The sequence below is a fragment of the Camellia sinensis genome, chromosome 5, assembly GCF_055761805.1.
Source record: "Camellia sinensis isolate YWXY chromosome 5, ASM5576180v1, whole genome shotgun sequence".
NCBI lineage: Eukaryota > Viridiplantae > Streptophyta > Magnoliopsida > Ericales > Theaceae > Camellia > Camellia sinensis.
Window position 1 is genome coordinate 47,259,877 of NC_138965.1, and position 72,089 is coordinate 47,331,965.

A 72,089-nucleotide genomic window follows, 5' to 3' on the forward strand; every position below is an offset into this window, starting at 1 on the left:
CGATGAACACCTCGGCCTAGATAGTGACATCTCAGCCAACATGCCAAGTGATGGTGAAGGTCAACCAAAGAAATTTCCAAGATATAAGAGGTTCAAAGGTGACCTAGGCTCAGGATGACTTCGGCTAAATTCACACCAAGCAAGGTGCAAAGCATGCCGTAACACTTAAGCAAAACAATGACAAGATTTGAAATGCAAGTTTAACAAGACAGAATCATATGAATGCCTATGAGTATGGTTAGGACAGTGTGAGAGTTATTACATATTATTTGGGGTATCCATACAAATAAATAACATTTCAAATTTATTATCGGGGTGCTTAAAGTAACGGGGTGCCCAACCTACTTTTTGGGATGCAAACAGAAGTTCCCATTAGTAAATGCCCCAATTAAAAAGACACCCTTGAGGTTTGTTTCAAATACGGATCGACTCTTATAGTTTGAAAAATTACAAATACCCATTATTAGAATTTTTATTTAACAAAATTAATTAAAAAAAAAAAAATTTCTAACTGCTTTTCTATACAACAATAAAATTACCTTAATTATTAATTGAAATAACTTTTTGACAACATTAAAAGTTGCTAATTGACTTGATGATTTATTAACAAAATGGGTTATTTGTTATGAAATTACAAACTTCAAGTAGTAAGACATAATTTCCAAAATTACAAGGAGCAATTCATACTTTAGACAAACCTCAGGGGGTATATTTGTGATTTACTCTTATTTTTACTATCTTGTTAATAAGCAAACACAATTATTTCGTGGGTTATTTAGATGAAGACCCTCTAAACTATTGAGAAGTATCACTTTAACTCTATAAACTATAAAAGCATATAAAAGGATCTCTTAAACTATTGAGAAGTATCAGTTTGCCTCTATAAACTATAAAACCGTACAAAAGGACCCCCTAAACTATTGAGAAGTATCGCTTTACCCCTAAACAATGAAACATATAAATTAGACCGCTTAATGGAAAGGGTCAAAATAAAACAAGCCAATAGTTTAAGGGGTCAATTTGTACGTTTTTATAGCTTAGAGGGTAAAGCGATATTTTTCAATAGTTTAAAGGGTCTAATTGTACGTTTTTATAGTTCAAATGGTCAAAGTAATACTTTTCAATAGTTGAAGAGATCTCTATGTAAATAACCCTTATTACATTGGTTTTCTAACCTAAATGAACAGCCACAACCATTAAATTTATTTATTTATTTTCTTGCTTCATGATTCAAATAGGTGTATGTTTTGGTCATATTCATTTTTGTAATTGAATTAAGTGTTTAAAAAAAATTATATCTTAAAAAGAAAAAAAAAACAAAGAAGTACGTTTTTTGGGGGGTAAATTTCAAATACACCCCCATGAGGTTTATTTAAAATACAGATTGCTGTGGTTTGAAAAATTACAAATACCTCCTTATTAGAATTTTTTGTTTAACAGAATTAACTAAAAAAATAAAATTCATAATTACTTTCCTATACAATAATAAAATTACCTAATTTATTAATTGAAACATATTTTTAACATTATTAAAAAATATTAATTGACTTGATAATTTATTAATAAAAATGACGATTTGTTATGAAATTAAAAACTTTAGGGGTGGAATGTAATTTTTAAAACTACAGGGGTAATTTGTATTTCAATCAAACTTTAGGGGTGTATTTGTAATTTACCCTTTTTTGGGGGTGAATACAAAGAAATATGTTATTTCACATATTTGACATAAATAAATTAAAATTATAAAATCCTTAGGTTGCACACTTTGGCTGGCGCTTTCTTGTGCTGTTCAAAATTTTTCCGACATTTTTTAGTCTCTTAAAACGCCGTTAAAATACTTAGTACAAAAAATCCGCCGTTACAAAATTAACCCCCCGAAAAAACGCCGTTAACACTTAACTGGTGAAGCTAATTATTTTCTGTGAACTCTAGTTACCCTAAACCCAGCACTTTCAAAACTCTCTCTCTCTCTCTCTCTCTCTCTCTCTCTCTCTCTAAAATTGACATTCTCGCTCATTGGAGTCGCCTGTGAAAAGCACTGAGCAGAGGTATGTGGTTAATTTTGATGTTTTGGATCCAAATATTCATGCAGATTTTTTTTTTTTAACTTGCGAAACTTGAATTTGTTCTGTGATTTGTTTTGTTTTGGTTTGGTTTGGTTGCAATAGCTTTCAATCTAGGGTTCGTGCATGTGGCTGTGATCTAAGGTTGACGGGACCATAGATTTGTGTATCTGGGCAAACCTAGGAATGTGTTACCAGAAAAAGCTCAAGGCAGTGTTTGATTCTTGGATTTTGGGTAGTGATTTGGAAACAGAAAGGGAAAAAGTGTGAAATCTAGTTATATTTCACTTAACTTTTCCATTTCATTTCCAAATCTTTACCTAAATCTATAATCCAAACATAGCACAAGTGGCAAATGGTTTTGCTAGGAGTTCCCTTAAAAAAGTTCAAATTTCTTCAAATTTTTTTGGTTGTTTTCAGTTTAGCCTCAGTTTGGATGACCAGGATCTTGAGGGGAATGGGAATATGATTATGAGTCCAATGATTCCACAGCTTGGAATAAGAAAATAATTCTTGTTTATTTCTATCTACTCAATTTAGAATAACTTTTCCAAGCTAGGCAAGAATCTGATCTCCACACACCTAGGGAATCTCAAATTTCAGCTCAATCCAGAAACAAAGGAAGGGGTGGGTTTAATAAATTTCCTACTACATCTTACACTTTTGTTCTACACACACCACACAAGTCTCACATAGAGACATTTGGGGCTTTGGGTATCTGATTCCCCTGTTTTTGAAGTTCTTGTTTTTAGATTTGTTGAATCTAGTGCAAGTGTTAGGTTCTGTTTGGAGGTTGCGGTTCAGGGTGAGCATAAACCCATTTGTATGTGGAGAAGGTTTGGAGTTCCCTAGTGAAAACCCTTTAAAGAGTTACTGTAAAGGTTTTGGGCGTCCCTAGTGGAAACCCATTTGATTTGTCAAACTACTATAAATCCTTATGTTCATTCTCTTTACATTTCATGCACTTTATCCTTTCTATGCCTATGTCAAATGCGTATGTCAAGTATATGACATGAATGCTTGGATGATTGTTTTACGTTAGTCTTGAATAAGCATATTAGTTTAATCTAACTACTAGATATTAGTGTATGAATTGGTGGTAACTTGGTGAGGAAAAACTTAAAAGAAGATTTATTAATCTCACCTAAAATTTGAGAAATTGATTTAGATTGAATGAACCAATTGAAATGAAGGTTGTATTGATAAAAAGAAGAAGAAGAAGACTGTCAACCAAGTCAACCAGTTATTAAGTTGGTCAACAAGACCCTACTTTTAGTTGACTGTATAGAGATTGAAAGGACATAACCTTGAATAAGTTGACAAAATTGGCTATCTAACTACTAGATATTAGCTTATGAATTGGTAACTTGGTGTGGAAAAACTTAAAAGAAGATTTATTAATCTCACTCAAAATTTGAGAAATTGATTTAGATTGAATGAACCAAATTGAAATGAAGGTTGTATTGATTAAAAAAAAAAAAGGAGAAAAAATAAGAAGACTGTCAACCAAGTCAACCAGATATTAAGTTGGTCAACAAGACCCTACTTGTAGTTGACTTTAGAGATTGAAAGGACATAACCTTGAACAAGTTGACAAAATTGGCTTACTTGTATTGTCTCCTATATAGCACTCCTCTAGGACACTTTTAACCTCCGGGCTATGTTTTGATGGCCCAAATCTAGAGGGGAATGAGGATCTCATTACTCGGAATCCAATACCTAGTAATATAATTTATGAGGTAATCCATTCAAGTGTGTGGAATCTGGTTGAGTTTTCAGAATCTATTTTCTGAAAAAATTTCGAAAACTAGTTTGGTGAAAAACTAAAAAATGAAAAACACTAAAGGCCTATTTGGTAGCATTATTTTTATAGTTTTTTTGTTTGTTTATATTTACAAAAAATATTGAAATCTATAACCAAAAACTCGTATGATGTCTATTTTTATTTTAAAAAACTTGTAATCTATATACAAAATTTACTAAATTCTTGTAACCACAATATTTACTAAACATGTTCCTTTGTTTTAGTTTTTACCAAAAATAAATATAAACATGTTTATTGTTTCCTGTGAACACAAAACAGAAAACTGTATACATTATGAAACATCTCATTATTTTTATATGATTTTCTCTTTTTGGGGGCAGAAATAATTTTGAAAATTCAAAAATAACTTTTTTGTGTTTATTTTTGTCAAAGTAGTTTCTATGTACAAAAAAAAAGAGGAGTTTTCAAAACTCAACCAAAAAGAGCATGAATTCCTTCTTGATATTAGTTGAGAGTGTGAAATTCGATTTTTGCTTAGTTTGGGAAAGTTTGAGTAGGTAATTAAGGATCACTTTCCTATTTCAATTCCCTCACCAAAATTCTTTCCCTAAAGGCTGATTTATCAAGAATAAGCAAGAAAAGCATTTCAAAAGATTACGTGTTTTTTAGTATATGTAGCTATAGGGTTTGCTAAGCCATATACACTTGATAATATAGAAACCCTTACACTCTCTTTCTATATATTGCAATCTCTCTGTCTTTCTCTTTGTACCATGTGATGAGCAAAGAGTGTTTTGAACAATGAAAAGGTTAAACCAAACACTTGAATATATTTTATTTTATTTTTCACGGAAAAGATTTTGGAATTGTCCAACCCCAAGGAGCTGGCTAAGCAGTAAAGACTTGAGGATAAGATCTAAGGTCTCGAGTTCGAGTCACTCCAAGGGGTCACCTGGAAGTTTACTCAATTGTTCACTTCAGGGCCCTGGGATTAGTCGAGGTGCGCACAAGCTGGCCCGAACTCTCAATTATTAAAAAAAAAAAGATTTTGTTATTATCTAAACACTTGAATGAGATTGTTTCAGGCATTAGATTATTGGGTATTGGATTCCCAATAACAAGATTCCACTATCTTCCTTCTTAATTTAGGGCATCCAAACATAGTATGAAGTTAACTAAAGAAGCATAATGATTTTTTCATAAGATATTGTATGGTTGGCTTTTTGAGAATTACCTTCCTATATTTTTATGTTATGTCTGGATCTTGATTTTGTAGAGGGAAAAAGATAGGTAGCTACAGGGTTTGCTAAGCCATACACACTTGATAAATAGAAACCTTTACACTCTCTTTCTTTCTATTATAGTCTCTCCCTCTTTCTCTTTCTACCGTGTGATGAACAAAGAGTGTTTTGGACAATGAAAAGGTTAAACCAAACACTTGAATCTATTTTATTTTGTTTTTCACGGAAAAGATTTTTGAATTATCCAAACACTTGAATGAGATTATTTTAGGCATTAGATTATTTGGTATTGGATTCCCAATAATAAGATTTTTTTATTTTCCTTCTTCATTCAGGGCATCCAAACATAGTATGAAGTTAACTAAAGAAGCATAATGATTTTTTCATAAAATATTGTATTGTTGGCATTTTAGAATTACCTTTCTATTTTTTATGCTATGTTTGGATCCTGATTTTGAGATGGAAAGGAAAATAAAAGGGAAAAGATAGGAAAAGAAAATGAAATGAAAGAAGCTAAATTTATTTATATATTTTTGTTGGGCTAGCAAAATGAGAAGAAAATGAATAGGTATTTGTCTGGATAGGAGAAACTTGGGTTCTATGAGGTGCGATAGCGATCTGACATGAGAACTTGTGTTAACTTTTTACGTATTAGACTATATGATCATCATTCAAAATGGCATTTTCATTAATTTAAGTGTAAATATTTCATATTTATAAGATATGTTTAATATCTAAGTATGAAGATATATTTTCCTAAGTAATTTAGAAAAAGTGGCCGAATCTTTACGATTCATGATTTGATTCAATTCGATTCGGTACAAGGCCATTTCAATTCACAATTTGAATCTCGATTTGACAAATATTCGCGTTAAAAACGACCACCATGTTAAATGGTCATAAATGTGCATATTTTATTGGCAAGCTTTTTGGGAAAAATTAGACTCTCTCTTTTGAATAAATTTGGCACAATATTTATTTAGCATTTAGATTGACTTGCGGGAAATTGACTTAGTGGCATGAAGGTTTATATATATATATATACATAGACAACTTTAGTGGGATTTGGGTAATTCTTTTTTGTAGGATTTTGGGAAGCTTGGGCCATTTCTATAATTTTTAACAATCTTGTGATAAGTTGATAATTTTGCATAACCTAATTTGAGTATATATATACACATTATTTCTACAGTAGCTAGGGTTGCCTCCTTGTTTTCTTTCCTTCATTTGCAGCTGTTAGAAAGAGAGCCGAGAGAGTTTGAGAGGGTGAGAAATTGCATTGAACAGAGAGGTTCCGACTATGGCTTCTAGTAGCAAAAAGTAGTGACAACGGTGGTGAGAGGAACTTCCTAGTGATGGATTTTCAATTTCCTTTGTTTTCCCGGCAGTTTTGAGGTAGGATGAAGGGCAATTAACTCAAACTCTCTCATGGTTGTATATATATGTACGAATGTTTTTTACACAATGTATATTTATATGAATGCTCTATATTAAATTCTTTAGTCAAAGTTTTGCGTTTGGTGTGCCGAAGATTGTGTGGCCGTTGAATGGGTTGCATGCACTATTATCAGAATCTTACAATTTGCGAGTCAATTCGCAATTTATGCAAAAGTGATACAAATCTATAGGTAAATCTATTTTAGCAGTGAATCTATAGTGAATCATGTTTCGATTCGCAATTTAAGCAAAATTGATACAAATCTATGGGTAAATCTATGTTTTTTATTTTTATTGGCACTGGGGTGTCTAGATCAAAGCCCGACTAATCCCCAGGGGTGCACAGGCCTTTGACAAGGAGTTTCTCGCAAGTGTATCACGGTTAGTTCAAGGGTTTCCCCCCAGTCCGTTGGCCCCAGGAATTGTTAGCATCTAAGAGGTTTCGATTCTTGAATCTTGGAGGGAGCATACCCCCAAGACCCAAGGCCTTGTTACCAAGCCAACCCCTTTTGATTCAATTTTTTAAACTATCGTGTCTGACGTATTTCGATTTTTTTTTTCCTCCCTCTTTATAGTGAAAATGACATAATAGAACTTTAAATAATATTTAATAAGAAAATAACCAATATATATATACATGATTTGTTGTTATTTTGGTGATACATGAATTTTTAATACGATCCAATCAGATTTAGTCAGATCCAATATGTTTTGATATTTTCTTCTCATTTTTTTCTTAAAAAAAATAATCATTACATATATTTTTTAAAAGATGTTTAAAGTTAAAGTAACTTACACCATGAATTATCTATTAATATTTCATTGAAATAAATATAGTTTAATATTACATGGGTGATGTCAGTTAAACCTAATGGTTCCACAAATTCTTTTCTAAAATAATAATAAAAAATAATTTTTTGAATAAAGAATTCCAATTAAATCTTTCTTATTATTGGTTTATTGTTACTTGGAAATATATGTATGTTTATTGTCTAAATATTTCATATTTATAAGATATATATTTAGCATCTAAGTATGAATTTAGATATATTTTTCTAAGTGATTTAGAAAAAGTGATGAAATCCTTACAATTCACGATTCCAATCCTGATTTGACAATTATGGTTGCAGGCTATGGAAAACCATGGGAGTGTGAGAGGTAGGAGAGGTCAATGGTGGTTCCTTGACGGCTATGGGTGGCCGCTGTTTGGGCCTTTGGTTATGGTTTTTTGTACTCCCATTGTGACTGCCATGGTATTCCATGAAGGGGAGTTGTTTTGGAGAAAGAGAGAGTTATGGGTAGTGTGGATTTGAAGGAATTCTTGGTTGATTTGGGTATGAGAGATGATAGGGAATTGAAGTTTGCTTCTAGTGATTGGTGGTGGTGTATGTAGTCAGTGGTGTGAATGGTAGCTAAGTCGGTTGGTCACCTGTGAAAGAGTGCAAGTGGTGGATCTAATAGTTGTGGGAGTTCTCATTCAGGTTTTGGACAAATGTGTCATGTGAGAGTTTAATTGCAAGAAGGAGATAGATGGTGAGTGGGTGACCCATGTGGGTGTAGTGATAGCTCTAATGATCACTTAATCAAGTAAATCAGTGTCAAATGGAAGCAAACAAGATTGAAATCTGGAAGAGAGGCTGCTGCCAGCAGCATTTGCGAAGTGTAGTTGCTGCCTGTCTGGATCTAGTTTATTCAAGTGTACACTTCTATGGTACATCCCAGCAAGCTTTTGCCCAATCGGGTGGGTTTCTAACCTTGGAAACAACCCTTCTCTAGGTTTTTCCACTCGTAGAATTTGTTTTTGATATTACTTTGTACATATTTTGAGTTTAGAATTATGATCCAGATAGGGTGATGATAGGGAGTTAAGTGACCGTTTTCTTGTAAGATCAACGGTTAAACCTGATCTGATTATTGTGAAATTTTAGTATGTTGTCTATTGACTTAGACAGGTGATTTCCATGAGTAGAATGACTTGTGAAGTAAACATATACTTATTTGAGGGACTTATTATTCTTATTTAATAACAAATGAAATTAAGTTAATTATTGCTGTGGGATTACAGAATAATAAAAAATTATTGTATATACTTTAGCCTCTCAGTAATTCACAGTATTTGAGCATTCTTGATATATTTATCTTTGATTTGAGGCTGGAGATGTGATGGTTTATGATGGATTAATGAATTGCGAAGTGGGATGGATTCTAATGATGTAATCTCTCTAGATGTACTTCAAATTCTAATGATGTAATACTCTATACGAGTTTACCTCTATTGCAACACATTTTAGAGGATGTAGCATAGTACGTTCCCTTATCCATGTTCTAGGTAACATAAGATTGACTAAACTGGAGTGGTTTAAGTAACAATACGTCTGCTGATGCATGTGCTTTTTCTCTTTTCTTTTCCTGTAATACTAGTTTGTGACACATTTCAAAAGTGATCACTGCAAGACAGTTTTGCACTGTCAGTCATTTGGACTAATTATCAGCTTTATTTTGCTTTGCTACATCCTTGCATGCGTAAGTTGTCTTGCTTGTGAAGAGTGTATGCTGACTGTCACTTTGCACAGTTGATAGTTTGAAGAGGCCAAGGATCTGAACCAAGTTTTCTCTAACTCCTGTTTGGGAAGCTTCTGCAACAAAAGAAACTTCATTATCCAATCTTCTAAGTAGCAAGATAATGAAGCGCAAGCGTAGTGGTGGGAAACGCAAACCAAAAATGACCCCAATGGTGGGTGCAAAGGAGGGATTTCTAAATACAGTCACTCTAAATACTCAGGATGTCTCTTTTCTGGATGATTATGACAATGCTGAATTGTACTCAAGATTGGAGACTGAAGCACCACAGAATGGCAGCAATGAGAGCAGGCAGCACACAGGTTTACAAAATTAGTTGTAGTCGATGTGACAATGGTAGATAGTATGAACTCATTTCCTGAAAAGAATGTTGTTGTTTCAGCTGATCTGTCCAAGAATGCTCGGAGCAAAATGACTAAGCCGTCAAGGGGCCTTGCTGCTTCAAGTATAAAGCCAAGTAGTAATACAAGAATGGAGACTGAAGCATCACAGAACGGCAACAATGAGAGCAGACAGCACACAGGTTACAAAAATTAGTAGTTAATGTGACAATGGTAGATAGTAAGTATGAACTCATTTCCTGAAATGAATGTTGTTGTTTCAGCTAATCTGTTAAAGAATGCTAGGAGGAAAATGACTAAGTTGTCAGGGGGCCTTGCTGCTTCAAGTATAAAGCCAAGTAAAGATACAGAAGTGGTGCAGGGTGGGAGGACACACCAAAAGGATCCAAAATTACCCAAGTCGTCAAGGGGCTCTGCTTCTTCAAGTATAAAGGCAAATAGTAAAACAGAACTAGTGCAGGGTGGGAGGAGGACACATCAAAAGGATCCAAAATCAACTCTTCAAGATCCTCTATACAAAGAGCAAGAATTAAAAGCTGCACTTGCGGTATGTTGTTGTTGATATGCAACTAATGTCCATATATAGTGTAGATTTGACGACACTGGTCAAGTAAGCACAAGATTCAATTTCCCTTCATGAGATATATTTGAAGCATGCTTACTGCAGTTTTACTTAATTATTAATGAATGATTTGATCCCCTCATAGGTGATTAGGAAAGTTATGAAAATGGATGCTGCCCAGCCCTTCAATCTTCCAGTGGATCCTATCGCACTGGGAATACCTGTAAGTATTTTCCTTTCTTCATAGGTGTATACATCTAGGAGCAGTCTGCTTAACTTTATGTTCGTGGCTATTGAAATACTAAGTATTTGAACGCAAATGTTTGGGAGGAGAGAAATTTTCTAATTTTAGGTTACTGGTGATTCTCGTAAAGAGCTCTCAAGGTAGGTAAGTTGTTAAAAAGAGTTGGAGTTTATTGCTTGGGAGACCAATTCATGTATTGTTTATGTATAACTAGAAGTCTAGTCTCCCTTCTTTCGTTTACTAGCAATTGCTTTTCATTAATATTAATTTTGTAGAAAGTATATTGCTGGTATTTTGCAAATAAGATGCTAATGTTTTGCCGGAAATCTTGAAATGCAAGTAAACGAATACTTAGATTATTGTTGCTGTGTATTAAATTATGAAAAACTTATACGCTCTTTTAGTCTTTGTCAAACTTATTTTATTATATAGGCTAAAATTTAATTTAATTTAATTTTGTTTGTTTGTTTGTTTGTTTTTTTTTTTTTTTTTGGGCGCGACTGGAACCAGGATTATTTTGATGTCATTGATACACCTATGGATTTTGGTACAATATGTAAGAATCTTGAAAATGGTGTGAGGTACAAGAATTCAAAGGATGTCTTCGGGGATGTGCAATATATTTGGGATAACTGTTCTAAGTATAATGGTGAAGGTCATCATATTTCGGGGCTTATGAAGCGGGTGAAGAAAAACTTAACAAAATATTGGACAGAAGCTGGGTTGTACAAAGAACAACCACAGGAGATAAATGGTAGGGGTTTCATGGTTATGCTTCTTCTTATTCCATGCATTTGGTTTTTCTTCAGTATGCTTTCTTTGCCCCTTAACTTTGGATTTCAATTTGTCAAGGAACACTGTAACTCAGTCTCTTGGTTATCTTGTGAACAATACTATCACATGTTAAACTTGACTCTCTTAAACATAAAGCCCTTTTGTAGGCTTATGTCCATCTGGAAAATCTTTTTCATATACAAAAGGTGCCTGTCTAATTTGTTATTCTTCAATATAAATACTGATTTATTACTATTTTATTTGGTATAATCCTCAGATCTATGAATTCTGTGGACTTCAAATTAGCAGATAGAATAGAATTTTGGCTGCTGGACTTGGGTGAAATTCACTCATTGCAATATTTTTCATTTTTAGCTGTACTGTTATCCCTGCAAAAGTGGCTGCAGAATACTGTGGCCAGAAGAGAATTGTTACTGACTACGCACTAGCCTACCAAGTGGCTCAGAAATTAGCCATGTTTTGAAGAGGAAAAAAACAAATGAAGCAATTAGGTTATCCAAGTCATTGATTGAACAACCCCTTTTTGCATTTTGTGCCTGTGACAATGTTTGACATCATGATTGAATCAAATGTTAGAGAAAGCTGTCCGGAAATATACATTATGGTTAATAATCTTAATTAGCTGTTCAAACTATGTATAGGCAAGGCAGGGAAAAATTAAATCTTGCCCCATATAAGTAGGGTATGTAAATACCCTGTTTCAGACATTCTGCAGAGGAACCATCAAAGAATTATTTTAAATATGACACACTAAGAAAACAATATTCTAAGCAGAACACACTTTGGTTTGTTTAATAATTGTAATTTCTTGCTCGCAAGTATTTCATTGTTCATGTCCTTCTACATGCATCTACGCCTACCTCTCCAAAAAAATTGCTGAATGATGTTCCTAAGCCTCACTCAGTCACTGTAGAGTCTGATCAAAGGGCATGATCAGAGGATAGAAAATCAGAATGAATGGTAGGTATGAGGCCCTTTATCTAAAATCAACAGTAGATATATGTTCTTATCAGTTTAATATCTGATAAATCAGTCATGCAAAATGTTATAGTTCAGAGAAAATAATGGCGATCTGGATGAAAACATCTTGGCTACATTTCTTTCTTTTATTCTTGATAAATCGTAATAGGGAACTCCAAGTTCCATGTTTATCTTAGTCTCTAAGTTGTATTGCCTGTCATTCAAATTCATCAGTGCATCTCTACTGTGTAATTAGGCAGATTTAATGCCATCTGCTGCTGCTTTTTACAGTTATACCTGTGTTTCTGTTATGAAGGATATTCAGATGTAGCTCCAATGGAGTCTACTATGAGGTGCAGCACACATGGGCACAGTAGCCTTGTAGGCCCTATTATTGACTACCCCAGACACCAGCAGCAGCATCAGATGGACCTGAGCCAACATCAGCCCTATCACCCTTCACGGAGTTACATCATGTCATATCAGCAGCAGCAAATGCCTTGTCAGCACCAGTGCCAGTGCCAGCTGAGATCTGGAGAGCAGCAGACTTCCCATCTACAGGCTGGTAGAAATGTTGGTAGTGCAGGTATGCTTTGTTTTCAGGTTCAGTTAGGTTGACCTAGGCCGAAGGCCTTATGTATCTAATGACAAGCAAGTGCATCACACTACATCAAGAGGCTTTGCAACATGCTTACACTATATAGGGATGTTGTTTGTCGCATCTTGTGTGTTAAATGATACTAGCAAAAATACCTACTTCAATTACTGGATTTCTTTCATTAAATAATGCTTAAGCATCAATAGAAATGCACATAATTGTTATCAGCTAATGGCTTGCCATAAGGGAAGCAAAGAAGTAACTAATGTTGAGGTTATGATTGGTCGTCACCTTATCTTATGGTGGTGTTCATTATGGCGATTCTAGTTTAGATCCGACCCGTTTATTGTTTTGAATTTGGAATTCCTATTCTTGAATGGTTGTTCATATCCCTATTCATCTTATTCCTTATTGAATTCGGTTTTTTGGTTGTCGTAGTTGCGTTGGGAACAGGTTGGGAGTTTGTTTTTCAATAAAACTGTTGCCTAGATTTTGGGCAGTTTGCTCGAGTGGTCCTTTGTTCACTCGAGCGGTTTTTGAGAACTTTAAGTATTTTTGCAGGTTTGCAGAGATACTGGGAGGATAGTGTTCTTCGCTAGGGCAGTGTTTCTTGCGCTCGAGCAATCTTGACTCGAGCGGTCTGTCTCTTTCTGCAAAACTTCTAGGAGGGTGTCATTGTGCGCTCGAGCGGTAACTTGTTTGCTCGAGCGGTCCCGCTTTTTGTGTTTGGTCGCTTGAGCAGTGTTTTGGTCGCTTGAGCGGTATGCGCGTATATCAGTCCGTAAAAGTCAATTTTTGGATCACTTTTTTATTTCTCTCTCTCTCTCTCTAAAACTTGTCTTTAAATCTCAAATACACCATCATCGGTTGATTTCTCCACCATTGTCTTTTGGAGAAAAAGGTACAGTGCACCTAGAGCTTCGTTTTAATCTGAAAAGTTGGTGTTTTCATCGACGTTGAGTTTTGGGACTTTTGGGACTTTTGGGATTTCTCCTCTTTTGGAGTTGAGGTAGGGATTTTCTTAACGGTGTGCATGTGGTTTACCTTCGTAATATGTTATTTTGTTAGTTATGGGTTTTCAAAAAAAAAAAAAAAAGGATTTGGATATATATATATATTAATGCACAAATTTGGGGAAAAATACTTGTTTTCAGTTATGGTTTGGGATTGGTAACCTAGTGGTTGTCGTGTTATGTATTTTGAAGAAAACATTTGGTTTTAATGGGTTTTCAAAGGTTAATCAAAATCTAGCGTTTTGGCTGCTTTTATGGAAAAATGATGGAATTAGAATGGTTGTGGGATTTTGGTTGAAATGAGGTTTGGTGGAGAAAAGTTTTGGAAATTATTAGAAAATACCAAATATTAATTACTCTTTTAAAATGGTGGTTTTATTGGAAACGATATGAGCGGTTTTGAGAAAATTGTATATTTTCGGTGGAGATTCACAAGACTCGTGAGGAGTGTGAATGTTGTTTTGGGAATCATGAGATTTTGTATAAATCATTGGGATTCCGATTTGGTTATGATTTTGGAATATTATCATTGTTGTTGTCTTTTAATTAAAGATAATTGTTGTTGGCAACTGGTGGAAGGTTGTATTTATTGTTGTAGAAACTGCATGTGGATTAGGGGATGGAAACATTTGCAAATCATACATTGCATTGTGCATATCATGGATTTGTAACTGGAGATTTCAATATTTCGGAAAATGTACTGCTGTTTTGAGATGCATGTATTGTCCTATTGAAAGGGTAAATAAAATGGTAAAGCTATGAGGGGGTGTTAAAGCAGAATTAAGTTGGCCTGTGTATCCTTGGTGTAAGACCCAAAACCCGCATGGTAGGTGCCGAGCCTTCCGGTTAATACCGGTAAAAATGGCATAGTGACTTGTATAGTTACTATTATGAACACTAGCCTTGGAGATTTATTCATTATATTTACCACTTGGTTTTTTTGAAGGAATATTGTTGATTTGGAAAGATGTTTTGGAAATCTCGCATTGCATTGTTTCAAAGAGGGAAGAATGCATGTTTTATCATGACATTTCATGTGCATACATCTTGTGACATTGTTAAGCTTCATACATGTCATTGAATTTATTTCTACTAGGCTTTATCCTCACCCTACGAGAGAAACCACTTTCAAGTGAACCGGTGTACCTCCGCCAAGGTGATGACTTGGGAGGATCTTGGAGCTTGAGGCTCGTATGTATTGTTTTCTTTGGTTGTTTGTTTGTAATTGAAGCCCCGAGCTTCTTTGTATTAAGTTGTGATTCATTTGTTGTAACCGGGCAAGGCCCTGGAAACTTGTAGCCTTTAAGGTATTAACCTGTAATAGTTTATTTTTATTCATTCTAATAAGAACTCATGTTGTATAACTAAAAGAATGTACTGAGGCATGTGTTGGAAATGATGTTGTATAATCATATTGTTGTTGTGTTCCCAATGTTGGTATTATTATACGGAGTAGAATGTCTATTTATTTTGGGGCGTTACATTCATGCTAAGTTGCTAACCTTTAAATGGGGTATGAATATTCTGTTTATTTTAGCCCATCGAACTTGCTGCTTTCTCTTGCAAAGCCTTCCATAATTGCTGTTCCTGTTCGAGCAACACGCAAGCAATCCCTTGCCCTTAAACTCCAGTTAGGTGGTGCTTCTGTTTTTAGAGTTTGCAGGGGCTGCCCTTGCTTCCTCGGGCATCAAATGGGTGTTGCCTTGCTTCTAAAGCACCATAAAGGTGCTAACCTCCTTTTTCAAGCATTATATAGGTTCAGCTTCTAAAAATCTTCAGGTTTGGCAGGTTCGACTGTTGAAGAGTGTGAAGTCTTTTTTTTTTTTAGAGCACCAAGTACCCCTTCATTTCAATGCACTATAGATAACACTAGACCTAAACACGGAATCTTTTTCTATGCCATCTGAAATTAGAGGTCTTTTAACATTTGCTAGATGCTGCCTTGTGCATGTGGATGGAGTTAGCTCACAGCTCTAAACAGCTACCTACAGCTAAATATTAAAATAATTATAATAATAATAATTATTATTATTAAAGAGAACTTGAGAAATTTTGTTAAATCTGCCAAATTTTCTATATATAGCCTATTCTGTGTAATTTGACCACATTACTCAAATGCATGCCTCTGTAATGAATGCATATTCAATATTATGTATTGTACTTCTTTCCTAATAATTATACACTTCTCTTTTATGAAGGACATTTTTGCTCACTGCCTCCTGTGGAGCCCATGATAAGGAGCTGCAATCATGGGCCTAGGTTTCCAGTGGGCCCTATGACTGACTATGCCAGAAATGAGCAGCAGGATCTGACTTCCCCTAGCCAAATGTGTCCCCAGCCATCAGCAAGCTATGGGCAGCCACGTCATCTTCAGCAGGAGACTTGCCGGGTCCAACTGAACTCAAGCCAGGCCCAGCCTTCCCAGCCACAGATTGTCTTGGAAATGGGAAGTGCAGGTATGATATGTTAGGCTCATCACATTGAATATGACAAGTTTTTTTTCTTAAAATGACTTGAGTTCTATCATCGGTTTGATCCTTAACTTCTTGAAGACTTGTCTCACTTCAAACATGGTTCATATAATCTAGCGCAGCGCCTCTCCACCTAAGGAAAATTGGTTTTGGGTTGGTTGCCTTAAATAATTCTAAAAATTATCAATACTCATAATTTTTATTGGCTGATGTTGAACTAGAAAGTAAAAAGAAGTAATTATGTTGAGATGATGACAGGTCTATCGCCTTAGCATTTCACCTTTTTCATTGGACTAAATGTGGTATGAACATTCTAACTTGTCAAAGTCAAACTTGCTGCTTTCTCTTGTTACCTTAAAACCCTATAGGTGTTGATTCTGCATTTAGAGTGTGCAAGGGTTGCCTTTGCTTTGTCGGCATCAAATAAGTGGTGCCTTACTGTGAGAGTACTGTACAGGTGCTACCCTTGGTTTTTAAGCATTATACAGGGTCTGCATCAGATAGGCTTTTAGGCTGGCAGTTTGTAGAGCATTGCAAATTGCTATCTTTACTTTTTAGGGCACCAAATAGGCACTGTTCATGCTTCTCAAATTTACTCTAGATAATGCTAGATCTAAGCACTCAATATCTGTTTCCATACCATCTGAATACGGGTATTCCAACATTCCCTTGATGCTGGCTTGTGCAACTGGATGGAGTTGGGTCACTTCTATAACCAATGTTTGTTTTTCTCTATGTAGAATCTCAACGAAGTTATTTTTCAAAAAAAAAAAAAAAAAAAAAAAAATAGAAGAAAACTTAAGTTAGTTTAACCATTAGAAGCAATTTCTTAGATATGGCCTAGTCTTTGTGTTTTATCTGTTACTGAAATGCATTGGTGCATGCCTTCTTTATAAGCAATACAGATTCAATATGTAGTTTAATACTTTCCTACTAATTCCCTCTTATCTTTTTTATGAAGGACATTTGTGTTCACCGCCTCCTGTGGAGTCCATGATAAGGTGCAGCAAGCGTGGGCCGCCTAGGTGCCCAGTGGGCCCTATGACTAACTACACCAGCCATGAGCAGCAGGAGCAAATAGGCCCGAGCCAAATGCAGTTTCATCATCCCTCAGTGAGCAACGGCCAGCAGCATCAGCCCCAGCAAGGGCTGAGCCCTAGCCAACCGCAGACTGGCTTGGATATGGGAAGTGCAAGTATGTTATGTCCAGGTTAGGCTTGTCATAGTCAGTTATGAATATGACTAGTTTATCTACATGTTTTCAGAGAAGCTTTTAGGCTGGCAGTTTGTAGAGCATTGCAAAGTGCTATCTTTACTTTTTAGAGCACCAAATAGGGCTCTGTCCCTGCTTCGCAAATGTGCTCCAGATAATACTAGACCTAAGCACTCAATATCTGTTTGTATACCATCTGGAGTCTTCCAATTCCCTTAATGCTGACTTGTGCAACTGGATGGAGTTGGGTCACATCTATAACCAATGTTTGTTTTTCTCTATGTAGCATCTCAACTAAGTTAGTTATCAAAAAAAGAAAAAGAAAAATTAAGTTAATCAGTTTAACCATTAGAAGCAATTTCTTAGATATGGCCTAGTCTTTGTGTTTTATCTGTTACTGAAATGCATTGGTGCATATAGCGATCCCGGTTTTCCCTCCATTGGTTGTTATATCCCGGACTCGAGTTCCGAGTTCCGTACTGATATCTGTATCTTGTTTCCATCCTTTAATTTCTTGTATTTGAGTTTTGGGATGTGTTGGGCAGGTTTGTAACAGGTTGGTTGTGATTGGAAGCAAATGGTTGCTGTCCAGCCTTTAGTCTCTTCGCTCAAGCCAGGACTTTGTCGCTCGAGCGAGTCTTGTGTTGTTGCTTCTTCGCTCGAGCGAGGGTTTGTACGCTCGAGCGAGCTTTGTGTGTCTTCAGGTTTTTGTTCGGACTCCGCCTTGGCTCGAGCGAGCTTTTCTTCGCTCGAGCGAGCATTCTTGCGCTCGAGCATGCTTCTGGGTTGCAGACCTGAAGCTCCGTGTTGTTCGCTCGAGCGAGGTTTCCTTGTGTCTAGTCATTCGAGCGACCACTCCTTCGCTCGAGCGAGGAGCGAGTTTATCAGTTCGCAGCAACAGCTTCTTCTTCACATTTTGATTTCCCTTTTGTCTCAAAACCCTAAATCGGCAGCTTCTCTCTCTCTAAACTCTCTCTCTCTAAAAATACATCTTGTTCTTGAGACCTTCTACCCTAGTCTCTTTGTAAAAAGGGTTGAGCATCGCGGGGCTACGTTTTGATCCGTGAAAGTTTGGGTTTGGAGCACTTTCAAGTTTTGCTTTTCTTCTCCTTTGGGTTTCTCCATTTGAGGTAGGGATTTCTTTGTTCTTTTTCCAATACTCCGTCTATAGATAGACATGTGGTAAATTTGTATTGCATGAAAATCATATCCATGTTGGATTTCTTTGGAAATCATGTAAGGGAACTTAGGGTTGGTTGTTTGAGAACGAATTTGTTGTCATTGTTGGTTATTTGGACTATTTGGGAGGTAATATAGCATGATATTGTTGAAAGAGGAGAAAAACCCAAATTATATTTTGATTTGGTAAATTAAAGAGGGAGGTTGATTGAACAATAATTGTAAATTACTATTGTTAATATGAGTTGGGTAAAGGTGTTAATGCCTAAGGGATTAACTATGGCTTTGGGGTTGTTTTGAAATGAATGTATTGAACCGAGTTAGATTATGGTTTTATTATCCATGGAATTGGTTTTGTAAAATAAAAAGAATGGAATTGATTTTGTGAATGGGAAAAGTGTTTTCGAGAATAAGTGGTGTAACATGTTGACTTGGAAAGTTTATGAAAGTTGACCTTGAAAATGGAAAATGAAATGTTAACTCTATGTGAGTCTCGGAAAATGAATATAGAAATTGAACTATTGTGTCATGAGTGTTGAATACCCACATTTGGGGTTTTACCTTTACCAATCGTACTAGCGTTGTTGTTGGGTTTAAGATCTCATGATAGTTGAGTCTTCTAATAGGTGTACTGAATACATGCATCTAGAGGTTTTGTCCTTGGTCATCGGTGGAGGATGACATTGTTGTATTGAATTGTGGTGTTTGCATTACAGCGGTGTTGATTGAACATTGTATGTAATGAAGTGCTATGATACATTATACATGTATAATTGTTAGGGAGGAGATAGGTGATGTACTCCAGTGTGTGGGAGGAGATAGGGGATGTACTCCACACACCTATGCGTTCATATACTTTAACATATTGCTTATGTATTTTGATAGTTTATGTGTGTGCATTACACTTGTTGGTTATGCTCTGTTGTATTATAATTACTGGTGTTATACACTGCGCTTATAATCAGAGGTACCGTTACCTTCCAGCTAGCGCCTGGAGAACTGACTGCGCTTATAATCAAAGGTGCCGTCACCTTCCAGCTAGCGCCTGGAGAACTGACTTAGCCGGTAGAACAGAGTCTTATTGTTATAGTCTCAGTGTATCTGAGTATATCATGGATTGCGATGGTTACAGTTTTGGAGGGCCGAGTTGCCTCATTTGTTGATTATATACATGTTGATGATTTGTTATCTCCCTTTTATTAAAGGCATGCATGTATAGATATGAATGTATTGTGAACAAGCCAAAATGTCATTTTGAAATTTTGGAAAAATGTGAAGGAAAATTGGGTATTTGAAAGTATGTTTGAAAAAGGGAAAATTTGTTGTAAGTATGAAAATTGGGAGAAGGGTAAGGGACTTGGTGAAACTATTTTCTAGAATTGTTTTTATCATGAAAGTTGGGAAAAGGGGTAATGAAAAGAAAAGAAAGGTGAATCGCTTTCAGTGTTGAATGGAACGGCTGATTTGAGAAAAGTTCATACATATGTATATTTTGTATAAACTCTCACCTTACTATTCTAGTATGAGATTGGGCATTCATGATCATAGCTATCTGTAAGTTGTTATTGTTGAGGATCATGTTGAGATCCCTACTGGACTATATGTTCATCCCACGTTGTTGAATCTTTTTCAGGTGTTAAGCAGGATGTGCTACAAGATTTGGATCTTCTTATTTGTTGGCCACGGGGCCTTTTTTGTGTTGGCGAAATGCCATATATGAAAAAGGGTTACACCCTTCTTCTTGATTCCTTAATGATGTAAGCCCTCGGGCAGTTTATTTAGGATGCTTATGTTGTATTTTAATTTGTATTCGAATGAGAGAATTATTATTTATTTCTACTAGTCGAACATTTGAGTTTATTTCCGCATGTTATCTCTGAAATTGAATTAAGTTCATGAATTTGGAAATACTTTCGAGTAACAAAAAGTGGGGCGTGACAGTGCATGCCTCCTTTATAGGCAATACAGATTCAATGTGTAGTCTAATACTTTCCTAATAATTATCCCTTATCTCTTTCATGAAGGACAACTTTGTTCACCACCTCCTGTGGAGTCTATGATTAGGTGCCGCAAGCATGGGCCACCTAGGTGCCCAGTGGGCGCTATGACCGACTACACCAGCCATGAGCAGCAGGAGCAAATAAGTCCGAGCCAAATGCAGTTTCATCACCCCTCAGTGAGCAAAAGCCAGCCACAACAGCCCCAGCAAGGGTTGAGCCCTAGCCAGCCACAGACTGGCTTGGATATGGGACGTGCAAGTATGTTATGTCCAGGGTCAGGCTTGTCATATTCATAATATGACTGGTGTACATATTCAGTTATTCTTTTCTTTCTTTCATTTGTGTGTGTGTGTGTGTGTTTTTCTTTTGGATAGATTCTAGCAGCATCAGGAGGACTCGTGGTCGTGGCCCAACTCGGTGCCTCGATGTGTGGAATATGGAAGGTAAGATATCTGTTAGCGTCAATGAGCTGGGGCAGCCCATTGGCCTTGAGGCACCCAAACTCACCAACTTTCTCGGTACCATAGCACGAAATGGGCACATGGCACCCCTTAATTATGTTGATTGGCGCGCATTACCAGATGAGATCAAGGAGAAGATGTGGCAACAAGTTCAGGTTCAGAGAAATTTTACTTATTTGTTCATATCTATATATATATTTTTTATGTGACGTGATCACACATTTCCTACATATGACAGTCAAAATTTGAGATTGACCCAAAAAGTGAAAGTTGGGTCTTGAAGTCCATCGGCAAAAAATGGAAGGACTGGAAAGCTGAGTTGAAGGCTAATCATTATAATACTCATAAGACTGACGAAGAGCGGCTAGCAGACCGTGATGAGAGGGTCGTTCCAGATCAGTGGCAGATCCTCATTTCATTTTGGAACTCCAAAGAGGCAAAGGTTGTGTATTGAGTAATAATTTTAGGGTTACATTCTGCATTGAGTAATAATTATAGGGTTACATTCTGCAATTATGCAGGCCAACACGATGCAATTCATAACATGTTTAATTGTCCATTTCTTATGCTGCATTATAGGAACGCAGTGTTACAAATAAGGCCAGTCGCGCACAACAGAAGATAACTCACACTACAGGCAGAAAGAGCTTTGCACAAGTACGCGAAGAACAGGTAGCTTCATATATGCGTTTGGAACTTTAGAATTGCATGGTTGTTGACGTGTTTTTGCATTCATGTAGTAATGCACTAGTATATGTTGTTCAATAAGTACAGCGTGCAAAGAGGCCTGATAAGGAGCCATCCCGGGCAGAGCTATTCATATTGACTCGTACACGGAAAGATGGGCAACCTGTAAATAAGGAATCTTCAGTGTTAATTGTATGTAATTGTTTAGCTGCTTTCTGTTTCTTTTTCAATATGCAGTGGAATTTTACTTTATCAGTTCTATAATTTATTAAATGTCTGGTTCTTTATTGCAGTCGCAACTTCGTGAACGGGCAGCTCAACAGAAGGAGACCTCACAAAATGGTACTGTCAAAGATGACATCTTATCTCAAGTAATGGGACAAGATAGACATGGCCGTGTTCGCACTTATGGGTTGGGCCCTGCCCCTTCTGCCGTGAAAATGGTCTCTAAGGCTAATGCGGAGGTACATGATATGAAAGAGAAAATGGCTTCCATGGAGCAGACCTGTGCACAGATGGCATCCCAAATGTCCAGTATGATGTCAATGATGTTGAACATGCAGAAGAAGTTCCCATCTGAGCAAGGTTCACCATCCGAGCTTTTGCATGCTGGACAGGTAACATTCTAGATTTCTTGCATTTGATTTGAAATTAATGCCCGTTGTGTTAAACACCAACCCAAGTTTATTCTTGATAGGTTGCGGATGTCTCCAACAATTCTAGAGAATCGCCACAGCTGCAAGCTATTCCACCATCACATGTCCAGGGGGTTCCATCTCATCAGGTTAATGAAATTCTCTTTCTATTGTTAATTAGTTATTAGAGCTGTGTAATATTATCCGTTTCTTGTAAGTTGTAACTATCAAATAATGTTAATTCATGAGTTTCAGGGACGCGCAGTGAAGAGAGGAAAGACACAGAATGCAAAACGTGCAGTGAAGAGAGGAAAGACACAGAATGCAAGTATCAGCAAGGTAATTCTTTTCAGGAATGGCGATTGTATTACTGTTTTTCTATGCAATTATTTCACTTGTATATTTGACTTTTGTTATTCTAAAGGCGAAGGCTTCAGATTGTAGACGTGTGTAGAATTGAGACATAAGTATTGGAAATAACCTGTTGAGATGTCATTGTTACGTCATGATTCTTGTGAATTGTTTATACCGACATTTTGAACCTAAGGAGCATGAACACTTTTAAGAAGATGACGTATCCGTGTCGTGTCTGTGTCAGACACCGACACTCTTTGGACACTTCCCCGACACGTGTTCAAGACTCTTCAAAACGTGCCCTATCTTTTAATTTTTTTCAAAGATCCGGACACTCTTTGGACACTTAGAAGAAACCCTTGTCTATCGCTTCAACACACGTGTCTATCGATTAGACATAGGTGAAACTAATTATAAGTTTGAACAAAACTACTTAAGATACAATAATAAAACAAAAACCATATAATTTATAAGAATTAGTGTCATATTACATTTTTATTTTTAGTTTTTTGCATGATATATTCATATATATATATATATATATATATATAATATAGAATAAATATATAAAATTATATATTTCATACCTACTTGTCCCCCACGTGTCGTGTCCTGCATTTTTTAAAAATTAACATGTCGGCGTATCCATGTCATATCCATGTTGCGTTGCGTGTCCGTGTCCGTGTCCGTGTCCGTGCTTATTAATTCTGGACATTTAGGGATATACAAAACTGAAGGAACAATTGTTGCCTTGTGTTAAATTAGTCAACATTTGCACTTAAAAACCACAATATGTGGATTCTGATTGTCTCTTTTATTTGTTGGTTATTTTCTTTTGCAGGTTTCACGCAAAAAGAATTGATGCTCGGTTAATTCCTCATCTTATTTGTGAACGTGACATTTGTTGAATGCATTATCATGTGAGTACTGATCTTTGGTGCCTTTCTTAGATATATAAAACTCGATTTCACTATGGTTAATTGCTATTGCAAAAAACATAAATTATGGTCTTTTTTATTCGAATTTAAATTTCTGGTTGTGGACGCCAACTGTGAACATAAGACATTGTACCTATGAATTTGATTGTTGTTTAACTGTCTTAGAACTTTGTCCCTTTTTTTTTTTTTTTGAACGGAACTTTGTCCCTTTGATTCATCGCATTTTTTTCAGGAAAGGAAAGAAAAGAAAAATTAAAAGGATTTTCTTTTTATGTATGTTTGTTCAGTATTTGCAAAAATATATTTCGCTATAACTATTTTCTTAAAAGAAACTCTTTCGATCTTATCATTTTATTTATTTATTTTTTTTGTTTTTTATAGAAAGTACAGGATTGTGTTGCTGAAAAACTTAAATTACTTTTTTGGACAAATATTTCTTGTATACTGAACAATTAATGGGAAAATAAATTATTATTGTTATTATTATTATTATTTTTTCTTTCCTTTCTTGAGAATTCATTTTTCTCCTGAAATAATATATTCTTGACAACTGAACCTAGTAAAAAAGCATAGAAGTTTTGACATAAATTTTTGAGCTGGATCAATCCATAATGCCTCTGATTATATGCATATATATGAATATATACATATGGAGCAACTTTGTCTTTCTTCTATAAAGGTGTAGTAAGAAACTCCATTGTCTCTGAAATTTAATCTTCAAGGCACCCCTATCAGCTTTCAAGAACCCTTTAGGGGAATTTTCATTTGAACTCAAATTTATATATTAAAAGTTAAATTTGGGTAAAAATTACTCAAAGCACCCTCTTTTCTATACATGAATTTGAGTTTGTCAAGTGAGTGATTTTAGTTTCAGATCAAATAAAGCTTTTACTCTAATTTTTTTATAGAAATTTGAGTCAAAATTTTGAGAAAGGGCAGCAAGGTACTCTCTTCTTCAATTGTAAGGGTTGATTATGACAGAAATTTTACAAAACGTTAAAAATGTTAAACAAAGAATGTTTTTATGCTTTTTGCATTTGCTAATATCACCCTGTGCAGTGCTTCGCTTCCATACACACTGCATTCACCCTCTATTGGAGTTTGTAAGGGTGTTCAAAAAAATTGATGGAACCGGTAAATCGGTTCATACTAGTTTCAGTTCAAATCATTGTTTAGTTTTTAGTTCTAGTTCTGAAATTGGTAGAGCTATTCAAATTGGTATAGTTCTCAATTTCAAGACTTTGATTATGTTTTTGAACCGAACTAGATCTTGACATATTTATTTATTTTATATGTAAAAATTAAAATATAAAAAATGTCTTATAAAATTTGAACAATAGTCTTTAATATAAAATTAACAAACTCAAACCAATTTAACAAAATTAATTATTGTTAATTTGTTTTTACTACTTGTAAAGGTTTGCATCTAAGTTGGTGTATAGTGTTTTGTAAAAAGTATAATTTTGGTATTATGTCGGGTCCTTAAAATTTTTCTCAATTTTAGAGTGCTGCTATTAGCACTGCATCAATTATTTTGGACCCTCAATTTCTTTGAATCTCCACTTATAAATTTTCAAACCCTTAAAATTCTTTTCCTCCCAAATAATACCAAAATTATCTTTGCGAAAATATTTCTCCTATTCAATTGAATGCACACACCTACACTCCAAAAGCCTCTCTCCCAAAAATCCTAACAAAATCCACGAAGGTGATTATTATTTCATTTCTACATACTTGTTCATGACCTTATTGTTGATTCAAAATTCCTCTTTTGTGGGTTCTGCGATCTCCATGAGCTTCGATTATCTGTTTTCGAACAAATGAGAATGTTTAGTTACCTGTTCCTCAACAAATGAACAATGTTCGGCCTGTGTTCTCAAATTTCGACCATATGTTCGGGAGTTCAGTTTCGAAAAAATGACGAACAATTTTTATTATTTTTGCCTTTCTTTTTTCTTCAAGAAACTTACTCTTACAAGGCCAATATCCTCTAAGTTAAGAACACCACTAAAATTATGAACCTCCTCTAAGCTTTTACTGTTGTACTCATCTCGTCTCACGGAGTTGTGGTTGCCAAAAAAACTTCAACTCATTGTCATTGCCGAAGAAGTGTAAGTAATCAAATGGTTGCCACCACTACTGCCGGAATATTGCTGCCAAAGAGTTTTCAAGGTTTTGAGGGTGGGTAGATTTTGAAGGTGAGATTTGGAAAAGATGGGTAGATGGTGATAGAGGTGGATACTCTCATAAACCCTATTTCATGATGTAGTGGATATGTAGGCTTAATTGTGAGATGGGGTGTTCCAAAATTATTGATGTCTTTTTTAATAATTTCATTTGAGGTTATCATTGTAAAAAAAAAAAACTAAAAAATGGGCGGTCCAAAATAATTGATGGGGTGTTAATAGCAATACTCCAATTTTAAATTAGGTAAATTACACTTTGTCTCATTTATATTTGGGTGCCTCTATTTACACACCACATGTGGTCTCAAGGCACACCACTATTAGGGATGGCAATTTGAACCCGGCCCGACGGGGACCCGACCCCCCGACCCCGATCAGAATGGTTTTTTCCCGAAAAATACCCCCGTGGGGACAGGGATGGTATTGGAAATTAAATCCCCGAAGCATTTCGGGCCGGGGACGGGGATAACATTCACTGCCCCGGACCCGGCCCGTCCTCGTCCCCGTACCCCGCCCCAGTTGCCCCCCGACATGAAATTAGTAATTTGCCCCTGTATATATATATATGATATATGTGTATCTGTTAGGATTTGTCTAAACTGAAGACACTCATTCACACACATTACAAACTGTTTCGCCTCTCTATCTCTCTCTCTCTCTCTCTGCAGGTGCTCCTCACGGTCACGGCGTCGGCAGTGGCGGCAGCAGCTCCTCCGCTGTCCTCTTCCTCCTCCCACTCGCCGATCTCCGATCTCACCGATAGTGGTGGCAACGGCTTCTCTGACGTCTTCTACGTCTTCTTCCTCCTCCCATCTCACCGATGGTGGTGGCAGGGGCTTCTCCGACGTCTCCGACGTCTTCTCTCTCCTCCCATCACGGCGATCTCCGATCTCACCGACTATTGCGTCGCCGATCTCCCTGCTCAAGAATATCACAGCGATCTCGCCGCCTTTCCCATCTCTCTGATTTTCATTTTTTTATCTATTATGTATAATGATTTTGTTGATCTGTTTGTTGTGTAAGTATACACTGTTGTTGATGCATGATGTTGTTGTTGTTGATCATCCGCCATTTTTGTTCCTTTTTTTTCTTTTTTCTTTTTTTTGGACCGGGGGTTTTAGGATCGGGGAACCCGATCCCCGTTAGGGGACGGGGGCAGGGGTGGTGATAGCTCCCCCGTCGGGGATCGGGGCCGGGGTCGGGGAAATTGTTGCTGTCGGGGATCGGGGACGGGGAGGGTGATCCCCGGCCCCGCCCCGCCTCGTTGCCATTCCTAACCACTATTCAGTTCACACCTTTAATAATTTGAAAAAACATATAGCTTGTTTGGTTCTGATTTTCAGAAAATTCTATTTTTTTATTTTTCGTATTTTAATGTTTTCAATGAATTTTTTTTAATATTTTAGCAATTTGTTTTAAAAAAAAAAATTTAGACACACCTAACATAAATACACTTAAAAAGTATAATATTTGTGAAAAATATTTTTAAAAATTAAAAAATATACAAAAATACGAAAATTGTATTGAATTTTCATATATATATATTTTTTATATTTTTTGGTATTTAGTGTATTTTTTAAATATTTTTTTCATAAATATTATACTTTTTAAGTATATTTATATTAGGTGTGTCTAAAAATTAAAAAAAAAATTGTTTAAAACATTAAAAAAATTCATTGAAAATATTAAATTACGAAAAATAAAAGAATAAAATTTTCTGAAAAACTGTTTTATGAAAATCAAAACCAAACAAGCTATATGTTTTTTCAAATTATTAAAGGTGTGAACTAAGTAATGGTGTGCCTTAAGACCAAATGTAGTGTGTAAATAGAGTCACCTTTTATATTTGGCTACTTTTCCTATTTGACCCTTAAAGTTTATTTTTCTCATTTTAGCCTTTCATATTTCAAGTTTTTCCCAATTTACTTATAAAGATAATTTTTGCTCAATATTAGACAAAAAATGTCACAATAGCTGTCACATAATATAAAAATATATTATTATATTGAAGTTTGAGTTTGTGTCAGAAGTGTGAGTTATATATAATAAATTATTTTTATGCCACACGACTTTCAATGTGTCAGTTTGTGCCTAATTTTTAACAAAAATTAACTTTAAAAGTAATTGGGAAAAAAAAACTTGAAACATGAAAGGCCAAAGTGAAAAAGAAAAAGATAAAAAAAAAAATTTAAGAGCCAAAGTAGGAAAATGACTAAACATGAAAAGGGCAAAATGTAATGAGCCATGATACATCTACTTAAAATCTTACTAAAAGCATTTATGTCCAAATATCATTGGAGAATTTGTATTTTCAGTAAAAATTTTAATAAAATTGTTAATATATGTAAGATTATAGTGTAATTTACCCTTTTAAATTTTGTAGGTGAGAATTGAAAGAAATAGAAAGTCTTAATTAATGAAGTAGAGGCTATTAACAACACTCATAAAACATACATAAAATGTTGTCTTCCACTTAGTCCGCAATTCTCTCCCAATCCCCATTAATCGAATAACACTTTAAAGTTGGCATTTTCTTTTTCTAATTTAATTATTTTAGCATATCAATTTGAAAAATATAATTATAAATATCATACGTTTAACGACACTCAGTCCATAAGTCAAATTTTAGATTTCTTCAGTTTAAAAGTTCACACGCTAAATTACTATGTCCATAAGGACATGCTCTGTGAACGGACTAAACTACTTATATTTTCCATCTTTCTATCTATGAGAGACAAAAATAATAAGACAATAACCTAGTTTTTGCATAATAATAGTAAAATAATAACTAAAAATTATTGATTTTCGAAAATTGTATGTCACTGATCATGGGTACACCATGTCACCCAACAACTGGACCTATCAGCCTAGCCAGTTACTAATGCCAATGGTACACCGTCACCCCATGGGTGGAGAGTCTTGCTTCGGTGACACAGTCACAAGCGAGACTTCCCATGTGTGATACGCCTGCACTCAAGTGACAGGTCAACTAGCTCTGATACCATGTTGTAACGCCCCGTATTTTATTACTCGGATAACCTTACCAATATTCATTAATTAAGTCCATTTACAAATAACATTTCATCCTTGGATGAAATGATGAATAATTAAATATACATATTCCTTTTCATTATACAACTATGATATTTACATACAAATAAAAGAAATGTCCTGAGGCTTACAATAAAAGAGAGGACACTACTCTTTACAAAAAAATAGCACTCAGCCAAACAACAAATGAAGTAGTACAATCCATCACTACATTACACTTATAAAATGGTAAAAACCATTATTTGATCTTCAAATCCAAAAAGCATTCCCTGTACACATATACAGACATGGGGTGAGCAACCACTCGCTCACCAAACAATCCCATATTCAAACATTAGAAGATATACGGGTACCAAAATACTCATATATATACGTGAAATCATATCATGTCAAAACCATATGATTTTATTACCTAATTTCTTAAATTCAATTTATTTAATTAACCACAACAAGTTAACTTAAATAAATAAACATGTTTCAATAGTAACAGGACATCCTTTTCAATTCATTCAATTATCTCATTATTAATTGAATCAAATAATTAAACAATTCATTAAATCCATTTTATACAGCCTTATGAGATGAATGCATATGACATGTCATGTTCAAAATATTTTTCTCATCTTTTGAAACTCTTACACACAATGCCAATTTGAAAACACATTAATTTAACAAATTCAATAAAATTCCAAGATGGTAAATACGACTCAGATAATCCCTAGGCTGGTGTCTGTAAGTAGACTATACAAGTACTACCAATTTGTCATTTTTATCAGTATTAACTGGAAGGCTCGACACCTGTAATCTGTCATTTTTATCAATATTAACTGGAAGGCTCGACACTTATCATCTACACTACCTTTCAAGACTTAACACCGTATTTACTCCAAAATCATTTCATGAAAACTTGTTTCCCAACATTCTTTTCTCAATGCAAAGTTTTTAAATCAAATTTCAAAACTCATCATTATTAAATGAATTGATATGCCAATGCAATGATTAATAATACAATACAATATTTCTTCCACTTTCAATACTTCCACACAATATTCCCATTATGATCAAAATTCTCATTTCTCATTTCAATATAATTTCTTAAGATGAATATAAATACTTTTATTCCAATTCATCCATGGGACAATAAAATTCCCACACTTAGAGTAATCTCAACCATTTAATCACTTCAAGACTATATCAACATTTTTAACAACAATTTTCAAAACTTCAATAATTCTCATATTCCATGAAAACCATCATTTATATGTAAACAAATAAATAATTTTTCAAACATCATTTATTTTGGCACACAAAATAAATATAACAACATTTTCAAAGATTGTGAACATCTTTCTTAAAAACCCCCAATTTCTAGGTTTTCTCACCAAAACCACTCATCTTCATTTATTGAAAGAAAGTCACCAAAAACATCTCTCTTAAATCCTCATAGTTCAAAACCCTCAATTTTTATTTTTAAAAGGAACAGAAAGTAAACCCACTTTCAAAAAAATCTCTCATCTTCTTGAATCAACAATCAATTTTCAAAACAAATCAAAGGATGATTTCGAAAATAATCTAGATCTTGCAAAAATATATATATAACTCAAAAGAAATCCCTACTTATTAAATATTACTATTTTCATCCTACTATGTCAAAAGTTATGGTATAATCTTAATAATGATATAACATTTTAACCAAAATTAATTTAATCTACTAAATTAGTAAGTTTATTATATTAAAAAAATTTCAAATTAATAATACCAAACCGAACTTCACATGCCTCATCCCTCAAACATAACTATATTTCAACAAAACCATTTTTCATGCCAAGCTATTTAAAGAAGTAATATTTTTACCAAATTCTCTACCAATAACAATTTCACAACTTTTTCTAAAATTACTTAACCAATATAATATTTACATCAAAAATTATGAAATATGTCCAATAGTAACATTTTCAAGGTTATGAGTTTGAAAGTTCACATTTCACATTTTTATTTTCATAAAAATGAACACAACTTAATCATCAACATATCATCATTTATAAAATATCATGAATATAACACTTTCAGAGTTTTTAATCCCAAAGCAACTCTATAATTCTTATTTAAGCATTTACTTCATATTCCTCAACATTAATTTATTTTTCTCAAAAATAAATTCCAAATCAAAGATAAAAAAATTCAACTTTATATTTCTCAAAATAAATTATCTAATCATAATATGATGTAGAGACAATCCATACAACTATTAAATTTTATTTTCAGATTTCTTTGCAAAATTATCAACACAAAATGATTTTTTCAAATCAATCTCAAAATGCCAACATTCTTAACATTTCAACATAATTTTTTTTCAAAAATTACCAAACAAAAATCTCAATATATATATATATATATATATGCAATACCTCTTATAATGATATATTTTCTCAAAATAACCCTAACATAGCTTTAATATAAAAATATGAAGAAAGTCCCTACCTCAAATATGAAAAAAAGCAAATTTGAAAAAGTAAACATCGTCCGATCATGAATCTGAGACACCATTGCGAAGATCATGACGAGCTTTCCAATTTTCATTTACAATACTTTTATAAAATCTCACTCTAAAGATTCCCATTTCAAGCTTGAAGCTTAAGCAAAAATGGTGAACATGGAGAGAGAGAGAGAGAGAGAGAGAGAGAGCTCGCTCTGCCAAGCACCCAAGAAAAAAAAAAAGAAAAGAAAAAGAAAGGAAAAGAAAGAAGGGAGAAGGTGTGGGGAACAATCCCATCTAGGTTCATTTTCTCAAAATTGGTTTTTCAAAAAAATACAATATAATTTTTGTAATAATACCTCAAAATTTTATAATGTAAATTATAAAACGATATAATTTTTTCTCACTACAAAATATAACATTTTTGTACACTACAAAATATAATATTTTGCTCACTACGAAATACACATATTTTCATTCTTTATAAAATATATAATTTTTTCACCATATGATACATACCATAAAATCAATTATCAAATATTTATTATAACCCCTATATAATAAATAATAACAACTTCTAAGGTGGTTATTACCAATCACATAATTAAAAAAGATCAAACAGTTAAACATGAGTCACTAAATAAACTCAAATTAAATTAAATCTAAGTCATGGGTCTCACCCATAAGCCAAACATGGTCTAATTATATACCAAAATAGATCCAAAAAAATTTATCCAAATCATGATCTAAACATTAAAAATTAAATAACAAAATTTTGCTATAAATTAAATTGAATACCAATCAGTCAGTGAATTTTCATAAAATGAATACTCATCATTTAATTCTGAAATTTTTATCCAACGTTCTAGACTCATATGGGAACAACATATAAAAATTTCATAATTTTTTGAGATTGGGAACTATTTTTAAAAAATACTAAACTGAATTGTTTTGGCACAAAATTTACACAGTAGTCAAATTCAAAAATTTGCTCAATTAAATTATGCACTGTCTTTTTTTTTTTTTTAAATTCTGGGTCATTACATTGTATACCTTAAAGAATGTCAAACAATGTTGTACTTCATATGATTCTTTTGTTGTGCCTTAATCGTGGGAATATTGCCGGTGAGTGTTGAAAAATATCGTGTCTGTAGGGCACAATTTCAATTTACATTTAGGGGTGTAGTATGGGTTTATACATAATGTGTTGGACTTTTATGTTCATGTGTGCACATATTATAGCACATTTGGTGCGTGGAATGGGTAAAACGATAAGTGTGTGCATTGAAAAATGATAGGCACATATAATAAAATGATGTGTGGAAATAGAATTACTTAAAAAATTGTGATAAATAGAACTCTTGTATTGTATATGTTTCATTTCTCACAAAAAGTAGTAAAATTTAGTGCGAAACAAGTCGATTAGTTGCATATATATATATATATATATATATTTTATAATATTGAGGTTGTCTATTAAAATATTAAAAAAAAAATTCACCCATATATTTACATCACACAGGGCCAACCCCGGGTTATTCAAGGCCTTACGGAAACCTTTGAAACTGAGCCCTTCATAAATATAAATATATATATATATATATATATTAAAAAAAAAGGTGTTTGGATTGAATGATATGTATTTATAATTTTTTTTATTTATTTGCTGATACCTTTACAAATTAGAACATAAAGATTAAAACATAAAGAAATCATTACAAGAATTACTCATAGTTTAACAAAATAATGTTTGGTTTTAGTTTTCAAAAAATTCTATTTTTTTATTTTTCATATTTTAATGTTTTCAATGAATTTTTTTAATATTTTAAGCAATTTTTTAGACACACCCAACATAAACACACTTAAAAAGTATAATATTTGTGAAAAAAATCTTTAAAAAATACATTAAATACCAAAAAATTCAAAAATTTAGTACATTTTCGTATTTTTTGTGTATTTATTAATTTTTTAAAATATTTTTTCACAAATATTTTACTATTTAGATACATCTAAGTAAAATGCATCTAAAAAAGTAAAAAAATTTACTTAAAATTTAAAAAATATTCACTAAAAATAAAAAAACACGAAAAATAAAAAACTCTGTTTTCAAAAAACTAAGTTCAGAAAACTGAAACCAAACACACTTTCAACCAAAACAATAAAAAAAAAAAAAACCAAAATGTATACAAAATAAAAATATAAACATTACATAAAACAAAAACTTATAATACAAAATAAAAATTGAACCAACTACAACCAAGTTTTGGTTAAATATTATTCTTATACGATAACATAAAAAATAAATAGATTATACTAATTTGAAGTAATTCTAACATGAGTATGAAATAACATGGCACGATGTCCACTCTTAATTAGGAGCTCCTAAATTTTGTTTAAATTTGGAGACCTTTGTTGCTGCTCATCAAGGCCAGCCCTGATAATACATACTTTGCTTTATTTATTTTTAGTGTTTATTACACTTTTTACTTTTGAACTATCGTTAAATTGTCTACTTAATCTCTAAATTATCAATTGAATCTACTGTGTTCCTAAAGTATACAAATCAAAGTCTATTAAGTTTTCAAACTATCGATTGAATTTATTTTGTCCCTAAAGTATTTAGTTCAAACCTATTTATTAGTCCCTGAAAAAATTACAAAAATAAAATATAAACCCATAAGTATTATAAATTAGTAAAAGATCTTACTTGATTAAGATTTTATCCCAGAAAAATATTTTGCTATGTGTTTAAGTCTTGTGAATAAAATATACCAATATTAGATATATTGAAAAAGTAGAATCATATAATTTAAATAATAACGCTTCGCTACAAATAATAATAGAATAAAATAATATATTAATTAAATTATAAAAAGAATTTAATGAAAAACTTAAAAACAATCAATTAGAAATTGTAGACAAAATCCAACATATATAACTAGATAAAAGCAAGCAAGTAACCATTGTAGAAAAAAAAAAAAAAAAAATTTAAGGGTTTTTTCAATAAAATTTTAACTGGGTACAATCTGTTACTAATTTATAATACTTATGAACTTATATTTTGTTTTTATAATTCTTTCAAGGACTAAATATGTTAGAATTAAATACTTTAGAAATTTAATAAATTTAATTGATTCATATATTTTAAGAAATTAAAAGACTGAATTGATAATTGAAAGACGAAAATAAAGAATTTGTCAATAGGTCAAGAGTAAAAATTATAATAAACCCTTATTTTTACCATCATGATAATAAGCAAACACAATTATTTTATTAATTTATATTACCTTTTTTTTTTTTTTTCTTGCTCCGCGATCCAAATAGAGTGTATGTTTTGGTCATATTCATTTATGTAAGGGAAAATCGGTCTAAGGTCCCTATCCAACTTTTAGTAATGGATTAGGTCCACAATCTGTTCTTTTGTAGTCTAAGGTCCCTCACCCCATTCCCTCTCTCTTTCTACTCATTTTCTCTCTCTACATGGGCTCTCTGTTTTTGCTTCACATTCAGAGGGGCTCAGAGCCACCAGTTTCAGACAAAAAAAACAATAAACCCTAGCAAAACCCCCTTATCAAAACGGCTATTTTGATCAGATTATCGAAGAAATCTTCGATTGTTATCAGACATATTCACCCCCATATGTATTGACTTTGCCCAACTCCAGTATAGCGTCCCAGAAGTCCATCATCCACCGAACCTCATTTTAGAGAGAGAATCTAGAGAGAGAGAGCGCCATAGTTGCATTGCAGAGCTGTTGAACAGACATGGAGGCTGCCTACTTCAATGATTCTCAACGTCAGGCAACAAAGGATGATGGTGTTATTGCTGGACTCAATGTGATGCGTATCATCAATGAACCTGCTGCCGCTGCCAGGCGTCCATACACGATTGCTTGAACACTGGCCATTAGTTTCGCTATCTCTCGACCTGAGAAGCCTTCTGTCTTCTTGGCAGTCTCTCGGATCAGATCATCGAAGAAATCTTCTATTGTTATCAGACATATTCTCCCCCACATGTATTGACTCTGCCGAACTCCAGTATGGCGTCCCATAAGTCCATCATCCACCGAACCTCATTCTTCGAATCTACGAATCTCTCACTCTTCCACCACTATAAACGAGATTGAAAAACATTTTAGAGACAAACCGAGAACAAGACAGAGTCTCTATATACAAACCCATGTCAATTTCAGACCCTTGGCCTCATTTTTAGCAAACTCATTTCCTATAAACAAGAAAGGGACAAATTGAGAGTGTGAATCTGAGGAGTTCTTACTTTAAAAACCCTGAAAGCTCTGAAAATTGAAAGCATTTTGCGTATACACTGGCTTTTCCATCTCTTTGCGAATTTCTCTGAGTTTGGGAAATTTATTTGGTTTAAGTGAATTTCTTTGGGTTTGGAGAAGACAAATTTCTCTGGAGAGAAGGGAAGGCCAGAGAAATTTTCTCTAGATGGCCAGAGAAAATCACAGAGATGAGTATGTGATTTAGTCAGAGAAATTTGAAAATTTCTCTGTGAAGTCACCAAAGAAATTCTCTGTGAAGTTCACAGAGAATTCTCTGTGAATTTTGATATTTGATTCTACAGAATTCAGGTTGTAGAGCTGGTAATAATTGTTGATTTTGCTAAATTCGACTTCACAGAGAAAATTGGTGCAGGGACTTACCTTCCATAGACTTTCCATTGCAAATTTCTCTGGTCTTCCCTTCTCTCCAGAGAAATTTTTTTCTCTGGCCTTCTGTATATTTCCCACTCTCCATTAGAATTAGGTAAGGATAGATATACCCTGAAAAATTTGTAGATAAGTACAACAAAAATTTATTGAATTCATTCAAAGAAAATGATAGGAATTTCCCAAACAAATTGTAGAAATTCTGAATCAATATCAACAATATAGCATATTCAAACAAGATGAAGCACATTACAATTTCTCTAGAGAGAAGGGAAATTTCTCTGGAGAGAATGGAAGGCCAGAGAAATTTACAGTGGGAATTCTAGGGAATGTTAGAGAAATTGGAAAGTCCAGAGAAATTCTTCCCAGAATTTCTTTGGACCAATTTTCTCTTTGAAGTTGAATTTTCTCTGGAAGTCTAGGGAATGACTTCTTCTCTTTCTTATCTATGCTAAGGTATGGCAAAATCTTACTGTCAACCACCTCATCTTGTTGAACTTGATCTACAAAGAGCACTAGGATTAGCAAACAGAATTTTGATAGTAACCTTTCATGAAAAGATATTTGTAAGAGAACATATAAAATGCACGATGATGCAGAGTTTCCTGGATTGTGTAAATTTTCTCTGAACTATCTGAATTTTCTCTGGATGTCTAAATTTTCTCTGGACTATCTGAATTTTCTCTCGATAAAGAGAATTTCTCTGGATGTCTGGAGAGAATTTCTCTGGAAAATCCAGAGAAATTCTCTGGACCGAATTTTCTCTGGATTGATGTTGAAGGACCTTAGACATTATGAAAATATTGAGTGTCCTTTATACTATAAATTCTTAATATCAGGGACCTTAAAAAAAATCCCCCTTTATGTAATTGAATTAAGAATAAAAAAAAAAATCATATCTTGAAAAAAAAAAACAAAGAAATTTGTTATTTCACATATTTGACAAAAATAAATAAAAATTGTAAAATCCTTACTTAGGTTGCACACATTGCCGGCGCTTCCTTGTGTTGTTCAAAATTTTCCCGACATGTTTTAGTCTCTTAAAACGCCGTTAAAATACTTAGTACAAAAAATTTGCCGTTACAAAATTAACTCCCCCAAAAAAACGCCGTTAACACTTAACTGGTGAAGCGAATTATTTTCTGTGAACTCTAGTTACCCTAAACCCAGTACTTTCAAAACTCTCTCTCTCTCTCGCTCGCTCTAAAATTGACATTCTCGCTCATTAGAGTCGCCTGTGAAAAGCACTGAGCAGAGGTACACTCTTCAACTATTTTTTTGAAAGAACACTCTTCAACTATCGTGTGGTTCATTTTGATGTTTTGGATCCAACTATTCATGCAGATTTTTTTATTTTTATTTTTTTTACTTGCAAAACTTGAATTTGTTCTGTGATTTGTTTTTTTGTTTTGTTTTGTTTTGTTTTGGTCTGGTTTGGTTTGGTTGTAATAGCTTTAATCTAGGGTTCGTGCATGTGGCTGTGATCTAATGTTGAGGGGAGCATAGATTTGTGTATCTGGACAAACCTAGAAATGTGTTACCAGAAAAAGCTCAAGGCAGTTTTTGATTCTTGGATTTTGGGTAGTGATTTGGAAACAGAAAGGGAAAAAGTGTGTGAAATCTAGTTATATTTCACTTAACTTTTCCCATTTCATTTCCAAATCTTTACCTAAATCTATGATCCAAACATAGCGCAAGTGGCAAATGGCTTCGCTAGGAGTTCCCTTAAAAAAGTTCAAAATTTCTTAAATTTTTTTTGGTTGTTTTCAGTTTAGCCACAGTTTGGATGACCAGGATCTTGAGGGGAATGGGAATATGATTATGAGTCCGATGAATCCACAGCGTGGAATAAGAAAAAATTCTTGTTCATTTCTTTCTACTCAGTTTTGAATAACTTTTCCAAACTAAGCAAGAATCAGACCTCCACACACCTTGGGAATCTCAAATTTCAGCTCAATCGAGAAACAAAGGAGGGGGTGGGTTTAATAAATTTCCTACTACATCTTACACTTTTGTTCTACACACACCACACAAGTCTCACATAGAGACATTTGGGGTTTTGGGTATCTGATTCCCCTGTTTTTGAAGTTCTTGTTTTTAGATTTGTATAATCTAGTGCAAGCGTTCGGTTGTGTTTGGAGGTTGTGGTTCAGGGTGAGCATAAGCCCATTTGTATGTGGAGAAGGTTTGGAGTTCCCTAGTGAAAACCCTTTAAAGAGTTACTGTAAAGGTTTTGGGTGTCCCTAGTGGAAACCCATTTGATTAGTCAAACCACTATAAATCCTTATGTTCATTCTCTTTACATTTCATGCACTTTATCCTTTCTATGCCTATGCCAAATGTGTAAGTTAAATGTATGACATAAATGCTTGGATGATTGTTTTATGTTAGTCTTGAATAAGCATGTAAGTTTAATTTAACTACTAGATATTAGTGTATGAATTGGTAACTTGGTGAGGAAAACTTAAAAGAAGATTTATTAATCTCACCTAAAATTTGAGAAATTGATTTAGGTTGAATGAACCAAGTTAAAATAAAGACTGCATTGATAAAAAAAAGAAAAGAAGACTGTCAACCAAGTCAACCAAATATTAAGTTGGTCAAGAAGACCCTACTTTTAGTTGACTGTATACCTTGAATAAGTTGACAAAATTGGTTTACTTGTATTGTCTCCTATTTACCACTCCTCTAGGACACTTTAACCCCCGGGCTATGTTTTGGTGGCCCAAATCTAGAGGGGAATGAGGATCTCATTACTAGGAGTCCAATACCTAGTAATATAATAAATGAGGTAATCCATTCAGGTGTGTGGAATAGAGGTTGAGGCTTTGTTTGGTTGTGTTTTCAGAGTCTGTTTTTTGAAAAAATTTCAAAAACTAGTTTGGTGAAAAACTAAAAGATGAAAAACACTAAAGGCCTGTTTGGTAACGTTATTTTATAGTTTTTTTATGTTTGTTTGTTTATATTTCCAAAAAATATTGAAATCTATAACCAAAAACTCATATGATGTCTATTTTTTGTTTTAAAAAACTTGTAAACTCTTTACAAAATTTACTAAATTCTTGTAACCACAAAATTTACTAAACATGTTCCTTTAAAAATAAATACAAGCATGTTTATTGTTTCCTGTAAACATAAAATAGTAAACTGTAAACATTATGAAACATCTCATTATTTTTATATGATTTTCTCTTTTTGGGGACAGAAATAATTTTTGAAAATTCAAAAATAACTTTTTGGTGTTTATTTTTGTCAAAGTAGTTTCTATTTAAAAAAAAAATAATAATTCAAAAAACAAGTTTTGAAAACTCAACCAAAAAGAGCATGAATTCCTTCTTGATATTAGTTGGGAGTGTGAAATTAGATTTTTTGCTTAGTTTGGGAAAGTTTGAGTAGGTAATTAAGGACCACTTTCCTATTTTAATTCCCTCATCAAAATTCTTGCCATAAAGGCTGATTTATCAAGAATATGCAAGAAAAGCCCTTCAAAAGATTACTTGTTTTTTTAGTACAAGTAGCTATAGGGTTTGCTAAGCCATATACACTTGATAATATAGAAACCTTTACACTCTCTTTCTACCTATTGCAATCTCTCTGTCTTTCTCTTTGTACCATGTGATGAACAAAGAGTGTTTTGGACAATGAAAAGGTTAAACCAAACACTTGAATATATTTTATTTTATTTTTCACGGAAAAGATTTTGGAATTGTCCAACCCCAAGGAGCTGACTGAGCAGTAAAGACTTGAGGATAAGATCCAAGGTCTCGAGTTTGAGTCACTCCAAGGGGCCACCTGGAAGTTTACTTAATTGTTCACTTCAAGGCCTTGGGATTAGTCGAGGTGCGCACAAGTTGGCCCGAACTCTCAATTATTAAAAAAAAAGAAGAAGATTTTGTTATTATCTAAACACTTGAATGAGATTATTTCAGGCATTAGATTATTGGGTATTGGATTCCCAATAACAAGATTCCACTATCTTCCTTCTTAATTTAGGGCATTCAAACATAGTATGAAGTTAACTAAATAAGCATAATGATTTTTTCATAAGATACTGTATGGTTGGCTTTTTGAGGATTACTTTCCTATTTTTTTATGCTATCTTTGGATCTTGATTTTGTAGAGGGAAAAAGATAGGTAGCTACAGGGTTTGCTAAGCCATATGCATTTGATAAAATAGAGACCCTTACACTCTCTTTCTTTCTATTATAGTCTCTCCCTCTTTCTCTTTCTACTATGTGATGAACAAAGAGTGTTTTGGACAATGAAAAGGTTACACCAAACACTTGAATCTATTTTATTTTATTTGTCATGGAAAAGGTTTTGGAATTATCCAAACACCTGAATGAGATTATTTTAGGCATCAGATTATTTGATATTGGATTCCCAATGATAAGATTCTTCTATTTTCCTTCTTCATTCAGGGCATCCAAACATAGTATGAAGTTAACTAAAGATGCATAATGATTTTTTCATAAGATATTGTATTGTTGGCATTGTAGAATTACCTTCTATTTTTTATGCTATGTTTGGATTCTGATTTTGAGATGGAAAGGAAAATAAAAGGGAAAAGATAGGAAAAGAAAATGAAATGAAAGAAGCTAAATTTATTTGTATATTTTTGTTGGGCTAGCAATATGAGAAGAAAATGAATAGGTATTTGTCACGATAGGAGAAACTTGGGTCCTATGAGGTGTGATAGTGATCTTACACAAGAACCCGTGTTCACTTCTTACCTATTAGACCACATGATCATCATTCATAATGGCATTTTCATTAATTTAAATGTAAATATTTCATGTTTATAAGATATGTTTAACATCTAAGTATGAAGATATATTTTTCCAAGTAATTTAGAAAAAGTGGCTGAATCTTTACGATTTATAATTCAATTCCATTCGATTCGGTACAAGACCATTTCAATTCACTATTTGAATCTCGATTTGACAACTATTCGCGTTAATAATGACCATCTTGTTAAATGGTCATAAATGTGCACATTTTATTGGCAAGATTTTTGGGGAAAATTAAACTCTCTCTTTTGAATAAATTTGGCACAATATTTATTTGGCATTTAGATTGACTAACGGGAAATTGACTTAGTGGCATAAAGGGTTATATATATATAGATACATATTTATAAATAAACAACTTTAGTGGGATTTAGGTAATTTTTTTTTTTTTTTTTTTTTTTTTTTTTTTTTTTTTAAGATTTTGGGAAGCCTGGGGCCATTTCTATAATTTTTAACAATCTTGTGATAGGTTGAGAATTTTGCATAACCTAATTTGAGTGTATATATACATCATTTCTACAACAGCTAGGGTTGCCTCCCTGTTTTCTTTCCTTCATTTCGAGTTGTTAGAGAAAGAGCTGAGAGAGTTTGAGAGGGTGAGAAATTACACTGAACAGAGAGGTTCCGACGATGGCTTCTAGTAGCAAAAATTAGTGACAATGGTGGCGACAGGAACTTCCTAGCAATGGATTTTCGATGACCTTTGTTTTTTTGGTGATTTTGAGGTAGGATGAAGGGAAATAAGTTGTATATATTTACGAATGTTTTTTATACAATTTATATTTATATGTATGCTCTGTATTAAATTCTTTAGTCAAAGTTTTGTGTTTGGTGTGCCGAAGATTGTGTGGCCGTTGAATGGGTTGCAGGCACTGTTATCAGAATCTTACGATGTGCGATTCGATTCACGATTCGATTCGCAATTTATGCAAAAGTGATACAAATCTGTAGGTAAATCTATTTTAGGAGTGAATCTATAGTGATCACGATTCGATTCTCAAGTTATGCAAAATTGACACAAATCTATGGGTAAATCTATTTTTTTTTTTTATATTGGCACTAGGGTGTCCAAATCATATTCCGACTAATCCCCAGGAGTGCACAGGCCCTCGATAAGGAGTTTCTTGCAAGTTTACCATGGTTAGTTCAAGGTTTTCCCCTCAGTCCGATGGCCCTAAGGAATTGTTAGCACTTAAGAGGTTTCAATCCTTGAACTTTGGATGAGCACACCCCCAAGACCCAAGGCCTTGCCACCAGCCAACCTCTTTCGATTCAATTTTTGAAACTATTGTGTTTGACGTACTTCGATTTTTTCCCCTCCCTCTTTATAGTGAAAATGACATAATAGAACTTTTAATAATATTTAATAAGAAAATAACCAATATATATACATGATTTGTTGTTATTATGGTGATATAGGACCTTTTAATAGGACCCAATTAGATTAAGTTAGATCCAATATGTTTTAATATTTTCTTCTCATTTTTTTTTTCTTAAAAAAATAATCATGATATATATTTTTTAAAAGATGTTTAAAGTTAAAGTAACTTACACCATGAATTATCTTTTAATATTTTATTGAAATAAATATAGTTTAATATTCCATGAGTCATGTCAGTTAAATCTAATGGTTCCACAAATTCTTTTTTAAAATAATAATAAAAAAATATTTTTTTAAATAATATGTATACTTACTATTTAAAGTGTCTTTCTTATTATTGGTTCATTGTTACTTGGAAATATATGTATGTTTATTGTCTAAATATCAACACCGTTGTTAAATTATTGTTACTTGAATTTTGAGAGTTTTGTTTTTATTTGCTTTATTTATTAAAAATGGTTGATAAGAAATATCTAAAAAAGGGAAAAGGTAATGGTGATCTTACATAGTTTTACCTGTTACACCACATGATCATCATTCAAAAAACCATTTTCATTGATTTAAGTCTAAATATTTCATATTTATAAGATATATTTAACATTCTAAGTATGAGTGTAGACATTTTTTTTCTAAATGATTTAGAGAAAGTGACAAAATCCTTACAATTCACGATTCCAATCCCGATTTGACAATTATGGTTGCATGCTATGGACAACAATGGGAGTGTGAGAGACAGGAGAGGTCAATGGTGGCGCCTTGAAGGCTATGGGTGGCCACTGTTTGGGCCTTTGGTTATGGTTTTTCCTACTTCCATTGTGACTGCCATGGTGTTCAGTGAAGGGGAGTTGTGTTGTACATATTTTGAGTTTAGAATTATGATCCAGATAGGGTGATGATAGGCAGTTAAGTGATCATTTTCTTTTTTCTTTTTGATAAATAATCAAACTAAGTTAAGTGACCATTTTCTTGTGAGATCAACGGTTTAACCTGCTCCGATTATTATGAAATTTTAGTTTGTTGTCTGTTGACTTAGACAGGTGGTTTCCGTGAGTAGAATGACTTGTGAAGTATACATATACTTATTTGAGAGATCTATTATTCTTATTTAGTAACAAATGAAATTAAGTTAATTATTGTTGTGGGGTTACAAAATAATAAAAAAATTATTGTTTATACTTTAGCCTCTCAGTAATTCACAGTATTTGACCATTCTTGATATATTTATCTTTGATTTGAGGCTGGAGATTTGATATATTTATCTTTGATTTGAGGCTGGAGATGTGATGGTTTATGATGGATTAATGAATTGTGAAGTGGGATGGAATCTAATGATGTAATCTCTCTAGAGGTACTTCAAATTCTAATGATGTAATAATCTATACAAGTTTACTTCTATTGCACCACATTTTAGAGCATGTAGCATATTACATTCCCGTTATCAATGTTCTAGGTAACATAAGATTTGACTAAACTGGAGTGGTTTAAGTAACAATTGGTCTGCTGATGCATGTGCTTTTTCTCTTCTCTTTTCTTTTCTTGTAATGCTAGTTTGTGACACATTTCAAAAGTGATTACTGCAAGACAATTTTGCACTGCCAATCATTTGGACTAATTATCAGCTTTATTTTGCTTTGCTACATCCTTGCATGGTGTAAGTTGTCTTGCTTGTGGAGAGTGTATGCTGACTGTCACTTTGCACGATTGATAGTTTGAAGAGGCCAAGGATCCGAACCAAGTTTTCTCTAACTCCTGTTTGGGAAGCTTTTGCAACAAAAGAAACTTCATTATCCAATCTTCTAAGTTACAAGATAATGAAGCGCAAGCGTAGTGGTGGGAAACGCAAACCAAAAATGACCCCAATGGTGGGTGCAAAGGAGGGATTTCTAAATACAGTCACTCTAAATACTCATGATGTCTCTTTTCTGGATGATGATGACAGTGCTGAATTGTACTCAAGAACGGAGACTGATGCACCACAAAATGGCAGCAATGAGAGCAGGCAGCAAACAGGTTTACAAAAATTAGTTGTAGTCGACCTGACAATGTTAGATAGTATGAACTCATTTCCTGAAAAGAATATTGTTGTTTCAGCTAATCTGGCCAGGAATGCTAGGAGCAAAATGACTAAATCGTCAGGGGGCCTTGTTGCTTCAAGTATAAAGCCAAGTAGTAATACAAGAATTGAGACTGAAGCACCACAGAACGGCAACAATGAGAGCAGGCAGCATACAGGTTACAAAAATTAGTAGTCAATGTGACAATGGTAGATAGCTAAGAAGAACGGACACGGACACATGACACGACACGGACACATGGACATGCGGACACATACATTTTCAAAAAATGCAGGACACGACACGTTAGGGACAAGTTCAAAACATATGTTTTTATATTTTTATTATATGTATGTTTTTAAATATTTAATATATATTTTATGTCAAATATTTAATTTTATCAAATTTATCAACCTTAGGAATGCTATTTTAGTAAAAAAATTTAAAATTTTAATTGTTTTTGAAAAAAATAGTTCTCATCGTGTCCCTAATGTGTCCTCAACGTGTCCTTTGCTTGTCCCCAGCATGTCCTAACGTGTCCATAGCGTGTCCAAAGTGTCCGAGCGTGTCCAACTTTTTTTAGCGTGTCCGACATGTGTCCGGCGCGTGTCCCTGTCTAACACGTGTCGGACACCTTTATGTGACCTCTGGAGAGGTGTCCGTGCTTCATAGGGAGATAGTAAGTATGAACTCATTTCCTGAAATGAATGTTGTTGTTTCAGCTAATCTGTTAAAGAATGCTAGGGGCAAAATTACTAAGTCGTCAAGGGGCCTTGCTACTTCAAGTATAAAGCCAAGTAATGATACAGAAGTGGTGCAGGGTGGGAGGACACACCAAAAGGATCCAAAGTTACCTAAGTCGTCAAGGGGCTCTGCTGCTTCAAGTATAAAGGCAAATAGTAAAACAGAACTAGTGCAGGGTGGGAGGACGATACATCAAAAGGATCCAAAATCACCTCTTCAAGATCCTCTCTACAAAGAGCAAGAATTAAAAGCTGCACTTGCGGTATGTTGTTGATATGCAACTAATGTCCATATATATAATGTAGATTAGATGACACTGGTCAAGTAAGCACAAGATTCAATTTCCCTTCATGAGATATATTTGAAGCATGCTTACTGCATTTTTACTTAATTATTAATGAATGATTTGATCCCCTCATAGGTGATTAGGAAAGTTATGAAAATGGATTCAGCACGGCCCTTCAATCTTCCAGTGGATCCTATCGCACTGGGAATACATGTAAGTATTTTCCTTTCTTCATAGGTGTATTCGTCTAGGAGTGGTCTGCTTAACTTTATGTTCATGGCTATGGAAATATTAAGTATTTGAATGCAAATGTTTGGGAGGAGAGAAATTTCCTAATTTTAGGTTTCTGGGATTGATGATTCTTGTATAGACTCTTAGGGTAGGTTAGTTCTTAAAAAGAGTTGAAGTTTATTGCTTGGGAGACTAATTCATGTATTGTTTATATATAACTAGAAGTCTAGTCTCCCTTCTTTCGTTTACTAGCAATTCCTTTTCATTAATATTAATTTTGTAGAAAGTATATTGCTGGTATTTTGCAAATAATATGCTAATGTTTTGCCGGAAATCTTGAAATGCAAGTAAACGAATACTTAGATTATTGTTGCTGTGTATTAAATTATAAAAAACTTATACGTTCTTTCAGTCTTTGTCAAACTTATTTTATTACATAGGCTAAAATTTAATTTAATTTAATTTTGTTTGTTTGTTTGTGTTTTTTTTTTGGGTGCGACTGGAACCAGGATTATTTTGATGTCATTGATACACCTATGGATTTTGGTACAATATGTAACAATCTTGAAAATGGTGTGAGGTACAAGAATTCAAAGGATGTCTTCGGGGATGTGCAATATATTTGGGAAAACTGTTCTAAGTACAATGGTGAAGGTCATCATATTTCGGAGCTTATGAAGCGGGTGAAGAAAAACTTCACAAAATATTGGACAGAAGCTGGGTTATATGAAGAACAACCACGGGAGATAAATGGTAGGGGTTTCATGGTTATTCTCCTTCCTATTCCATGCATTTGGTTTTTCTTCAGTATGCTATTGCTTTCTTTGTCCCTTAACTATGGATTTCAATTTGTCAAGGAACACTATAACTCAGTCTCTTGGTTATCCTGTGAACAATACTATCACATGTTAAACTTGACTCTCTTAAACATAAAGCCCTTTCATAGGCTTATGTCCATCTGGAAAATCTTTTTCGTATACAAAACGTGCCTTTCTAATTTGTTATTCTTCAACTAAAAAGCACAGACACGGACACGCGATACAACATGGACATGCGGACACGTAAATTTTTAAAAAATACAAGAGATGACACGTTGGGGACATGTTCAAAACATATATTTTTATATTTTTATTATATGTATATTTTTAAATAATTAATATATATTTTATGTCAAATATTTAATTTTATCAAATTTATCATCCTTAGGTGTGCAATTTTAGTAAAAAAAATAAAAAATTTTAATTTAAAAAAAAAAAAAATAGTACGCAGCGTGTCCCTAGCGTGTCCTCAACGTGTCCCCTGCGTGTCTCTTGCGTGTCTCCTGCGTGTCCTCAACGTGTCCCAACGTATCCATAGCATGTCCAAAGTGTCCTAGCGTGTCCACTCTTTCCTGCATGTCCGACATGTGTCCGGAGCGTGTCCATGTTAGACACCTGTACGCGACCTCCGGAGGGGTGTCCGTGCTTCATAGTTCTTCAATATAAATTCTGATTTATTACTATTTAATTTGGTATAATCCTCAGATCTATGACTTCTGTTGACTTCAAATTAGCACATAGAATAGAATTTTGGCTGCTGGACTTGGGGGAAATTCACTCATTGTAATATTTTTCATTTTTAGCTGTACTGTTATCCCTGCAAAAGTGGCTGCAGAATACTGTGGCTGGAAGAGAATTGTTACTGACTACGCACTAGCCTACCAAATGGCTCAGAAATTAGCCATGTTCTGAAGAGAAAATAATAATAATAATAATATGATGAAGCAATTAACGTTGTCCAAGTCATTGATTGAGCAACTCCTTCCTGCAGTTTGTGCCTGTCACAATGTTTGACATCATGATTAAATCAAATGTTAGAGAAAGCTGTCTGGAAATATACATTATGATTAATAATCTTAATTAGCTGTTCAAACTATGTTTAGGCAAGGTAGGGAAAAATTAGATCTCGTCCCATATAAGTAGGGTATGTATATACTCTGTTTCAGACATTCTGCAGAGGAACCATCTAAGAATTATTTTAAGTATGACACACTAAGAAAACTATATTCTAATAAGAACACAGTTTGCTTTCTTTAATAATTGTAAATTCTTGCTCGCAAGTATTTCATTGTTCATGTCCTTCTACATGCATCTACACCTACCTCTGCAAAAAAAAAAAAAAAAAAAAAAAATGCTGAAATGCTGAATGATATTCCTAAGCCATCAAAGGGCATGGTCAATCAGAGGATAGAAAATCAGAATGAATGGTAGGTATGAGGCCCTTTATCTAAAATTAACAGTAGATATCTGTTCTTATCAGTTTAATATCTGATAAATCTGTCATGCAAAATGTTATAGTTCAGAGAAAATAATGGAGATCTGGATGAAAACATCTTGGTTGCATTTCTTTGTTTTATTCTTGATAAATTGTAATAGGGAACTCCAAGTTCCATGCTTATCTTAGTCTCTAAGTTATATTGCCTGCCATTCAAATTCATCAGTGCATCTCTACTGTGTAATTAGGCAGATTTAATGCCATCTGCTGCTACTTTTTACAGTTATACATGTGTTTCTTTTATGAAGGATATTCAGATGTAGCTCCAATGGAGTCTACTATGAGGTGCAGCACACATGGGCACAGTAGCCTTGCAGGTTCTATTATTGACTACCCCAGATACCAGCAGCAGCATCAGATGGACCTGGGCCAACATCAGCCCTATCACTTTTCACGGAGTTACATCATGTCATATCAGCAGCAGAAAATGCCTTGTCAGCACCAGTGCCAGTGCCAGCTGCGGTCTGGAGAGCAGCGGAGTTCCCATCCACAGGCTGGTAGAAATGTTGGTAGTGCAGGTATGCTTTGTTTTCAGATTCATTTGGGTCGACCTAGGCCGAAGGCCTTATGTATTTAATGACCAGCAAGTGCATCACACCACATCAAGATGCTTTGCAACATGCTTACGCTATATAGGGATGCTGTCTGTCTTCTAATGCTCAAGATGCGTCTTGTGTGTTAAATGATACTAGCAAGAATACCCACTTCAATTACTGGATTTCCTTCATCAAATAATGCTTTTGCATCAATAGAAATGCACATAATTGTTGTCAGCTAATGGTTTGCCATAAGGGAAGAAAAGAAGTAACTAATGTTGAGGTTATGATTGGTCGTCACCTTATCATATGGTGGTGTTCACGCTAAGTTGCTAACCTTTAAATGGGGTATGAATATTCTGTTTATTTTAGCCCATCGAACTTGCTGCTTTCTCTTGCAAAGCCTTCTATAATTGATGTTCCTGTTCGAGCAACACGCAAGCAATCCCTTGCCCTTAAACTCCAGTTAGGTGTTGCTTCTGTTTTTAGAGCTTGCAGGGGCTGCCCCTGCTTCCTCAGGCATCAAATGGGTGTTGCCTTGCTTCTAAAGCACCATAAAGGTGCTAACCTTCTTTTTCAAGCATTACATAGGTTCAGCTTCTAAAAATCTTCAGGTTTGGCAGGTTCGAGTGTTGAAGAGTGAAGTATTTTTTTTTTTTTTAAGAGCATCAAGTACCCCTTCATTTCAATGCACTATAGATAACACTAGACCTAAACACGGTATCTTTTTCTGTGCCATCTGAAATTAGAGGTCTTTTAACATTCGCTAGAGGCTGCCTTGTGCATATGGATGGAGTTAGCTCACAGCTCTAACCATGTTTTAGTATGCTTTGCTCTGTGTAGGATCTCTCAACTAGGTTTGGAAACATTTTAACCTGTTTAAGCTACCTACAGCTAAATATTAAAATAATAATAATAATTATTATTATTAAAGAGAACTGAGAAATTTTGTTAAATCTGCCAAATTTCTATATATAGCCTATTCTGTGTTATTTGACCGTTACTCAAATGCATGAATGAATGCCTCCTTTGTAATGAAATGCATATTCAATATTGTGTATTGTACTGCTTTCCTAATAATTGTACACTTCTCTTTTATGAAGGACATTTATGCTCACCGCCTCCTGTGGAGCCCATGATAAGGTGCAGCAATCATGGGCCTAGGTTTCCAGTGGGCCCTATGACTGACTGCACCAGATATGAGCAGCAGGATCTGACAGCCCCTAGCCAAATGTTTCCCCACCCATGTCATCTTCAGCAGGAGACTTGCCCGGTCCAGCTGAACTCTAGCCAGGCCCAGCCTTCCCAGCCACAGGTTGTCCTGGAAACGGGAAGTGCAGGTATGATATGTTAGGCTCATCGCGTTGAATATGACTAGTTTTTGCTTCTTAAAATAACTGAGTTCTATTTCCTGTTTGATCCTTAACTTCTTGAAGACTTGGCCCACATTGCTTCTAACTTGGTTCATGTAATCTAGCGCAGCGCCTCTCCACCTAAGGAAAATTGGTTTTGGGTTCGATGCCTTAAATAATTCTAAAAATTATCAACACTCATAATTTTTATTGGCTGATGTTGAACTAAAAAGAAGTACTTATGTTGACACGATGACAGGTCTATCGCCTTAGCATTTCACCTTTTTCATTGGACTAAATGTGGTATGAACATTCTAACTTGTCAAAATCAAACTTGCTGCTTTCTGTTGTTACCTTAAAACCCTATAGGTGTTGATTCTGTATTTAGAGTGTGCAAGGTTTGCCTTTTCTTTGTTGGCATCAAATAAGTGGTGCCTTACTTTGAGAGTACCGTACAGGTGCTACCCTTGCTTTTTAAGCATTATACAAGGTCTGCTTCAGAGAAGCTTTTAGGCTGCAGTTTGTAGAGCATTGCAAAGTGCTATCCTTGCTTTTTAGAGCACCAAATAGGCACTGTCCTTGCTTCTCAAATTTACTCTAGATAATACTAGAGCTAAGACCTAAGCACTCAATATCTGTTTCTATACCATCTGAATACGTGTCTTCACATTCCTTGATGCTGGCTTGTGTGACTGGATGGAGTTGGGTCACATCTAGAACCAATATTTGTTTTTCTCTATGTAGAATCTCAACTAAGTTATTTATCCAAAATAAATAAATAAATAAATTTAAAAAATAAGAAAACTTAAGTTAGTTTAACCATTAGAAGCAATTTCTTTGATATGGCCTAGTCTTTGTGTTTTATCTGTTGAAAAATGATTCGGACCCCCACGACCCCCACTGGCCTGTGATTGGCCAGTTTTGTTTTTTTTTTTTTTCTCCTCCTCCAATCACCAACCCCCACGTGTGTGTAGGGGTGGTGGGGGTGGGGGTGGGGGGGAGAGGGGGTCTCAATCACTTCTGTTATCTGTTACTGAAATGCATTGGTGCATGCCTGCTTTATAGGCAATACAGATTCAATACGCAGTCTAATACTTTCCTAATAATTATCCCTTATCTCTTTTATGAAGGACAATTTTGTTCACCGCCTCCTGTGGAGTCCATGATAAGGTGCAGCAAGCGTGGGCCGCCTAGGTGCCCAGTGGGCCCTATGACTGACTACACCAGCCAAGAGCAGCAGGAGCAAATAGGCCCGAGCCAAATGCAGTTTCATCACCCCTCAGTAAGCAACGTCCAGCCACATCAGCCCCAGCAAGGTTTGAGCCCTAGCCAGCCGCAGACTGGCTTGGATTTGGGAAGTCAGCCACATCAGCCCCAGCAAGGGTTGAGCCCTACCCAGCCGCAGACTGGCTTGGATATGGGAAATGCAAGTATGTTATGTCCAGGGTCAGGCTTGTCATATTCAGTTATGAATATGACTTGTTTATATACATGTTTATTCTTTTCTTTCTTTCATTTTTGTGTGTGTGTTTTTTTTTTTTTTTTTTTTGGGATAGATTCTAGCATCATCAGGAGGACTCGTGGTCGTGGCCCAACTCGGTGCCTTGATGTGTGGAATATGGAAGGTAAGATATCTGTTAGCATCAATGAGCTGGGGCAGCCCATTGGCCTTGAGGCACCCAAACTCACCAACTTTCTCGGTACCATAGCACGAAATGGGCACATGGCACCCCTTAATTATGTTGAGTGGCGGGCATTACCAGATGAGATCAAGGAGAAGATGTGGCAACAAGTTCAGGTATCGGAGAACTTTTATATATTTGTTTAATATATATTTTTTTATGTGAGGTGATTACACATTTCCCACATATGATGCAGTCAAAATTTGAGATTGACCCAAAAAGTAAAAGTTGGGTCTTGAAGTCCATTGGCAAAAAATGGAAGGACTGGAAAGCTGAGTTGAAGGCTAATCGTTATAATACTCATAAGACTGATGAGGAGCGGCTAGCAGACTGTGATGAGAGGGTCATTCCAGATCAGTGGCGGATCCTCATTTCATTTTGGAACTCAAAAGAGGCAAAGGTTGTGTATTGAGTAATAATTGTAGGGTTACATTCTGCAATTATGCAGGCCAACACAATGCAAAACATGTTTAATTGTCCATTTCTTATGCTGCATTATAGGAACGCAGTGTTACAAATAAGGCCAGTCGCGCACAACAGAAGATAACCCACACTACAGGCAGAAAGAGCTTTGCACAAGTGCGCGAAGAACAGGTTGCTTCATATATGCATTTGGAACTTTAGAATTGCATGGTTGTTGACTTGTTTTGGCATTCATGTAGTAATTCACTAGTATATGTTGTTCAATAAGTACAGCGTGTGAAGAGGCCTGATAAGAAGGAGCCATCCCGGGCAGAGCTATTCATATTGACTCGTACACGGAAAGATGGGCAACCTGTAAATAAGGAATCTTCAGTGTTAATTGTATGTTTTTGTTTAGCTGCTTTCTGTTTCTTTTTCAATATGCAGTGGAATTTTACTTGATCAGTTGTATAATTTATTAAATGTCCGGTTCTTTATTGCAGTCGCAACTTCGTGAACGGGCAGCTCAACAGAAGGAGACCTCACAAAATGGTACTGTTGAAGATGACATCTTATCTCAAGTAATGGGACAAGATAGACATGGCCGTGTTCGCACTTATGGGTTGGGCCCTGCCCCTTCTGATCTCTCGGGCCCAAAACCTAGTCGTGCTGAAGCTGTGAAACTGGTCTCTACGGCTAATGCGGAGGTACATGATATGAAAGAGAAAATGGTTTCCATGGAGCAGACGTGTGCACAGATGGCATCCCAAATGTCCAGTATGATGTCAATGATGTTGAACATGCAGAAGAAGTTCCCTGATGAGCAAGGTTCACCATCCGAGCTTTTGCATGCTGGACAGGTAACATTTTAGATTTCTTGCATTTGGTTAGAAATTATTGCCTGTTGTGTTAAACACCAACCCAAGTTTATTCTTGATAGGTTGCGAACGTCTCCAACAATTCTAGAGAATCGTCACAGCTGCAAGCTCATCCCCCATCACTTGTCCAGGGTGTTCCATCTCATCAGGTTAATGAAATTCTCTTTCTATTGCTAATAAGTTATTAGAGCTGTGTGATATTATCCGTTTCTTGTAAGTTGTAACCATCAATTAATGTTAATTCATGAGTTTCAGGGACGCGCTGTGAAGAGAGGAAAGACACAAAACGCAAAACGCACAGTGAAGAGAGGAAAGATACAGAATGCAAGTATCAGCAGCAAGGTAATTCTTTTCAGGAATGGCGATTGTATTATTGTTTTTCTGTGCAATTATTTCACTTGTATACTTGATTTTTGTTATTCTGAAGGCGAAGGCTTTAGATTGTAGACGTGCTATGATGCACGGACACGGACACGCAAATTTTCAAAAAATAGGAGATACGATAGGCTTGGGATACTTTTAATTCAAAAAATAGGAGATACGACAGGCTTGGGACACTTTTAATATATATAATTTTATTTTTTTATTACATGTCTAATTTTATTTATTTATTATATGTCTAAAATTATAAATAAAAAATTCCTATACAATTACAATAATAATAAAATTAATAAAAATATTTCCTAAATTTTTTTAATAAAAATTGAGTTTTTTAAATAAAAATAATTTATTCTATGAATTTTAGGTTTAACAAAAATAAGGATAAAAAAAGAAAAAAGAAAAAAAAGGGACGGGAGAAATCAGGAAAATAAAGGAGGGAGAAACATAAAAAAAGAAAAAGAGAAAGAAAAAAGAAAAGAGAAACGAAGGAGGGGGTGAAATCAGAAAAGAGAAAGAACAAAAAAAATAAAAAAAGAGAAATGAAGGAGGGGAGAGAGGTGAAATCAGAAAAGGGAGAGAAAATCAGAGAAGACGAAGAGAAGAAACGGAAAAGGAAGGAGAAGAAGAAGAAGAAAACAGAGAGAAGAATAGAGAAAACGAAGGATAGAGAAGACGAAGTGAAGAAGAAGAACAGAGAAGACGAAGAAGAATACCTCAGGGCTTCTTTGATTGATCTCTTTTGAACAGGTTAGGGCTTCTTCCTTCAATCGATCTATTCTCTCTCTCTCTCTCTCTCCCCAATAGGGTAGGGATTCTTTGATCCATATCGCGCGTATCTGGAAAGTGTCATTGCGTGTCCACGGCGTGTCCGATTGGAAAAATTCAAAAAAAAAAAAAAAAAAAGGGACACGTTAGAGAGAGTGTCGGACACGTGTCCACAGCGTGTCCATGTCCAACACGTGTCCAACACTAGGCCCTGGGGATGTGTCGGTGCTTCATAGTAGACGTGTGTAGAATTGAGACATAAATATTGGAAATAACCTATTGAGGTGTCATTGTTACTTCATGATTCTTGTGAATTTTTTATACTGACATTCTAGACATTTGGGGATATACAGAACAGAAGGAATAATTGTTGCAACTTGCAAGGGCTGTCCTTGTGTTAAATTAGTCGACATTTGCACTTAAAAAGCACAATGTATGGATTCTGATTGTCTCTTTTATTTGTTTGTGTTATTTTCTTTTGCAGGTTTCGCGCAAAAAGAATTGATGCTCGGTTAATTCCTCCTTTTTTGTGAACGTGACATTTGTCGAATGCATTATCGTGCGAGTACTGACCTTTGGTGCCTTTCTTAGATATATAAAACTCCATTTCACTAAGGTTAATTGCTATTGAAAAAACATAAATTATCGTCTTTTTTTGCTCGAATTTTAATTTCTGGATGTGGATGCCAACTGTGAACAAAAGACAGTATACATTAACTCCTTGTACCTATGAATTTGATTGTTGTTTAACTGTCTTGGAACTTCGTCCTTTTGATTCATCGCCTTTTTTTTCAGGAGAGGGAAAGAAAAGAAAAAGAAAAATGATTTTCTTTTTATGTATGTTTGTCAGTATTTGCAAAAATATATTTCACTATAACTATTTTCTTAAAAGAAAATCTTTTGATCATATCCTTTTTTATTTTTATTATTATTATTTTTTTATCGAAAGTACAGGATTGTGTTGTTGAAAAACTTAAATTACTTTTTTGGACAAATATTTCTTGTATACTGAACAATTAATGGGAAAATAAATTATTATTATTATTTTTCTTTCCTTTCTTGAGAATTCATTTTTCTCCCGGAAATTTTATATTCTTGACAACTGAACCTAGTTAAAGCATATAAGTTTTGACGTAGATTTTTGAATTGGATCAATACATATAATGCCTTTGATTATATGCACATATATCTATATATATAAGAATTGCTTAGCTGCTTAAGTTTCGTCTTTTCTTTCTAGCTTTATCCTTTCATTTTGAATAATTTACTAATGGTGGCCTATGTGCTGAGTGAAGGTTTTTTTTTGTAATAATGCATTCTTGGTCAATTATGAAACATAAATATTTTATTTTTAACAAATTACAAATACATCTATAAAGTTTGTTTAAAATATGAATCGGTCTTATAATACTAGAAATTATAACCGTTGTTTGTTATAAATTTTAATTTAACACAATGCTCAGGGGAAAAAAAAACTATTCTCCTATGTAATAATAAATTATCAAAATTGTTTATTGAAAATTATTTCTCATATCATTAAAAATTGTTAATTGACTTAATAATTTATTTATTAACAAAATGGTTAACTGAAAAATATTTTTCATATCATTAAAAATTGTTGATTTACTTATTAATAAAATTGGTCATTTGTTATGCGAGTATGATTTATTTATTAATAAAATTAGTCATTATATATATATATATATATATATATGTATTTTCTTCTACTTCTTTATTAGTTCAGTGAATAATCTTAGCAATTTTTTTTAAGATGGGAGAATTATCTTAGTATTTGTTTTATATTTATCTATTGAAAAAAGCTGTACACCATAAACTTTTTTTTTTTTAATTCAGAAGAAATGTTAAAAACTCATAAATTCACCCCAAATAATATGGTAATGGAATTGGAGTCTACATCATTAGATGCATAAAAAATCAAAAAATGATACATATCATATCACATAATTCTATCATATATCTAATGATTTTTTCTATATCATATATCTAATGATTTTTTCTATTCAATTTGATAGAACAATATTCAAATTTTTAAAAAATTATCAAAATACAAAATTTAAACATACTATAATAATAGCTCATGTCTTCCACATGTAACGCCCCAAAAATTTTAACATCATATAAATAGATCAACCAACGTTCATTATAAGAAAATGTGTGATTCTTCAACCTTTACATCATTGATCACTAAGGTTTGTACAAAAATAGTTCCACACGCGAATCAATGACATCAATTACATGAATCTATAACATGTAGAACATCAAATCCAAAAATAAATAAAATGCCCTCAAGGGCTTACCAATTCCAAGGTTTTTTCTTGTTACACAAAAATGGTCTTTCGGACCCAAACAGCTATCGCCTGTGGCTAACAACAATATACCGCAACAAAAATAAAAGCCCTATGATCCCCACACATTCATCCACGTCCTAACTTGACGGGATTACTACGTCTTTTCCTGCACCAAAATCCCATAGGGGTGAGCATAAAGCCCAGTAGGAAATTCTTAATAAAGTATATACATTTTATACAAGTTCCTCAAATGAAATGCACATGCCATGCTATGCCTTTTGAAAGAAAATTACATATTTCATCCTTTGAAAACCATCATGCTTAATGATAAATTGAAATCTCAACAATTCAGAAAATTTTCAATTAAGTTTAAGGGCTGTAAATACGACTCACGTAATTCCTAAGTTGGTGTCTGCAAGTAGGCATAACTAGCACTATCAAATCCCCACTTCACCGGTAGCTAAGTGGAAGGCACGTGGTACCTACTCCGCGCGTGTTTTCGGTCTTTCACCCCGAATACTCAGGCCAACTTAATCAAATTCATCTATACCTCCTATCCAGACTTACCAACGTATTTACCTCAAAACATTACAATAAATCTCGTTTCACAATATTTCTTTCTCAATGCAAATTTCAAATCCCAATTCAATATTTATAACAAGCAAGGTATTGAAGTGCCAACGTAACTATTATCCATGCAATGCAAAAATCAACCATGCAATTTGATAATTATCCATGCGATGTAACATCCTACCATTTACAAAACTTCCACACAAATGTCCCATTTGTGATCACAATTTCCACTTCCCTTTCCAATACATTTCAATATATATCACATACAAATTTTACATCTAAACAAGTGTAGCAACGTTTCCACATCTCATGTGTTCTCAACATTTTATCATTTCATGACTATATACATGTTCACTTAAACAATAAATTCCAAAAAAAAAATCCACTAATTCTCATGTACCAAGAAAATTACCATTTTGCATACAATAACAAGAGATTCCCACTTATTCATTTATTTGGCGCAAGAAAACCCATAGATTCTCAACATTTTCCAAAACCCCCAAATTTCTAGGTTTTTCATTAAAACTTGACATTTCCTCATCTCTTGGTAAAATCTCACAAAAAAAAAAAAAAAAATCTTTCTTAAATCAATGTGATTCAAATCCTCAAAATTTTTTTAAAGAAAAAAAGGGTGAACCCATTTTCAAACCACCAATATTCTGGAGCCAAAAACCAAATTTTCAATGCCAAATTTACATAGACTTGCAAATATATATATATAACTTAAAGAAAATCTCTACCTCAAGTTTTGAAGAAAAAGCAATGAGAAACCCCCAAATTTGATAGTGTTGAAATCAAATCTTCACCGCACAAGATGAAGCCCTCGGTTAGCTCTCCAACTTTGATGAAGAAACTTGGGTAAAAAATCCAATGGATCTAAAGGAATCAATGATTTGATCTTGTTTGGTGTAGGAAATGTAGAGAGGAGGAGAAAAGGATTTTTAGAGAGAGAATGACACACAAAAAATGATATAGACATAGCCCAAGAATGAAAAGAAAAGCAAAGATTCAGAAATCAGCGGCTCTCGTATGAGCGGCACCTATTCTCGCACGTGCGGAGCCTGCCTCCCGCACGTGTGGCACCTCCCTGGCACCTCCTTCCGCACTTGCATATTTTGTAGTGTAAACACCTAGGTTTCCCCTGCTTCCCACACGTGTGGCCCCTCTTCCGCACGTGCGGCCCAAGGCCCCACACGTGCGGCTCTACCCTCCAGCCAGGAAAATTTTCTGGCTCAACACCGGACACTCCGGACCCAACCTCGCACCTTCTGAAACACGAGAAACTTGACATAGAAATAGATAAAAGCAAGGACTTTGAAATAAGTTTCTGAACACAACAAACTCAACCCGCTAACAAGTCTCCTTGTTAAACCCGACGCTCCAACAAAGGCAAGTTCAAGGTTAAACCAAGAGGAACGAGACGAAAAATGTACCCGGTCATTACAACCTCCCCACCATAGGAAATTTTGTCCCCGAAATTTAATCAAACTACCCAAACAAAAGGGTTTTAAGCGATCAAAACCACACTATAATATTCTCTAATCACAACATTAATTCACAACCAAAATTCACCCTTGTCACCTTGTTAACAACTACTATCCAAAATAAGCATAAGCATGAAGTTTTCCAATAAAAGTAGTAACAACCCACGACAATCTCATGCTTGAAACAACAATATACATAACAACAAGTGGCTAACAATTTTAACACATTTCCCTCAAACACTAGGGAATATTACAAAGGAAAACAACTTAAGCATTTTCAAATAAGTTTGGGTACTTGGAGTGGACTTCTGCCTCCCGTTCTCACGTTGCTTCTTCAGTCCCATGATGTCTCCACAACACCTTTACCAATGGTATAGTTTTGCCCTATAGTACTTGCTTCCGGGCATCTAGTATTTGAACCGTCGCTCTTCGTAAAAGGCATCCTCATCTACCTCCAAATTAACCCAATCAAGCACATAAGAAGGGTTGGGTTCGTACTTCCTAAGCATAGATACATGAAACATGTTGTGAACCCCCAAAAGTTTTGGCGGCAAAGCTAACCGATATGCCACCTCCACAATTCGCTCCAATATCTAGAAAGGCCCACTGAACCTCGGAGACAATTTACCACTCTTATCGAATCTCATCAAACCCTGCCGTGGTGAGATTTTAAGAAACATGTGGTCACCAACATCAAAAGACAAAGGTCGTCTCTTATAATTGGCGTAACTCTTTTGTCAGCTTTGGGCCGTAGCTAACCTCTTCCGAATGAGAGCAACTTTCTTGGTCGTCTCTCTAACAATTTCTGGACCCAACAACGGTGCATCATCCACCTCGGCCCAACAAACTGATGATCTACAAGGTTGGCCATACAAGGCTTCAAACGGTTTCATTTCAATACTAGTTTGGTAACTATTGTTATAGGCGAATTCAATCAATGGCAAGTGCCTTTCCCACGACCCTTTGAAATCAAGGACGCAAGCTCTAAGCATGTCCTCAAAAATCTGAATGGTACGCTCCGATTGTCCGTCGGTCTGAGGGTGGTAAGCAGTGCTAAAGGTCAACTTAGTTCCCAACGCCTCTTGAAGGCTGTGCCACAACCATGCAGTAAAACAAGGATCTCTATCTGATACAATGGTTACAGGGACTCCATGAAGTCGAACTATTTCTTTAATGTACAACTCCACCAAATGCTTAACTGAGTCGTCGGTGCGCATCGGAATGAAATGCGTAGACTTAGTCAACCTATCAACAATTACCTAAACGGCGTCATTAGCTCGCTGTGTTCTAGAAAGCCCAACTACGAAATCTATGGTAACATGCTCCCATTTCCACTCAACTATCGGTAAGGGTTGTAGCAAACCCGTTGGTCTTTGGTGTTCGGTCTTCACTTGTTGACAAGTAAGGCACTTCGATACAAATGAGGCGACATCCCGTTTCATGCCTCTGCACCAAAACTGGCGACTAAGACCATGATACATTTTGGTGCCTCCCGGATGTACCGCAAGGCATGAGTGATGGAACTCTTGAAGTACTTCCTCTCTATAAGATTCTGGTACAAACAAGTGGTCTAGATAATGTACACTTAGATCTGAGTGAATGTTCAAACCCTTCTCTTCCTTTCCGTTAGAAATTCTACCATGGATTAACTCCATTTCACGGTCCCCTTGTTGTGCCTCTATGACTTTACTAATCAAGGTAGGTTGAGCACTCAAAGTAAATAAGGTTGCACTCTCACCGGACTCACCCAAGTGCAAATGAAACTTGCCGATATCACCTAGCATAACCCATTCCTGAATGGCCACACTTGCCAAACTACTCACCGATTTCCGACTCAAAGCGTCGGCCACCACATTGGCTTTCCCTAGATGATAGTGTAACTCAAAGTCGTAATCCTCCATAAATTCCATCCACCTCTATTGGGATAAATTCAAGTCTTTTTTAGAAAACAAATACTTTAGACTCTTATGATCGGAGAAGACCTCAAACTTTTCACCATACAAGTAATGTCTCCAAATTTTCAAGGCAAAAATTACCGCCGCTAATTCCAAATCATGGATGGGGTAGTTTTTCTCATGAGTCTTCAATTGTTGTGAACCGTAAGCCACAACCTTCCCCCCTTGCATCAAGACACAACGAAGCCCATCCCGAGATGCATCACAATAAACCGTGTAACCCAAGCCTCTTTCTGGGATTATCAAGACCGGTGCGGTAGTCAATCTAGTCTTAAGTTCTTGGAATGACCTTTCACAAGCCGCACTTCACACAAATTTGACACCCTTTTTAGTCAACCTAGTCAAAGGCGTGGCTAGTCTAGAGAAGTCCCGTATAAAACGTCGATAATACCCTGCTAATCCTAAGAAACTCCGAATCTCAAAAACATTTTTGGGTTGTCCCTAATCTTGCACGGCATCTATCTTTGAGGAGTTTACAGTTACTCCCTCACTCGACACCATATGGCCCAAAAACTTCACCTTGGTTAGCCAAAACTTGCATTTCTCAAATTTAGCATACAATCGGTGCTCCCTAAGCAAATCAAGCACTACCCGCAAGTGAGCCTCGTGTTCCTCCTCGGAGGTTGAATAAATTAAGATGTCGTCCACAAAGATGACCATGAAATGATCCAAGTATTCTCGAAAAATTCGGTTCATCAAATCCATAAAGGAAGCTAGTGCATTAGTTAACCCAAAAGGCATTACAAGAAATTCATAATGGCCATAACGCGTACAAAAGGCCATTTTCTGGATGTCCTCCTCCCGGACTCTCAACTGATGGTACCCCGACCTCAAATTTATCTTCGAAAAGCAACGAGACCCTCTAAGTTGGTCAAACAAATCATCTATTCTGGGTAGAGAATACTTGTTCTTAACTGTAACCCAGTTCAACTTGATGTAATCAATACATAATCACAATGATCCATCATTCTTCTTCGTAAAGAGAGCTGGCGCTCCCCAAGGCGATGTACTAAGGAAAATGAAGCCCTTGTCTAAAAGCTCTTGGAGTTGAATCTTCAACTCATGCAATTCGGTGGGTGCAAATCTATACGACGCCATGGAAATCGGTGCTGTGCCAAGCACTAAGTTAATGGAGAAATCGATCTCCCGGCGGGGTGGCAAACTAGTGAGATCCTTGGGAAAGACGTACGGGTATTCGCAAACTACCCTTGGCAATTCAACACAGGCCCCGTCACTCTCACTATCCAAGAGAGTTGCAAGAAGGCCACTAAGCTTGCTTCTACTACGAGGGTCAAAACTGGTGACAAGACCCCATCAACCCAGTCTCCTAGAAAATAAAAACAATCACTACTAGAGGTGCACTCTGTAACTCTCTAACGATAACAATCAATCACCGCTCGGTACGAAGATAACCAATCCATGCCTAGAATGACATCAAAACTCAACATGTTTAGTAATACAAAAGCAAACGGAAGTCGACGCTTGGCAACCTCTATCTCACAACAATGACACCCCCGGTCTAAATCAACTGTACCCCCCAACTGGTGACTCTACTCTGAGCGGAGACGCTAACCGTGCCACCTCTAACCCCAATACAGAAACAAATGCAGTAGATATGAATGAATGAGATGCACTCATATCTATCAACACATTAGCCAAAGAATTACACACAACAAAAACACCTCTTACAACTGAGGATCCTAGTAACTGCTCTGGCGCAATAACAACATACATGCGCCCCTACGGCCTCTGATCAACTTGCTTATCTCTCGGAGCCTAGGCTTGCTGCACTGACTGAACCGAAGTGACTCCCTGATTAGCTCGCGAAGTCTGAACTAAATGAGTTTGCTGGTGGCTCTGAGTCTGCCTTGACCCTGATGCGCCAGATGTGCCTCCCAATTACTGGCAAACTCTCTTCATGTGCCCCAATTGACCACACTGAAAGCAAGTAAGTCATTGCCCTCGATTTTGGGACTGACTTTGGGATCGGTTAAGTGGTGGTGGTGGCAACATCTGCTATCCTCCCCCTTTCTATGGGCATAAAAAGGTCTTGTGACCCGGTTGGCCACACTTGAAGCATGAGAAACTACTCGGTGCGCTTTTCTCTAGGCCCGCACTAGGTAAGAGAAAGGTGGATCTAAACTGTTGTGGTTGGGAGTGGAATGAAAAGTTTCCCCTGTTCTTCTTACTAGGTCTAAAATCTCCCTGCGACTCTTGGCCTCTAGACCTTGAACCCCGAATTCTTTCCGCCTCGGCTTGTACTGTAATCTCTACATGTGTCGCCGCCTCCACAAGACGGTCATAGTTCTGGATCGTGTTCTCGGAAACCTTGAACAAAATCTTGGTTTTCAACTTTTTCTCAAATTCAATGCAACGACGCTCCTCCGTTGCCGCCAACTCCGGTGCAAAACAGGACAAACTAGAGAAGGCCTTGTCAAACTCGGCCACGAACATATTGAGTTGCTTGAGGTCTTGAAATTCTCGTTTCAACCTCTCTCTAGCAGTGGGAGGTAGATACTTGTCTTGAAAGGTGTAACAAGCCCGCGGGGGACCTCGCTACAGCTCGGACTCAATTTGTGTCACGGTTCTAAGTCTGAACCAAAGAGTCCAAATCCGGCAAATCGTTTTGAGAAAACTGATTTTTGAAAGAAGTGCCAAACATGGACTGCTTTGCCAGATACAGAGTCGCCACCTAAATATTTTATAATGGGAAATTTAGGAGACCCTAACTCGGTGCCAAAGGCCACGTGTCCGTCATCACCAAAGTTGCCTCGGCTCGGGAACTTGGGTACGATTGGGGAAGGTCACTTCGTGAGCACCCCTGCTCGCCCGATCAAAGATCGGCCTCTACTAACCATGATATCTATTTTTGAAAACATTGTATGTTCTTATTCCGGTTTATTAGCCTAGGTTACTATGTGATGCACACAGCATATAAGTATAGATTGGGTCGCCCGAATTGGAACAAAACATTTCATGCTTGTTTATTTGAAAAATGGTTTGCTACTCGCAAGTAGGCTTAAAATGCAGATTTTGCCACCCGCAGGTGGGCTTCAGGAAAGATGGTTTTGCCACTATCTGGTGGGCTTAAAACAAACATTTGATGATTTATTCCAATCCAAGTAACCCAACCTTCACCCACAGGCATTTAGGCAGATATATCACATAAGCAATTAGCCTCATGGTAAGCATGCTATTCATGGCAGTCACTCACACGCATGCAAGGATGCTAAAGCATAAAACTTACCGAGTACTCCGAGCCAAAACAGAAACTACATTAGAAATCATGCATGATCCTAAGTATACAGAAATGCCTAATGCAACACATGCAAAATGCAACTATAGCAGGCTCGGCTATTCTAAACATGGCATCTGGAATGCTACAGCTAACATATATTTAACTTGTAATTGAAATACAAATGCAGTTAGTATGATGCGCCGAGCCCGGTGCATGCAAAACAGATGAATGAATGCAAACATGCTATCATACTGTATGCTAATTGAAATATGCCCTAATCTAACCATCATAGGCGGATAAATAAAAGGGAGAAAGACGTGGGGTTGGAAGACATATAACACACACACGCACACTTATTACAGTTGTGCCCTCGCGCAGAGGGTCCGAATAAATATACAGTCCCGAATAAAAGAATATTACAGTCCAAATATTACAGTCCGAATAATATACAAATTCCTAATTAATTAATCAAATTAACTAAGAAAGTTGTAAAACTGGCGTGCAAGCCAGGGACTGCCTTGCTTTTGATGGATGATGTATGTTCGGGTTGTCTTGCCCGGAAATCCACCAGGATGCCCCGATTAGCCTCTGTTTAGCAGTTATTCTTGGAAAGCGTGCCGAGCTCCGAAAAGTTGTTGATTCTTCATTTTGCTGCAACAGAGAGCAGGAAAGGGGCATAACAATGTATTTTCATAGATATATGCATGCCTCGATCCTCGTGCCACCAATCACGCATACCGAGGCATGATGGCCGAGGAGTCGAATTGCACAATTTAATATGGGATGAATGCACATGAAAACACAACAAGACCTAACTCCATCATGGATGATCCGGAGTGTCGGTGACTGGGGAATTGAGACGCGTTCCGTCACTCGGAGTACGAAACGCACCTCGTTTCCCGTGCCCGGGCTAACTCCTATCCCGAACACGATGCAATATGCATGACATGCATGAATGCAACTAAGATACAACCTAGTATTCACAATGCTATGAAAATGAGATGTCTCGAAATGCGTGCACACGGGCACGCAAACCGAGAAAATGACATACGCAATGCAAATGATATGGAAATGTGATATGGGCTTACACTAACATGAGAGAGCCTCAGCCCCACTCACATAGGATGCCGATGGATGAAAATGAAGTGCCTCGAAATGCGTGCACACGGGCACGCAAACCGAGGCAATGGCATACGCAATGCAAATGACATGAAAATATGATATGGGATTACACTAACATGAGAGAGCCTCAGCCCCACTCACATAAGAGGCCGATGGATGAAAATGAAGTGCCTCGAAATGCGTGCACACGGGCACGCAAACCGAGGCAATGGCATACGCAATGCAATGGCATGGAAATGGCATAGAGAATGCAACATGGACTTATACTAACATGAGAGAGCCTCAGCCACACTCACATAAGAGGCCGATGGATGAAAATGAGGTGCCTCGAAATGCGTGCACACGGGCACGCAAACCGAGGCAATGGCATACGCAATGCAATATGGCTAAAATGATATGCAAACATGCTAATGGATTCTCAGCAATGAAATGTGGGGGGAAACAGCCCCGAAATGAGGCGAAAACACACCCGATGCATGGAATCTCTCCCGAAATGCAAATTAGGCGCATAGAATGAACTACAGCTATACAAAGCATGCATAATTGGTACATGGAATGAAAATACAGAAGCAAGGCAGCCCCAAAATAAGCATTTTTACAGTTCAAAGCATGGCTAAACAGCTAACCGAAACAGGGCAAAACTAGCATGCAAAAATGGCCCTAAATGTGAGGTTATGAAGCAACTCACAGCTGCTGACCTCAAACAGGTTAGGGCCCTTCAACAACATTGAAGAGGGGCCCAAAATAAGCACATTTACAGAACTGTAAAAACCCTAAAAACAAACATGCTAGAAATGCAATGCAAAATGAGGCTCAAAAGTGGCTATAACATGAGGTATACAAAGTATTCACCAAACAAGCAAAGACCCTTAATAAAACCTGTTAAGAAGGTCAAAATAAGACTTTTTCTAGCTCTGTAAAATGACCAAAAACCAAAGCATAATAGGCTTCCAAAACATGTAAAAATGGGGACCAAAGAGGGGATATAACATGAAGTGGCACATGGAGGTCCCAAACAGTGATGAGCCCTTCTTCAATGTTGAAGACGGGCTCAAAATAAGCCTATTTTCAGTTCTGTAAAACACCCAAAAATGGAAGCATAATGGGCTTCCAAAGCATGCAAGAAAATAGCATTCAAGGAGGATATTGAAGCAAGTGCAATATGGGGGGCTCAAACAGGGTTGAGCCCTTAATGAAACAAGAAAATGAGCTCAAAAAAATGACCTTTTCAGTTTTGGTCGGAGCTCAAATCAGTAAGCACATATGGCTAAGAAAAGATACCAAAATAAGCTCAAAAAAGGAAAAAAACTACTTACCCTTGAAGGCTTGACTTTGGTTGCCTCTTGGCTTGAGTTTGTGGCTCCTTAGGCCTTGGATAACACCTTCAAACTTCTGGAATGGAGGATGAAAGGGTCGGGGTTGGTGGTGTAGAAGAAATGGTGGTGTTGGACTTGGAGGTTTTCAAGGAAATGAGAGAGATGGAGGAGGATTTTTGCATGCAAGCTTGAAGACCAATTTTTCTAACCCCCAAGATCAATGTTGCCTGCTGGTTATATGGACAAAAAAGAGAGAGCAAAGGGAGGGAAAGAGTGGGGGAAAAGGAGGTAAGTTTTCCCCCAAAAAATATCCCTCGGATCAAGATATTTTCTGGGGGAAACAGCTATACAGCTGTAAAGTACCAAGCACAAGGAAAACGGCCGGCCACCTTTTGGAGTTGCAGGTGGCCGGCCGGCCACCTCCCCTAGCCGGCCGGCTAGGGGTCAAAAAGGTCAACTTGAAATAGTGGCCGGCCACCACAAAAAGATGGCCTCCCAGGTCCCCTCATCACAACCCTGTGGTTCGAATTTGGAAACTCTAAAACAGGAGAGAGAACAAGCCATTTTTAGGAGGGGTTCAAAAGGTTCAATTGGAGTTTCTGGCCGGCCATAAACTTTTAGGGTCCTCCCATGTGTGTACAACACAAATATGTGGTTTCGGGTTGGAGAAAGTGGCCCCAAGGTGTTCAACATTGGCTCGGAAGTGAGAAAAACGGGCGTTGGAGGGCGAAAATGGAATATAACTGGTTGCTAAGATAATTGCTGGCCTCCCACCCTCCAGTGACCCTCCTGGTGATGAAACAGAGGCACCTGCCAAAAATGAACGAAAACCAATGCAAAACGAATGCTCGGGGGCCAAAACACGCAGTTCGGGGTCCCGAAAATGGGCTGCCAAGCACCGAAAGTGGCGTTCGGCCACGAAGTGGGTTTCTCAGACCCCAGTGTCCCTCAAAAGGGAGTAAACAAGATGCATGCCAAAAATCAGAGCGAATGGAGATGGTTAAGTGGTCCCGAACCGAGGCACACGGCCTGACGGCTTCGAAAACTGAGAACCGGGCTCCGAAATGGGCAAAATGGCCTGCGGCCACAAAATGTAGCCCATGGCCACTGAGAGATGGTCTACGGGACCTCTCCCTCCCATCGGGAAAAGAAACAGAGAAAACTGAGTCTAGTTCGCAAACCGAGGCAAGGCACAGAAGAGGGTTTGGAAGTCCGGAGGCAGGGCTCACGGCCGCGACTCTTGAAACTTCTGAACGAGCACATTATGCAATATCACCAAGCGCTCAATCGGTGACGTCTGAGTCTTAAGGTCGGTCAAAAATGGGGTGTCTACAAAAGGCAACCACAAAAGCTTTCCACGTCAGCTCCACCCTACCCTTGGCGTACTTCCACCATTACCCCGCATCCTCCTTGAGATAGTAACTCGCTAGAGTCACCCTTAGCTCGCTATCCTCAATGTGAAGCATCTCGAATGTCTTCACCGTTTTCTCAAGCCACTCATTCGCTTTCTTGGGCTCGGGGCCACCATGAAACTCATCCGGCTTGGCCCGTAAAAATTCCCTAGTAAGGAAACTCACCCTTGTCTCTATGGCATTCTCTCGGGCTTGGTTCTCCGCCCTCAATATGTTCATCGATTCCCTCAAAGCCCCCACCATTTCTCATGCAAGGGCCCCTATTGCGGCTTGACTCGCTTGCCCTGGAATTTTCGCTTGCCCCACATGCTCGGTCACATTAGCTTGGCTCGCTTGCCCGGCTGCATTAACTTGGCCGAACCCCTCCTCTTGCACCGTAACGTCATGGACTGGTACTTCATGCACACTCCGGCGAGTCCTACCACGCCTCCCGCCTCTACCACCACAACCTTGACCTATTCCTAACATCTTAATAATGGACAAGAGAAACAATTTAGCACACGAACCCACATGTGCTCGCAACTTGCCGCACACGTTTGAACATAACAATTCTATATATTTCTCTACTGTACAAATAATTCAATTTCACTCCACATAAGCACGTAGTCACGTAAGCGCATACGAATTATTCCTTTGTGATGAAATTTGTTTCATGAAAAACCAAGAATTCTTAGTAGAACGAGTATTGATCAAGTACCCTTCTAATAAAACCTCAAGGAATTTAGTAGGCGCAAACAACATCCCAAAAGTCCAATCCCATACCCATCTGGTCATATAAACATGTTATCACATAGTCACAAAATACATAACACCTCCTAATCATGCGAAATGGACTCACTGTGGTAAAACAACCATTTCCCACGAGTCCTAAGTATTCAAACCCGGTAGCTCTGATACCAAGTTATAACGCCCCGAAAATTTTAACATCATATAAATACATCAACCAATGTTCATTATAAGAAAATGTGTGATTCTTCAACCTTTACATCATTGATCACTAAGGTTTGTACAAAAATAGTTCCACACGCGAATCAATGACATCAATTACATGAATCTATAACATGTAGAACATCAAATCCGAAAATAAATAAAATGCCCTCAAGGGCTTACAAATTCCAAGGCTTAAGCTTGGTTACACAAAAATGGTCTCTCGGACCCAAACAGTTATAGCCCGTGGCTAACAACAATATACCATAACAAAAATAAAAGCCCTATACTCCCAACACATACGTCCACGCCCTAACTTGGAGGGATCACCATGTCTTTTCCTTCACCATGTCTTTTCCTGTACCAAAATTCCATAGGGGTGAGCATAAAGCTCAGTAGGAAATTCTTAACAAAGTATATACATTTTATACAAGTTCCTTGAATGAAATGACATTCCATGCTATGCCTCTTGAAAGAAAATCACATATTTCATCATTTGAAAACCATCATGCCTAATGATAAATTGAAATCTCAACAATTCAGAAAATTTTCAATTAAGTTTAAGGGCTGTAAATACGACTCACGTAATTCCTAAGTTGGTGTCTACATGTGACAACCCTCACCACTGTTTACTGATAATACCACTGATTACTGCTAAACTGTGACTGAACATGATTAAGTAACTGATTTGACTGACATTCTGAACTGATCGATTAAGTGTATTGGTTTAAACGCATTTCTATCTGTTTGACTGTTAATTGATCTGTTCATGTTTTAAGTGTCGAACTGTGAATTGAAAGCCTTATCGGCGGCCGAATCTGAAATTGATTAGTGTTTCATGCTAATTAGAATTTATGTGATTTTATGGTATGTTTAATTGAAATTTGATTTGGTATGATTAAATTGGATTAAATAATGTTGAATTACATTAAATAAGTTTATTACCCTTTTGCCATTGAGTGGGCATCTTTAGGCCATTAGTTCATTTCAATTTTGATACACTATCTCAGCCATTTTTCTAGGCCAAAACCGAGAGAGAGAGAGACTTGAGAGAGAATTGTTTCATCTAGAGAATTACTTGGAGAATTAGAAGATTTGGAGGATAATTGCACAAATTGAGCTTCCATTCTTGAAATTGAGGACCTAAGGTAAGAGAATCATTTTCTTGAACTTGTATTTAAGTTGTATCTTGCATGTTTCATGGAAGTTTGGTGATTAGAGTCTAGAATTGGTTCAAAATGTTGAATTGAAGCTTAAATCATGCATGCATGTACATGTTCTAGCATTTTGAGGTTGTTTTCATGGAAATTGATATATGCATGTCCATATCTTGATTATAGTTCATGAATTCATCATGTGTTTGGAAGTTTCGACTCATTTCATTATGTATTGGAAGCTTTGATTTCAATTGAACACTTGTATGTCGTATGTTCATCATGTTCTTGAAGTTTATTTGAAATTGTGTTTAATTGACTCACCTTTGGGCTTTGATTTTGCAAATTGATCTTCGAAACATGTCATATTATGGGTTTTAAAGTGTTTTCCAGAAAATTAACCCAAAAGGATCGAATTTGAAGCTTTAAAAGTTGAATTTGAGCTTAGAGGTTCAATTTGAAAATTCCAGATTTTGGACCCACGCTCGAGCGTAATACTTCACGCTCGAGCGTACTCTCTGAGTACATGCATCCCGCTCGAGCGGGGGAAGTAACGCTCGAGCGTGAAATGCGTGTATCTAGTACTTTTAATATGTTTATAGTCCGCTCAAGCGAGAGAGTTCACGCTCGAGCGAGGACCTGTGTCTCACGCTCGAGCGTGGATCGAGTGCCCATCGAGCGTGATTTTTGTGCATCCAGTACTTTTGTTTGAGTTTACAGTCCGCTCGAGCGAAGGAAGTCACGCTCGAGCGGAGATCCTTTGTCTGTATGTCCGCTCGAGCGTAGAAAGCCACGCTCGAGCGAGACCCCTGTTTGCTGAAAATTCTGAAAAGTGTTTTTAAGTACATCTTTGCATCCTCATTTCATCTTAGGCATTCCTAGGCCTAGTTTAAGGCATCTTAATGAGGATATTGATGTAGAACCACACCGAGTCAAGTTAGGGACTAAGTCATTGATTCCCAAGTGTGTAACTTAGTGTGTGTTCATTCTGTAACTGTGTAGAGTTGGCATCCGAGGACGCTCTAGCCTATCTGTAGCCTAGTGCTCTGTGAGTAACAATGTTGTAAAGATATATTCAATCATGAATATTTTCTGAATCATCAACTGTACTGCTTTCTGAAATGATATTTCTTACTGAATGAATGCTTGTCCTATTTGCAAACTATATTCGTGGCATCCATAGCAATTTACTGTTACTGTACTGTATTGCTACTGTCATAGAGATCTCTGTCGGTTCCCATGTTTGGAACCACTACTGTTTACTGATATGATGGCCATCAACTGACTGTTCAGTCTGTTAAGACCTACTGTACTGTTTGCTATTGGATGTACCACTTATGACTGCTATGATCGAATAACTGATATACTGTTCAAATGACTGTTTTAAATACTAGAAGGACATTCATTCCTAACCTCTTTACGCATATGTTATTCACTGGGCTTTCGCTCATTGTTTATATATATATATATATATGTAGGTGTCCAGGCACCGGATCGGAGCTAGGAGCGTTGGGTTAAACTCCATTTTTGTCAAGCCAACCAACGTGCCTCACTGCGAGGTTCCAGGTGTGTTCAAGCTTAGGCTTTTGGGGTGTCTCAGTTCACCCTTCTGTCTCTGTTTTGTAATACTGTATAGACTTGTACTATACTGTTATGGTAGGGATTTGGTCCCTAACCTGAATGCCTGTATATGATGTATGTACATACTGCTTTTGTTCCGAATGTGAATGTGTTATGAAAAGTCTTTTTGCATACAGACTGTCACAGCTCACTGGACATCTTTCATTTACTGTTTTGGCTTCCGCCAGCCCCTGTACTCTGTATTGCTGTTATTACTGTTAAGCAGGCCTTCGGTAATCACGGATTACTGGTCGGTTACGGTGCTAAACCCATAGGGACGGGTTTGAGTCGTGACACTGCAAGTAGGCATAACTAGCACTACCAAATCTCCACTTCACTAGTAGTTAACCGGAAGGCACGTGGTACCTACTCCGCGCATGTTTTTGGTCCTTTACCTTGGACACTCAGGCCAACTTAATCAAATTCATCTACACCTCGTATCTGGACTTACTAACGTATTTACCCCAAAACATTTCAATAAATCTCGTTTCACAATATTTCTTTCTCAACGCAAATTTCAAATCCCAATTCAATATTTATAACAAAGCAAGGTATTGAAGTGCCAATGCAACAATTATCCATGCAATGGAATAATCAACCATGCAATGTGATAATTATCCAGGTGATGTAACATCCTACCATTTACAAAACTTCCACACAAATGTCCCATTTGTGATCACAATTTCCACTTCCCTTTCCAATACATTTCAATATATATCACATACGAATTTTACATCTAAACAAGTGTAGCAACATTTCCACATCTCATGTGTTCTCAACATTTTATCATTTCATGACTATACATGTTCATTTAAACAATAAATTCCAAAAAAAAATCCACTAATTCTTATGTACCAAGAAAATTACCATTTTGCATAAAATAATAAGAAATTCCCACTTATTATTTGGCACAAGAAAACCCATAGATTCTCAACATCTTCCAAAACCCCCAAATTTCTAGGTTTTTCATCAAAACTTGACATTTCCTCATCTCTTGGTAAAATCTCACCAAAAAAAAAAAAAAACATCTTTCTTAAATCAATGTAATTCAAATCCTCAATTTCTTTTTTGAAGAAAACAAAGATGAACCCATTTTCAAACCACCAATATTCTTGAGCCAAAAACCAAAATTTCAATGTCACCAAAGAAAATCTCGAAATTTACATAGACTTGCAAAAATATATATATAACTCAAAGAAAATCCTTACCTCAAGTTTTAGAGAAGAAGAGATGAGAAACCCCCAAATTTGACGGTGTTGAAA

General features: G+C 35.9%; 2 protein-coding genes across 14 annotated transcripts; both read left to right on the plus strand.

Moving 5' to 3' along the window:
- The first annotated feature begins 1,768 nt into the window (after positions 1-1,768).
- Positions 1,769-26,789, plus strand: LOC114280985 (uncharacterized). 10 transcript variants are annotated; one of them, XR_014329472.1, is made up of 19 exons: positions 1,769-2,048; positions 9,080-9,388; positions 9,469-9,609; positions 9,691-9,974; positions 10,135-10,212; positions 10,744-10,987; positions 12,305-12,574; positions 15,798-16,055; positions 17,032-17,280; positions 20,487-20,720; positions 20,837-21,078; positions 21,162-21,365; positions 21,503-21,595; positions 21,698-21,802; positions 21,904-22,227; positions 22,308-22,394; positions 22,501-22,584; positions 23,441-23,519; positions 26,392-26,515. XR_014329472.1 is itself a non-coding variant. In XM_082868797.1 (19 exons), exons 3-19 carry the CDS (start codon positions 9,190-9,192, stop codon positions 23,459-23,461), a joined length of 3,117 nt encoding a protein of 1,038 aa, XP_082724923.1. In that variant the 5' UTR covers positions 1,911-2,048; positions 6,303-6,464; positions 9,080-9,189; the 3' UTR covers positions 23,462-23,701. The 10 variants fall into 10 exon arrangements, 8 of the variants coding, with proteins under 8 accessions (XP_082724921.1, XP_082724923.1, XP_082724927.1 ...); XM_082868797.1 differs by lacking the exon at positions 26,392-26,515 and adding an exon at positions 6,303-6,464 and having other exon boundaries at positions 1,911-2,048; positions 23,441-23,701; XR_014329473.1 differs by having other exon boundaries at positions 1,912-2,048; positions 17,032-17,265; positions 26,392-26,789.
- A 10,246-nt stretch (positions 26,790-37,035) lies between these two features.
- LOC114263536 (uncharacterized) lies at positions 37,036-54,467 on the plus strand. Of its 4 annotated transcripts, none has more exons than XM_082868806.1 (18): positions 37,051-37,179; positions 43,750-44,103; positions 44,185-44,325; positions 44,870-45,153; positions 45,313-45,390; positions 45,918-46,161; positions 47,970-48,239; positions 49,361-49,597; positions 50,740-50,938; positions 51,005-51,039; positions 51,166-51,407; positions 51,488-51,691; positions 51,793-51,885; positions 51,988-52,095; positions 52,197-52,553; positions 52,634-52,720; positions 52,827-52,913; positions 54,202-54,467. In XM_082868806.1, the coding sequence occupies exons 2-18, from the start codon at positions 43,905-43,907 to the stop codon at positions 54,220-54,222; spliced, it is 2,886 nt and encodes a 961-aa protein (XP_082724932.1). In that variant the 5' UTR covers positions 37,051-37,179; positions 43,750-43,904; the 3' UTR covers positions 54,223-54,467. The 4 variants fall into 4 exon arrangements, with proteins under 4 accessions (XP_082724931.1, XP_082724932.1, XP_082724933.1 ...); XM_082868807.1 differs by having other exon boundaries at positions 50,740-50,925; positions 50,992-51,039; XM_082868805.1 differs by having other exon boundaries at positions 37,036-37,179; positions 43,802-44,103; positions 50,740-51,039.
- The last annotated feature ends 17,622 nt before the right edge of the window (positions 54,468-72,089 follow it).

Excerpts from the sequence above, each read along its gene's own strand:
- LOC114280985 (XM_082868795.1), top strand. The coding sequence starts at position 9,190 with ATGAAGCGCAAGCGTAGTGGTGGGAAACGCAAACCAAAAATGACCCCA. Across the intron at positions 10,988-12,304 it reads ACAACCACAGGAGATAAATG|GATATTCAGATGTAGCTCCA; the intron begins GTAGGGGTTTCA and ends TCTGTTATGAAG. Across the intron at positions 12,575-15,797 it reads TAGAAATGTTGGTAGTGCAG|GACATTTTTGCTCACTGCCT; the intron begins GTATGCTTTGTT and ends TCTTTTATGAAG.
- LOC114263536 (XM_082868805.1), top strand. The coding sequence starts at position 43,905 with ATGAAGCGCAAGCGTAGTGGTGGGAAACGCAAACCAAAAATGACCCCA. Across the intron at positions 44,326-44,869 it reads TGAGAGCAGGCAGCATACAG|CTAATCTGTTAAAGAATGCT; the intron begins GTTACAAAAATT and ends TTGTTGTTTCAG. Across the intron at positions 46,162-47,969 it reads ACAACCACGGGAGATAAATG|GATATTCAGATGTAGCTCCA; the intron begins GTAGGGGTTTCA and ends TCTTTTATGAAG.